This window comes from Neomonachus schauinslandi, chromosome 9 (genome assembly GCF_002201575.2).
Source record: "Neomonachus schauinslandi chromosome 9, ASM220157v2, whole genome shotgun sequence".
Lineage (NCBI taxonomy): Eukaryota > Metazoa > Chordata > Mammalia > Carnivora > Phocidae > Neomonachus > Neomonachus schauinslandi.
This window is the reverse complement of record NC_058411.1, coordinates 85244946-85317034: the sequence shown is the minus strand read 5'-3', so window position 1 is coordinate 85317034 and position 72089 is coordinate 85244946. Positions and strand designations below refer to the sequence as shown.

General features: G+C 37.7%; 3 protein-coding genes across 4 annotated transcripts; all 3 read right to left on the bottom strand.

Annotated features, from left to right (window-relative positions):
* Positions 1-15570: 15570 nt before the first annotated feature.
* LOC110585356 (coiled-coil-helix-coiled-coil-helix domain-containing protein 2) lies at positions 15571-16402 on the bottom strand. 2 transcript variants are annotated; one of them, XM_044918189.1, is made up of 2 exons: positions 16302-16402; positions 15571-16241 (listed from the first exon to the last, which is right to left on the bottom strand). In XM_044918189.1, the coding sequence occupies exons 1-2, from the start codon at positions 16383-16385 to the stop codon at positions 15861-15863; spliced, it is 465 nt and encodes a 154-aa protein (XP_044774124.1). In that variant the 5' UTR covers positions 16386-16402; the 3' UTR covers positions 15571-15860. The 2 variants fall into 2 exon arrangements, with proteins under 2 accessions (XP_044774124.1, XP_044774125.1); XM_044918190.1 differs by having other exon boundaries at positions 16314-16385.
* Positions 16403-20593: 4191 nt separating this feature from the next.
* TERB2 (telomere repeat binding bouquet formation protein 2) lies at positions 20594-39176 on the bottom strand. The gene is made up of 7 exons (XM_021695751.1): positions 39113-39176; positions 38917-38998; positions 38074-38213; positions 35843-35904; positions 32812-32897; positions 26715-26803; positions 20594-20736 (listed from the first exon to the last, which is right to left on the bottom strand). The coding sequence occupies exons 1-7, from the start codon at positions 39174-39176 to the stop codon at positions 20594-20596; spliced, it is 666 nt and encodes a 221-aa protein (XP_021551426.1).
* A 6184-nt stretch (positions 39177-45360) lies between these two features.
* TRIM69 (tripartite motif containing 69) lies at positions 45361-62062 on the bottom strand. The gene is made up of 8 exons (XM_021695750.1): positions 62024-62062; positions 60285-60371; positions 59694-60167; positions 58789-58884; positions 56934-57167; positions 56146-56168; positions 55939-56063; positions 45361-45902 (listed from the first exon to the last, which is right to left on the bottom strand). The coding sequence occupies exons 1-8, from the start codon at positions 62060-62062 to the stop codon at positions 45361-45363; spliced, it is 1620 nt and encodes a 539-aa protein (XP_021551425.1).
* Positions 62063-72089: the final 10027 nt, after the last annotated feature.

The following is a 72089-nucleotide window of genomic DNA, read 5'->3' as shown; positions in this document are numbered from 1 at the left end:
ACCAGTAGCACAATGTTCAATCCCCTTAGTGCCATATGGGTGGAAATCTAAAACCCCTTGGACTTACGGCCACCTTCATTCCCCCGGTTAGTGCGTGGGAGATGCTAGTAAGGATACTCCGTTACTTATTGTAGTTTCTGTCTTTTTCTCCCACCCTCGTCTAGTCAGGTCATGTGTCAATAGGGAAGGAAAAAGGAGGCTTTGGTGATTCAGGTTTCTGGGGAGGCTGCTACAGAATTCATCAAAGGCAATGCTGTGATGATGATTTCTCAGATATACTAAATACTGGCTAGCGCTTACCCCTTCTGAAGAAAAACAGGTCTGTTATGAGATGGCTCAATTTTTATATGGCCACTTCTGGTTCTTTCTCTCATGTTTTAGAGACAATCTTAATCAAACTGCCTCCCCTTCTCCTTGCCTAATTCTAAATCTTTCTTTTCTTCTTCTCTTTCATCATGTTTCATTATCTCTCAGAAATACATGCCTTGGGCGCCTGGGTGGCTCAGTTGGTTAAGCGACTGCCTTCGGCTCAGGTCATGATCCTGGAGTTCCTGGATCGAGTCCCGCATCGGGCTCCCTGCTCGGCAGGGAGCCTGCTTCTCCCTCTGACCCTCCCCCCTCTCATGTACTCTCTCTCTCTCATTCTCGCTCTCTCAAATAAATAAATAAATCTTTAAAAAAAAAAAAAAAGAAATACATGCCTTCATCACAAACTTTTTTTTCAAATATTTTATTTATTTATTTAAGGGGGGGAGTAGAGGGGGAGGGAGAGGGACAAGCAGACTCAGCGCTGGCCTCAGAGCCTGAAGGTGGGGGAGGGGCTCGGGCTCAGTCTCAGGACCCTGAGAGTCAGACACTTGATCCTCAATCAACTGAGCCACCCAGGTCCCTCACCTTCATCACATACTTTTATCACTTATCCTTCACTCTGCTTTTCTCCGCCATCACCCAGAATGCTTATCACTTTGACCTTGTAGATACCTCTTTCTTCATAGTTTATTTGCTGATTTGACTTTTTTCTGTTGAATGTTGTCCATCTCCTACCCATCCCATAGTATGATGAGTTTAACCACAGTCTCAAAGTGCCAGGACGACTAGAACATACTGCATTAACAAAACAGTATTTATTCTTTATGGAACAAAATGAGATGTTTTCCCAGAAAGTAGTTATAATCTCTACATGTCCCAGGTCGATAGACTGGCTGACCTTTAGAAGGTAAAACTAAAGTTCTCTATTTCAATTCACCCTTCTCACTGTGTCAGCCTCTAAGGTTTGGCAAAATAAGGATGTGGATTTTGTTCTGTTTGATCAGTATTGTTTGCACTTAATTGTCTTTATGGTCTCCAGCTTTGACAGTTAAATCAACAACATTGATTTCATTTTCAGTATGTACCGAGCACCAAGCCACAAGGGAAAGTGCACGACAGACTCCCTATCCTGAGAGAGAGTCCAGTCAGTGGGGAAGGACCTCCCCTCCCCAGGAAAACATGTATCCATTCAAATGACTGAAATAGAAAAGTAGGATGGCGCTTCACCATTACTGTAAGGGGAGAGTAATAGGTGTGCTCCCCAAAGCCAGACTGTGATCATGGCTAAGAGCATGGGCTCTGGGTTTAGTCTCTTGAGTTGGAATTCCACTTGCCATCTGATTTTAGGCAACTACTAAAGTTTTCAAACCTCTCTTCTGTAAGGTAGGGATATAATCTATATCTCATAGGGTTGTAGTGAGGATTAAATGAGGTGATACATATGAAGTACTTAGCCCAGTAATAATAATAGCTAATGTTAAGCATTTTTTTATGCCAATATGGCAGGGGCTAAATAATGGCGCCCAAAGATATCCAGGTGCTAATTCCTGGAACCTATGTATGTTACCTGATGTGGCAAGAGGGACTTTGCAGGTGTAATTAAATTAAGGATCTTGAGATGGGGAAATTATCCTAGATGAACTTGGTGGATCCTAAATGTAACCCAAAGTGTCCTTATAAGAGGGGATCAAAGGGATATGTTACTACAGAAGAAGGCAATATGATGCCAATATGATTGCCCAAAGCAAGATGCTACACTGCTGGCTTTCAAGACGGAGGAAGGTGCCACCAAAGAATGGAAAAGACAAGGAAACAGGTTTTTTACTATGCCTCGAGAAGGTGTGTGGCCTTGCAGATACCTTGATTTTGGCGCACTGAAACAGATTTCAGACTTCTGATCTCCAGAACTGTAAGATAATAAATGTGTGGAGGTGGCTTTTTTAAAAGCTTTGTGGAGATATAATTGACATCTAACATCGTGTAAGTTTAAGGTATACAATGTGATGATTTGATACACATATATATTGGGAGATGTTTACTGCAATAAGGTTAGTTACATCCTTCAGCTCACATAATTACCACTTTGTCATTGTTATGGGGAGAATATTAAAGCTCTATTCTCATAGCAACTTTCAAGTACACAAAACTGTAATTGTTAATTGTAGTCACCATGCTGTACATTAGATCCCCAGAACTTACTCATTTTATAACTGAAAGTTGTACCCTTTGACCACTATCCCCCCCATCACTCCCACCCCTCAGCCTCTGGCAACCACCATTCTACTCTGTTTCTATGAGTTCAGTTTTTTTTTAGATTCCACATATATGTGGAATTTGTCTTTCTCTGTCTGATTTATTTCACTCAGCGAAATGCCCTTAAGGTTCATTCATGTTGTCACAAATGGCAGAATTTTCTTCTTTCTCATGGCTGAATAACATATGTGCCTTCTATTTCCAATTTGTGGAGTGTTTTTATCATGAAAAGATGTTGAATTTTGCCAAATTCTTTTTCTGCATCTATCGCACAATCATATGATTATTGTCTTTCATTCTATTAATGTGGTGTGTTATAATTATTGATTTGTGTGTGTTGAACCATTCTTACATCCAGGGATAAATCTCACTTGATCATGATATATGATCCTTTTAATGTGCTCTTGAATTCAGTTTGCTAGTATTTTGTTGAGAAATTTTGTGTCTATGTATTCATTGGGGATATTGGGCTATAGTTTTCATTTCATGTAGTGTTCTTCTTTTTTTAGGATTTTTTTAAACCTTTTTTAAAAATTTTAATTCCACTGTAGTTAACATACAGTGTTCTATTAGTTTCAGGTGTACAATATAGTGATTCAGCAATTCCATATATTACTCAGTGCTCATTAAGATAAATACATTCTCGTTTTGTGTAGTGTTCTTACCTAGCTTTAGAATCAGGGTAATGCAGGCCTCATAAAATGGGTTTGGGAGTGTTTCCTCTTCAAATTTTTGGAAGAGTTTGAGAAGAATTGGCATCAATTCTTTAAATGTTTGGTAGAATTCACCAGTAAAACCATCCATTCCAAAGGGCTTTCCTTTGTTGGTAGGTTTTTGATTACTGACTCAGTCTTCTTACTTGTTATTGGTCTATTTAGATTTCCTATTTCTTCATGATTCAGACTTGGTAGGTTGTATGTTTCTAAGAATTTATCCATTTCTTCTAGGTTGTCCAGTTTGTTAGTGTGTAACTGTTCATAGAAGTCTCTTATGATCCTTTGTATTTCTGTGGTATCAGCTGTAATATCTCCATTTTCATTTATAATTTTATTTGCATCTTCTCTCTTTTTCTTGGTAAATCTAGTCAAAGATTTGCCAATTTTGTTTATCTTTTCAAGAAACCAACTCATTTTTGTTGACCTTTTCTTCTGTTTTTCCATTCTCTATTTCATTTATTTCTGCTCTGATTTTTGTTATCTCCTTCCTTCTGATAACTTTGGGCTTAGTTTTTTCTTTTTCTAGTTCCTTGACATGTGAAGTTAGGCTGTTTATTTGAGATCTTTTCTTTTTCTTAATGTAGACATTTGTGGCTATAAACCTCTCTCTTAGAATTGCTTTTGCTGCATCCTATAAGTTTTGATATGTTGTGTTTCCATTTTAATTTCCTTCAATATATTTTTTTACTTCCCTTTTGATTTCATCTTTGACCCATTGGTTCTTCAGGAGCGTGTTGCTTAATTTCCCACAGTATTAGTGAACTTTCCAGTTTTCCTCCTGTTATTAATTTCTAATTTTATACTATTGTGATCAGAAAAGATACTTGGTACAGTTTCAATATTTATCAATTTGCTGAGAGTCATCATGATCTATCCTGGAGAATGTTCTAAGGTGTGTATTCTGCTGTTATTGGATGAATTGTTCTCTATATGTCTGTTAGGTCCACTTGGTCTAAAGTATACCCAAGTCCAATGTTTCCTTATTGATTTTCCATCTGGATGATCTATCCATTGTTGAAAGTGCGATACTGAAGTCCCCTATTATTATTATATTATTGTCTATTACTCCCTTCAGATCTGAGCATTTGTTTAATATATTTAGGTGTTCCAATGTTGGGTGCATATATATTTACAATTGTTATAGACTCTTGATGACTTGACCCCTTTAGGATTATATGATGATGTTCTTATTACACTTTTTGACTTAAAGTCTCTTTTGTCTGATGTAAGTATAGCTACCTCTGCTGTCTTTTCATTTCTACTTGCATGAAATATCCTTTTTCACCCTTCACTTTAAGTCTATGTGTGTTCCTGAAGCTGAAATTAATCTCTTGTAGGCAGCATGTAGTTCCATCATGTTTTTTAATCCATGCAGCCACTCTATGCCTTTTGATTGGAACATTTAATCCATTTACATTTAAAGTAATTATTGATAAATAAGGAATTAGTATTGCCATCTTATTCATTGTTTTCTGGCTGTTTTGTAGCTCCTTTGTTCCTTCTTTTCTCTCTTGCTGTCTTCCTTTGTGAATTGATGATCTTTTTGTCTTGTATGTAACCCCCAAAGGTTTTTGTTTTACGGTTACCCTAAGGCTCACTTGAAACATCTTATAGATATTATAGTCTGTTTATTTCACACTGCTAACATCTTCAACTGTATACAAAAAAACTACCCTTTTATTCCATCTCCTATGACATTTTATGTTTCATATTTTACATCTTTTTAGATTGTGTATCCATTAATAAGTTATTGTAGTTATAGCTACTTTTAATACTTTTGTTCCTCAAGCTTTATATTAGAGTTAAGTGGTAAACACACCACTATATTACAATATTAGAGTATTCTCAATCTGATTATATACTTGTCTTTACCAGTATGTTGTTTCTTTTCTTTTTTTTTTCTTTTTAAAGATTTTATTTATTTATTTGAGAGAGAGAGAGATAGCGACAGAGATAACAAGAGAGAGCATGAGAGGGGAGAAGAGGGAGAAGCAGGCTCCCCACTCCCAATGCAGGGCTCCATTCCAGGACCCCAAGATCATGACCCAAGCTGAAGGCAGACACTTAACTGACTGAGCCACACAGGTGCCTCTATGTTGTTTATTTTCACATGCTTTTACATTACTAGTTAGCATCCTTTTGTTTCAGCTTGAAGAACTCTTTCAGCATTTCTTGTAAGGCAAGTCTAGTGATGATGAACATCCTTTGGTGGCACCAGGTCTGGGGGTTGTGGTGACTTGTTAGCTCAGGCCATTAGGGTCTACTCCATCAACTACATGATCCTTATCAAGGCCGGTTGCTCACCCTGCTCTTCCTTTCCTGGTAAGGTGAACTCTTTCTAACTTGGAAGTTCCCTCTTGGTGCTAAGTAATGCTGGCTGGGGGGATGAGTTGATGGAGCAAAACAAAGCTGTTCTTCCTTCCCTTTTTGTGTGATTGTTCTCAAATTTTTTGTTTAACTGCATTACTGAAGTTTATTAAGTGGACTCCAGAGCTCCCCAGTGCTGTTTTTATTTGTGGATGACTGTCTAATTATTGATCTTTATGGAGAGATGGAGGGGTTTCCTACTCTGCCATCTTGGTAATGTAACTCCCAAATGTGTGTTGTTTTAAGCTACTGAGTTTGTGGTAATTTATTACAGCAGTAAATGAATACAGCTAGGCATTATTCTAAAGGCTTCCTATGTATTATTTCATCCAACTCTCACCTTTTCCCCTCTCCTCATTAATCATGGAGAGGTGTGTTAGTAAGTTGGCCCCATCCTCAGTTGGCTCCACCACACCCACCTTGTACCCACATGTGCAGAATCTTCCTGACCTACCTTATTTTGGGATAAGGAGGACTCTGAAGAGCCTTCAGCCTAGTGGTTTCCCTCAAACCACTCCCACACTACTTCCATAACCTAGGGTCCAGAGTAAGATGGGAAGAAGTTGCAACAGGGAAAAAGATAATTATATTTTCATTGACTTGTTTTATAAATCTGGGTTTTTATATCAGTTTAGGATGATGCATCTGTATTTACCTTAAAGTGGATTGTGGTACAAGATGGATCCATCTTAGATTTCATCCATCAGGCTTTATTCTTTTTTTTTTTCTTTTTAAGATTTTATTTATTTGACAGAGAGAGAGGGATCACAAATAGGCAGAGTGGCAGGCAGAGGGAAAGGGAAAAGCAGGCTGCCCGCTGAGCACAGAGCCTGATATGGGGCTCAATCCCAGGACCCTGGGATCATGACCCTAGCCAAAGGCAGATGCCCAATCGACTGAGCCACTCAGGCGCCCCCATCAGGGTTTATTCTAAGTAATATCCTTGGTTTGAATACACAGGACAGTCTCTCTCACACACACAAACACACGCATAAACCATAGGTGAGTTCTCCTAGGAAAACCTGCTCTTTATGCAGTTGTGGGAGGAACAGAGAGCAGCAATGTTATCCTACTTCTGACATCTCTCTGCCTTGTAGTTTTGTTTCAAGAGAATTCACTTAACATGTTCCATTGAGGCTGCTGCATGGTGATTTCTGATGGCAGATTTAGGGTTGCATGCTGGCTTTGCCTTGAGTAAGCTCTCTGTTCCTCAGTTTCTTCATCTGTAGAAAATAGAATGATACCTATTTGCAGGATTGTTGTAAGGACTAAAATGATACAAGTGAAAGTGTCCTGGACGTGGCAATCATGATGACCAGCATGCTTACAGCCCTTGCTGAGAGAGAACTTGGGCAGCCATGTTTGTTGGTCCACAGTTGATCAAACCATGTGTGGGTACCTGATACCCCAAAATCAGCCAGATCCACAGGCTGATCAGATACTAATGATGCAGTTCAGTGGAGAAAGTTCTGTCTAAACAGTAAGATAACCGCAGGTTGCTCTCTAGAACCTGAAATGGAAAATAAAGAGGGAATCAGGCAATTAGGGACAAAAACTGAAGCTAATAAGATGTTAAGAAGGAAGAGGTGGGGCCAAAAGCAAGTTGTAATTGTGAAAGTAACAAAGGAAACCTTTGTTTAGAAAGGAGTGGAGAGGCCAGCAGAGGGAGCTCTCACACCCTACTAGTCCTTGTGAATTGCAGACCCTACAGGTAGAGACAGACCTTGCAGGTGTGTATTTCTTTACTATGCCAGCAGGAGGGAGAAAGTTTTTCCTCCTCCCCTGGCAACATCCTAGCTGGTGAGACTGTCACAACTTCAACCAATGAAAAGCCACTATACTTTGAACTCCCGGTTTACTCCAGTGGTCTTTTTGTTTATAATGGCCCTTCCAAATTCCCCCTTTCATCTATAAAAAAGGGTTCTTTGTTGTCTGGACTTGCCTATGGTTTTGCTGTAGCTTGCTTTGCGGTAGCTTGCTTCCCGGATTGCAGTTCTCTGCTATTCCCAAGTAAACCCATTTTTGCTGGTAAAATAACTGCAGTTTTATTTTTAAAGCTAATATAATTCTTGAGTAGGGCTAAGTTAATGAGGAAACAGAAACTATGAGTATGCAAAAGTAGCAAGGTCATCCTAGCCACAGCAATCAGGCAACAAAAAGAAATAAAAGGCATCCAAATCGGCGAAGAAGTCAAACTCTCACTCTTTGCAGATGATATGATACTTTATGTGGAAAACCCCAAAGACTCCACCCCAAACCTGCTAGAATGCATACAGGAATTCAGTAAAGTGGCAGGATATAAAATCAATGCACAGAAGTAAGTGGCATTCCTATACACCAACAACAAGACAGAAGAAAGAGAAATTAAGGAGTCGATCCCATTTACAATTGCACCCAAAACCATAAGATACCTAGGAATAAATCTAACCAAAGAGGCAAAGTATCTGTACTCAGAAAACTATAAAATACTCATGAAAGAAATTGAGGAAGACACAAAGAAATGGAAAAACGTTCCATGCTCATGGATTGGAAGAACAAATATTGTGAAGATGTCAATGCTACCTAGAGCAATCTACACATTCAATGCAATCCCCATCAAAATACCATCCACTTTTTTCAAAGAAATGGAACAAATAATCCTAAAATTCATATGGAACCAGAAAAGACCCCGCATAGCCAGAGGAATGTTGAAAAAGAGAAGCAAAGCTGGCGGCATCACAATTCCAGACTTCCAGCTCTATTACAAAGCTGTCATCATCAAGACAGTATGGTACTGGCACAAAAACGGGCACATAGATCAATGGAACACAATAGAGAGCCCATGGACCCTCAACTCTATGGTCAACTAATCTTTGACAAAGCAGGAAAGAATGTCCAATGGAAAAAAGACAGTCTCTTCAACAAATGGTGTGGGGAAAATTGGACAGCCACATGCAGAAGAATGAAACTGGACCATTTCCTTACACCACACACAAAAATAGACTCAAAATGCTTGAAAGACCTCAATGTGAGACAGAAGTCCATCAAAATCCTAGAGGAGAACACAGGCAGCAACCTCTTTGACCTCAGCCGAAGCAACTTCTTCCTAGAAACATCGTCAAAGGCAAGGGAAGCAAGGGCAAAAATGAACTATTGGGACTTCATCAAGATAAAAAGCTTTTGCAAAGCAAAGGAAACAGTCAACAAAACCAAAAGACAACCGACAGAATGGGAGAAGATATTTGCAAATGACATATCAGATAAAGGGCTAGTATCCAAAATCTATAAAGAACTCATCAAACTCAACACCCAAAGAACAAAGAATCCAATCAAGAAATGGGCAGAAGACATGAACAGACATTTTTCCAAAGAAGACATCCAAATGGCCAACAGACACATGAAAAAGTGCTCAATATCGCTCGGCATCAGGGAAATCCAAATCAAAACCTCAATGAGATACCACCTCACACCAGTCAGAATGGCTAAAATTAACAAGTCAGGAAATGACAGATGTTGGCGGGGATGCGGAGAAAGGGGAACCCTCCTACACTGTTGGTGGGAATGCAAGTAGGTGCAGCCACTCTGGAAAACAGTATGGAGGTTCCTCAAAAAGTTGAAAATAGAGCTACCATATGATCCAGCAATTGCACTACTGGGTATTTACCCCAAAGATACAAAAGTAGGGATCTGAAAGGGTACGTGCACCCCGATGTTTATAGCAGCAATGTCCACAATAGCCAAACTGTGGAAAGAGCCAAGATGTCCATCGACAGATGAATGGATAAAGAAGATGTGGTATATATATACAATGGAATATTATGCAGCCATCAAAAGGAATGAGATCTTGACATTTGCAACGAAGTGGATGGAACTGGAGGTATTATGTTGAGCGAAATAAGTCAAACAGAGAAAGACATGTATCATATGACCTCACTGATATGAGGAATTCTTAATCGTAGGAAACAAACTGAGGGTTGCTGGAGTGGGGGGGGGGTGGGAGGGAGGGGGGGACTGGGTAATAGACACTGGGGAGGGTATGTGCTCTGGTAAGCGCTGTGAATTGTGCAAGACTGTTGAATCTCAGATCTGTACCTCTGAAACAAATAATGCAAGATATGTTAAGAAAGAAAAAAAAAGAAGAAGGTAGCAGGAGGGGAAGAATGAAGGGGGGGAAATTGGAGGGGTAGACGAACCATGAGAGACAATGGACTCTGAAAAACAAACTGAGGGTTCTAGAGGGGAGGGGGGTGGGAGGATGGGTTAGCCTGGTGATGGGTATTGAGGAGGGCACATTCTGCATGGAGCACTGGGTGTTATGCACAAACAATGAATCATGGAACACTACATCTAAAACTAATGATGTAATGTATGGGGATTAACATAAGAATAAAAAAATTTTAAAAAAATAAAATAAATTTTAAAAAAAAGTAGCGAGGTCAAGAAAAGCTATAGAATGGATGCTGAGGAAGTCAGAAGTGGGGACCACCCCCCCCGCCCCAGTAAGCAAAGTCTTAGTAGCTGAGTCACATAAATGGCAGAACAGTAGAGTGAAGACCCATTAACTTCTGCCACTGAGATGCCTAGTGCCATCTTGGATTCAGAAGAGTTCCTAATCTTGGATTTCCACAGTTTGCTTATCTTCCTTATTGCCACATGACATCTTCAAATGAAGTCCTATTACTTGAGTTTGCCTATGGATCCTTATTTCTCGCAAGAGTTTAATGAAAACAAAAGACAGAACAAGTGTTAGTTCTGTCTCATTTTTTAAATGGATCTTGAAACAGTGGGGCATAAGGGAGGCAGAAGAATATTACTGGCAAAGGGAATATCAAGAGTCAAGGCTTGAAGCTGAGAGAACATTAAAGATATCAGTGGCTGGGCATAATCTCAGAGCAAAAATCAGAGGGTTGTGATCTCTCACAAAGGGTAAGGGCAGTAGGGTAGAGTAGGATAGTTGGGAACCTAGATGCCCAAGATGGGCAACTTAACTGTGTTATCAGTAGCTGGAGCTCCTCCACTGAGGCTTTGTTATTCTCATACCCTCAGGGCTTTATTTTAATAAAACATATCATTTTTAACATCTTAAAGATCAGCCAACAATTTGTTATAAATCCTCCCAGGCAAAAAGTATATTAACTTGATTAATGATCAAAAACCTAGTTGTTATTATGGAAGACTCTACCAGATCTGTCCCTTATCTTTGCTTTTCAAGAGCTGTTTGTGTCTTCAAGGAAGCTGCTTAAAAGAAACACAGAAAACAAACCAACTCCCTGTCACATATGTCCTGTGGCCTGAGTCAAAAGGAAATGCAGATGGGACAGAACCAGGTTTCCTATCTGTGGGCTGACTCTGCCCAGGCCAGACTGAAGTGATGATGACGGAAGTCCTTGGAGTTTGAATATAGGTCAGGGCTAGTAAATACCACTGGGCCTGGGTCCTGATTCAGTATCAGAATCCACTTCCCTCAGGTGTTTTCCAAATTTTCTAGGCTCTCCAAACCTGAGGAACGGCCTTTAGAACAGTGGTGTCCAATAGAAGTATAATGCAAGCCCTATATCCAATTGAAACTAGTGCAGTAGTCATGTGATAAAAGTAAAAAGACATGGGTGAAATTAATTTTAATAATATATTTTATCTAACCGAGTATATCCAAAATATTATTTTTAACATGCAAGCAATGTAAAAACTATTTTTTTGTCCTGTCTTCAAAATCCAGTGCATTTTTTACACATACGTACATCTTGATTCAGACTGGCCACATTTTGTTTTTTAAGATTTTATTTATTTATTTGTTTGTTTGTTTATTTATGAGAGAGAGAGCATGCGCGTGCACACGAGCAGGGGTGGGGGTGTGGGCAGAGGGAGAGGAGAGAGAGAATCCCAAGCAGACGCCACACTGAGCACAGAGTCTAATGTGGGGCTCGATCCCACGACCCTGAGATCGTGACCTGAGCTGCCTGAGAGGAAATCAAGAGTCGGATGCTTGGGCGCCTGGGTGGCTCCGTTGGTTAAGCGACTGCCTTCGGCTCAGGTCATGATCCTGGAGTCCTGGGATCGAGTCCCGCATCGGGCTACCTGCTCAGCAGGGAGTCTGCTTCTCCCTGTCCCGCTCCCCCCTCTTGTGCTCTTTCTCTCTCTCACTCTCTCTCTCAAATAAATAAAATCTTTAAAAAAACAAAACAAAACAAAACAAAACAACAACAACAAAAAAGAGTCGGATGCTTAACTGACTGAGCCACCCAGGCATGCCCAGACTAGCCACATTCTAAGTGCTCTATAGCTCCATCTGGCTGGTGGGTACATATTAGACAGCACAGGTCTAAGGAATTTGACTTGCTTCCTCCTTCCAACTCTACCTCCCACTCCGGTCAGATGCAGGAATTTGAGGGGTGGGCCAGAAGTTCAGAGGCCTTGTTGTCATGCCAATGCTGAGTCCACTAGAAAAAACAAGGTTGCTCTTCTTCTGAAACATCCTCATCTATTCCAATATGCCTCTTCTTTCCCCTTCTGAAATCAAGGGCTAGTGCTCTCAGAGAATGTGGTCCATGTTATAGCATTTTATTTCATTTTGCCTTACGCTCAGTTGTTATGTTTCAGATTCCCCAACTGGATTACAAAGGCCTCAAGGACATTTGTCCTACTCCTAGTCATCTCTTTTTGCAGCAAGTTTAAGCACCTAGTCATCAGTACATGTTTGTTGAATAAATGAATGAATCCTTACAGGACTGATAAACATGTATTATGGAAGCCTTTGTTTTATCTGACACCCCCTAGGTCCATACAGCCTGTTTCCTCATTAACAGTGAAGCCAATCAGGGCACTGTTGATCCCAGCCTGGAAACTGGGGGAAATACTTGCCTTTGTCTTCCAGGGTCTCATGCCCATGGACTCAGTTCAGCAAATAGTTCCTGAACAACTCCCATGCCCAAGGCATCGTGCTGGGTACTACTGGAGCTGCACAGATGAGTAAGAAATATCCTTGCCCTCCAGTCCCTAACTAGTACGGGGCCTTTGATAGGTATACACAAATAATTATAATTTTAGGTTGAGTAAACTCAGTGCTGTAAGTAGAATAAAGAGGCCTGGTAAGAGAGGGGCAAGAAGAGGGACTCGCAAAAGAGGCTCTGTTCAGACTCATCCTTGAGATGATGCTTGAGGTTAAGACAGGATTTGGACAAGTGGGAATGGAAGGAGGAAACAAACAGCTTTTAAAAATCTGACAAATGAGGAAGAAACACAATACAGAGGAGGTGTGGTGAAGAGACTCCTTAGGACAAGGAAATGAAACAGACTCCAAAGATGAGAGGTGGGTGGAAGAAATCCCAACAGGGTGGCGGAGGAGCAAATCCCATGGGAGGGGTGAGGATTCCAGAGCTGGTAGGCACCTTGTTGAAGAAGACAATGCCAGGAAGAAGGGCTTGCCAAGTGAAGCTGGGAATTCCAAAAGGAAGTGAGATAGGTCTGTGTGACACACTCATGGTGGCAGAGGCAGGGACTGAAGGAATGAAGAGCCCTCTGATCAAGGAAAGTAGACTCTCCTGAAGAATGTTAAACAACCAGGTTGGAGCAGAGCCCCAGAGGGACAGGGAAAGGACAAGAAGAGATCAGATAAGCTGGAAAGAACTTTATGTGACACAGGAGACGTGGGCAATATTCTGTCTAGTCAGGACTGCATGCCCTGGAGATCACAGGAGCGATCAGCACAGGAAATCAGACACCAGCCTGGGAAATCAGCCCCCAGTGCGGGGTTGGAAGGAGAGAGGAGACAGCAATTGACTAGGTTGTAGTGTAAATTACAAGTCGCCAAAACCTTTCCCAATCACGGAGGTCGGGATTCATGCCTGGAAGTGTGTAGGTAGTTCTGTACACATACAAAAGTTGCACCAACAGCAGCGGGACAAATTCCAAGACTGGCTTTGGGGCAGGTGTACAAAAGGAAAACAGAGAGAATCTGATTTAAGGAGAAGACTAATTTACTTTCCATTTTTTAAATTTCAGATGCATCTATTGCCTCTAAGCACTTTTATTTCAGAAAAAAGACAGACCAGACCATGCTCTACCTTTCAGAGCATGCATACAAGGGTGCCTGAAGAACACATGTTTTTGTACTCAGTGACACACACCCAAAGCTGTAAAGGAGACTAATAATGGCTAGTATACATTGAGCATGTGGCAACTGCTAGGCCATGTGCATTATCTCATTTAATCTCCACAACATTACCTATGACAGGGGCGCCTGGGTGGTGCAGTGAATTAGGCGTCTGACTCTTGGTTTCTGCTCATGTTGTGATCTGGGAGTGGGGGTGGGTCGTGAGATTGAGCCCTATGTCGGGCTCTGCACTTAGCAGAGTCCACTTAGGATTCTCTCTTCCTCTCCCTCTGCCCCTCCCTGCCCACCCCCTATCTCTCATATAAATAAATAAATCTTAAAAAAAAATCAATATTACCTATGACATTATGTTACTATCTTCATTTCTCAGATAGGGAAACAGTTTACATGACTTGCTAAGATCATAATGCTAGTAACTTGTGAGGCTGTAGGAAGCTTTTTATATTATAAATTCATTGTTTTCTATAGTTATAGGGCTATTCAGATTTCCTTTTTTTGTATGTTTTAGTAAGATATATTTCCTAGGAATTTAGACAGTTCATTTAAATCTTCAAACTTATTGGCATGAATCTGGTCAAAAACCTTAATTTTTTAGTAATTTAGGATCTGAGGGGTGCCTGGGCGGTTTGGTCGGTTATGCGTCTGCCTTCGGCTCAGGTCATGATCCCAGGGTATACCAACCCTCCCCCCTCTCCCCGCATTGGGCTCCCTCCTCAGCGGGGAGGCTGCTTTTCCCTCTGCCTGCCGCTCCCCCTGCTTATGCTCTCTCTCTGGCTCTCACAAGTGAATAAATAAAATCTTTTAAAAAAAAGTCTTAGAAGAAAACATAGCCTAAATTTTCATGATCTGGGGTTAGGCAAAGACTTCTTAGATACAAAACCAAAAGAAAAATATAAAAACTGGACTTCGTCAAAATTAAAAACTTTGCACTGCAAACAATGTCATCAAGGCAGTGAAAGACAACCCATAGAATGGGAGAAAATATTTATAAATCATATATATGATAAGGGACTTATATCTAGAATATATTTAAAAACTATTATAACTCAATAATAAAAAGACAACCCAAACTAAAAATGGGCAACGTACTTGCATAGATGTTGATTTGCAAATTCAGGAGCTTTGCAGGTGAAATCTGTAACTGGTCCCATACAAAGAGGGCAAGGAAATGCTGAAGAAATAGGCAGACCACTCCAGATTGGTAGGTGAGAGTTTAATTAGTAAGGGCACTTACATACAAGACTTGTCTTGGTCGGTTGCAAGATGAGTAGATATCTGCACCCACCCACCAGAATCTTAAAAATTTATATAGAGGCTTTAACTGAGTTCAGTATATATATCGACCAGGTGGTCTTAACACCATATTGCTCTCTCAAGTCTGCGTCCTTGAAAATGGCTCTCACTGTGGGAAACAGTGGGCAGAACACACATTTCAGGGACATGGGAAGGGATGAGGAGCCTCCACTTGCCCAGGTCCAGGTTGTGGGTCAATCAGTGGTCACATCCTCTCGATGACCTCCTCTGACTATTAGACATTCCTCCAAAGAAGATACAAAAATAGCCAATACGCATGTGAAAAAATGTTCAACATCATTAGCCATAAGGGAAATGCAAATCAAAACCACAATGAGATACAACTTCACACCCACTAGGATGGGTATATTAAAAAAAAAAACAAAACATAATTACAAGTGTTGGTGAGGATGTGGACAAATTGGAACCCTCATACATTGCTGGTGGATAAATGGTGCAGCCACTTTGGAAAGCAGTTTGGCAGTCTTCAAAATGTTGAACATAGTTACCATGCGATCCAGCAAGTCCATTTTTTTGGGGGGGGGGAGAAAATCACTTTATTCTAATTAATTCACAAATGAGAACATCACAAAAGGTGATATAAGGAGGCACACAAACATCTGCCCAACCCCAAATTCAAACCATCTCAATGAACTTCTATACAGTAAGAACAACATTTTTCATTCCAATTCTGAAGAAAGCTGTATTTAATGATGAAGGAGAAGCTTACTGGTGGTTTTACACCTTACATATTCACCTTCAATTATATTTTTATGCTAAATTAACTTGGTTATGAGAGATGATTTTCCATATCTTCAATTTGAACTTCTTGATTAGGCTAATCCATTTGCAAATCTGCACTGTTTCAGCACCTCGCTGAAACCTTCACAAAGCTTGAGGTCACCCTGGTTCTGGGCGCACTCCAGAAACTGTTTCATCTCATAGTGGCATGGGCCAAACTGCTGCTGCTGCTGTGCGGCCTGGGTTCCCTGAGGCTCCTGGTAAGTGATGTCAGGCCTCGAAGGCTCAGCATTGCCTCCTCCACTGAAGCCCCCGGTGATGGCATGACCTACTGTGTGCCCGACAGCAGAGCCCACAGCCACGCCAGCTGCAGTGGTCGCCATTTGGGCCATGAGACCTGGCTGCCGGGGCGCAGCAGCAGGTGAGCCGACAGCAGCTGGTGGAGCCGCTGCCGGAGGCTGAGCTGCCGGAGGCTGAGCTGCCGGAGGCTGAGCTGCCGGAGGCTGAGCTGCCGGAGGCTGAGCTGCCGGCGCTGGTCTAGGCACCGCTCTCATCTGAGGTGGCCGGCTGGCCGGAGGGGCCATGCGGGAGGTGCGGCTCCGGCTTCCACGCGGCATGGCGACTTGCAGAGCAGCTCGGCCCCAGCAAGTCCATTTTTATATACCAAAGAGAAACAGAAACAGACACTCACAGAAAAACTTGTACAGGAAATGTTCATAGCACCATTATTCACAATAGCCAAAAAGTAGAAACAACTTAAGTGTCCATCAATTGATGAATAAATAAAATGTAGTATCATCCAAACAATGGAATATTACTTGGCAATAAAAAGAAATGAAGTACTGGGTGCCTGGGTGGCTCAGTTGGTTAAGCAACTGCCTTCGGCTCAGGTCATGATCTTGGAGTCCCAGGATCGAGTCCCGCATCGGGCTCCCTGCTCAGCGGGGAGTCTGCTTCTCCCTCTGCCCTCCCCTCTCTTGTGCTCTCTCTCTCTCATTCTCTCCCTCAAATAAATAAAATCTTAAAAAAAAAAAAAACCTATAAAAAAAAAAGAAATGAAATACTGATACATGATACAACATGGATGAGCTCTGAATATGTTATGCTAAGTGAAAGAAGCCTGTCACCAAAGAGCATGTTATATGATTCCATACATATAAAATGTACAGAATGGGCAAATCTATGGAGACAGAAAGTAGATGAGTAGTTGTCTAGGGCTGGGAGTGGGGGTGAGGGGGCATGGGCAGTGACTACTAGTGGGTAAGGGGTTTCTTTTTGGGGTGGTAAAAATGTTCTAAATCAGATTGTGGTGGTAGTTACACAATTATGTTGTGGATACTAAAAACCATTGAATTATACCTATTAAATGGGTGAATTGTATGGTATGTGATTATATCTTAATAAAGCTGTTAAAAAGAAAAAAAATGGCTATTCCATTAAATTGATGCAATATGATTTAAGGTGGGCACCTGGGTGGCTCAGACAGTAATGTGTCTGCCTTCGGCTCAGGTCATGATCCCAGGGTCCTGGGATTGAGCATCTCGTTGGGCTCCCTTCTCAGCAAGGAGTCTGCTTCTTCCTCTCCGTCTGCCCCTCCCCTTGCTTGTGCTCTCTCTTGAACTCTCTCTCATGAATAAATAAAATCTTTTATAAATAAATAAACATGATTTAAGGTGCCATTCTATTCATTCATTATTAAACAGATTATTTTTAGTTTTTCACATTGCTTAGTGTAACCAAATACTCCATTTGAAAGAACAGTTTTTTACTAAAACTACTATAAATCATTATAATAGATATGTGATGTCCCTAAGGTCACCTACATATTTTCAACATCACAAATCTGTCAATACTTTACAGGTGTAAAGCATTAGTATCTTCCACACAGTTCTCTCCCATACAATAAGGTCAGTGGCCTGTCCTTAAGCCTCACTTAAGATTACTTTAGCAGTAAGAGACATGAAAATATAGTGCCTTAAACAAAACAGAAGTTTATTTCACTGTCACATAAAAGTCTAGAGGTAGGCAATCCAGGGCTGAGATGGCAGATATCTCTCCAGTGACCACAGGATCCCAGGCTCCTGCTATAGGCCCCAGGCTCAGTCTACTGCTCTGTCAACCATAGGGTCTAGTTCTTGCTATTATGGTTCAAATGATAGCTATCACATCCAAGCAACAAGATGAAAGAAACAGAAAGAATAGCAGTGGAAGGAAAGGGGACAAAGTGTATGTGCCAAAGGTCTTTAAGAAAAGTTCCCAGATGCCCTTTCTGCTCTGCAATGATTGACCAAAACTTTGGGACATAGCCATACTTAACTTCAAGTGAGACTGAGAATATGGTCTTTATCCCAGGTAGCATGTGTCCAGGTAGAAATTAGGGGTTCTATCATCATGAAAGAAAGGGAAACACACATTCAGAAAAAAACTAGCAGACTTTGCCAATAACTCATAACTTATCTAATGTCACAAAACCCTACCAAAAGCTAGAGAAAAGTAATCTGGTCACAAAGGATGAAAGAAATAAGATGAACTAAGAACTATACACTAAATTAAGCAGTATGAGGAATGACTATGCCTAATAGTGAAAAGCATCAGAGGAGATATGTTTGCAAAAGGGTAGAGAAATAACCAAAAGTTCTAAAGTGGGGAGAGCATTTTTATAAGATGGGAGCCAGAGGCAATATCCGTCAGACATACTAGGCAAATAAAAAGAAGTTGTTTAAATGAGCAATAAGTAAAATCATACTTTCTTTCACTTCCCATTAAGACCATCAATTTTTAACAGAACACTTTATCTTTGCCTATTTTATTTGTTCATATGTTTCTAATTCCTGAAAGGCTTACGTTATCAACTGATTTTTCTGCTTCTGGTAGTATTTCAAGGATATGCATTGCACCTGGCCTTTTCTATACTCCTAAAGATATAATTACCTTTGTTTGGAAATCACTGTGGTTGTAGTTTTTTATTTACTATATTAACACTATCAGAAAAATACTTGAACATTTCCAAGAGATCCCAATGTACACAACTTAATGTAAATTTACTTAATCCTTTTAATAATTAATTTAAGATCCACAGACAGACTTGGTTTCTATGTAAGAAACAATTTTCTTTTTTTTAAAGATTTTATTTATTTATTTGAGAGAGAGAGAATGAGAGACAGAGAGCACGAGAGGGAAGAGGGTCAGAGGGAGAAGCAGACCCCCTGCTGAGCAGGGAGCCCGATGCGGGACTCGATCCCGGGACTCCAGGATCATGACCTGAGCCGAAGGCAGTCGCTTAACCAACTGAGCCACCCAGGCGCCCCTATGTAAGAAACAATTTAATGTGACTGAGATAAAGTGTTCAGGAGAGATAATATTTAATATGTTTCAGGAAAAGGTCATTAACATTTAGTTGTTTTTTTTTTTTTATAGTTTACAAGTTCAGAAGAGTTTAATCACAAATACAAATATAAATAAGGGAAAGTTACCATAAGGGGAAAATAGACCTTTCAAATGATGATGCTGAGATTACTGTAATAATGTTGTATTATGAAATTTGAGTCATGGGAGAAAGGCCAGGGCCCAAATATACCCAAATGATCCAAACACTTTTATTTATTTATTTATTTATTTTTTAAAGATTTTGTTTATTTATTTGACAGAGAGAGAGATAGCGAGAGCAGGAACACAAGCAGGGGGAGTGGGAGAATGAGAAGCAGGCTTCCCGCGGAGCAGGGAGCCCGATGCGGGGCTCAATCCCAGGAGCCTGGGATCATGACCTGAGCCGAAGGCAGACGCTTAACCAACTGAGCCACCCAGGCACCCCCGATCCAAACACTTTTAAAAAGTGCATTTTCTTTAGATAATTCTACAGTTGGTATGCACTTCCTAGGAGAAAGTACAGTTTTAAAAAGATGATAGCTTCACAAAAAATATATCATGTATATAAAGTAATAAATCCACCAGATTCTATATAGCATGACCATATGAATAAAGATAAGTTGCCGTCTTGAAATCATTATTTAAAAAATAAGCCAAGCATGTTGGCTGGTTTCTGGTCTCCTTTGCAGATCTGCTGTCAATTATATCTGAAACAGGCTACAGGATATAGCATGTGAGACAGTGGGGAGAAACTGACTTGGAAAATCAAGACGGTCATGTTCTAGTCCTTATTTGGCCCCCAGTTAGTCAACCTAGGCAAAACAGCCTTTGAAGACCTTCACTTCCTCATTGTTCTCTAAGGTTCTTTCCAGCACTGTAATTCTAAGTTGACTTGAAGGCTCATTTTGGATGAAATAGCATTGTTTACATTAAATCACTTGCGGTACATGTTATCAGGAACTATCCACACATGAAGTCTGAATCATTAAAATGTTTTACTCCATATTTTTCAAGCCAGAAACAGTAATTTAGAACTCAACAATAACATTCTAATTTTTTAAAATCAAAATAAGATGACCAGAATCATTAAACTTAGTATTCACAGCATTGAACCTAGAAAAACATGTATAATTAATAGAATGTTAAAGCCAAAAGAGCATATGACAGAGAGAGAGAGCCTGAGACTTCTTATGAAGTGTGTCAATGACAATTACTCCATAACAACTGTGTACTCAGGATCTGTGGACATAACATTGCAAGCTGGGGGGAAAAATCCAGCCCAAATGTCAAATCATGGAGCCAGAATGATTCTGAATTTCCTAAAGACACACTCTGAGAAAGAAACAGAATTCTCCCCCATTTCCCCATCCCCCTGTCCCAAAGGGGAGAATGTAAAATTATGCACATCTTTGGTAATATTTTAGAAAAAATAAACACCTAGATATAAAGACAATTAAACTTAACATTTTCTCTTCAATTTGTTTTTTATAGCAGACATGTTAATTTCATTTTGAACATGGTATGCCAAATATCCTGAGCTTCCAGGAATAAAGTCATGTAGCTCCCCAAGGAATTTCTTCATGGCATCAATTGATATATAACCTACAAAATAAAAAATATATATATATTTGAAATCCTATCATACTGTTTTTCAGTATCTTTGATTTATTAGAGTTACGATTTCTTTTTTTTTAATTTAAGATTTTATTTATCTATTTGACAGAGAGAGACACAGCGAGAGAAGGAACACAAGCAGGGGGAGTGGGAGAGGGAGAAGCAGGCTTCTCGCAGAGCAGGGAGCCCAATGCGGGGCTCCATCCCAGGACTCTGGGATCATGACCTGAGCTGAAGGCAGACGCTTAATGACTGAGCCATCCAGGCACCCGTAAAGTTATGATTTCTAAAGAATGTTTTTAGAAAGAAGTAAAAAGAAGAAATAATGCCAGGGAGAAGATTCTCCATGAAACTTGATAATTACCAGGGAATACCCTCCTTCCCAACTCCCCACTCCCTGCAACCTTCTACCTCTTATTTTTTTATTTATTTATTTTTAAAGATTTTATTTATTTATTTTAGAGAGAGAGAGTGTGCAAGCAGGGGAGGAGCAGAGGGAGAGGGAGATAGTCTCCATCAGACTCCACGCTGAGCGCAGAGCCTGACTCGGGGCTCGATCCCAGGACCTGAGATCATGACCTGAGCTAAAACCAAGAATTGGACACTTAACCAACTGAACCACCCAGGAGCCCCTTCCAGCTCCTTTTAAAACACAAATATTTGATTATCCACTTTGACTACTGAGAGTGTAATGTCCAGGTTGGGGGTAAAACATACGGTACCTAGACCAAAATAACTGGGAAGTGTGTCTGGCTTAGAGTATAATCATTTAGAACTATCTATCCAAGTAGCTACTGTAACAGCACAAACAGCGCATCTTCACTAGTAGAGCAGGGAACACTTTCCTGCACTGCTAACACTGAGGTAACATTCTTTAATAAGAAATTAAGGGAAGGGGGGCCTGGGTGGCTCAGTTGGTTAAGCATCTGCCTTCGGCTCAGGTCATGATCCCAGGGTCCTGGGATCTAGTCCCATATCAGGCTCCCCGCTCACCAGGGGGGGGTGGGGGTCTGCTTCTCCCTCTCCCTCTGGCCCTCAACCCCCACCCCTCCAAGCTCTCTTTCAAATAAATAAATAAAATCTTTTAAAAAAATAAATTAAGGAAAATCAGTATTACTGCTTAGACAACAAAGGTTATGAGTGTGATTAATTTTGATATCATTAATAATCTGAAATTGATATGAGTATCAAAAAAAACCCACCTAGAACGTGGAGAGCTTAAGGACTCAATACTTTAGGGCAACCCATTCGGAGCCCCTCTCACTCTAGAGGGCTTTTGTTTCCTTTCCTTTCTGTTCTCACCTTCACTTAATAAACTTTCACTTCACTTCAAAAAAAAGAAAAAGGACTCAAGGATTTAAGCGATATTACCTTGATAGCTACTGCTTATTTGAGTGATTATATTTTATGTGTAATATGTTTGTAGTTTATATTAAAACTGACACCTAATTTAATAGTCAGTACTGTATGAGAAAAATTCTGGTAGAGCTCAAAGATGATTGATTTTAGAACACCACCACCATCAACATGTGGTACATATGCATATAGTTTGATTGCTTCTAATAATATATGATAAATTGACAGTTAATAAATTAACTATGAATTCACTAATATAAAACTGATTAGTGTCTTTAAAGATATTTTAATCATAATCATTTACTTTAGAAAATCTCTTGAAGCACTATACTCCATATGGTTCATGATCTTTGCCTAATGACTAGGTTTCTATGTAAAATAAACTAGTACAGAAAAATATTAACATTTAGTTAATTGCACATATACACTGTGTGAAGTTGCTAAAGATATGTGTGAGGATAGGAATTTTAAAAATAATTATTACTTAATAAAAATATTCCTATAAGAAGTATAGGACATTTATGCATCAGAAATGGATTATTCTAGCAGTTTTGAAGTAGTTAGGACTTTAGGCTGAAGTTGATTGACACTCAATTAAACTAGCTTATAAGATTTTATTTATTTATTTGACAGAGAGAGACACAGCAAGAGAGGGAACACAAGCAGGGAGAGTGGGAGAGGAAGAAGCAGGCTTCCCACTGAGCAGGGAGCCCAATGCCGGGCTTGATCCCAGGACCCTGGGATCATGACCTGAGCCGAAGGCAGATGCTTAACGACTGAGCCATCCAGGCACCCTCAATTTAAACTAGCTTAAACGAAAGGGGAGTCTACTAGAAAGAGTGCTATATCAACCAAACTGTGAGGAAGGCAGACATTTCTGTGTGGGCCTCAGAAGTAACCAGCGCTCATGGCTGTCTCTCACTGGTATCCAGTTTTCCCTGCATGTTAATTTCAATTTTTCTCTCTTGAGGCAAGTTGGCTTTCTTTACATGGTAGGAAACATGGAACTACATGGCTCCCAACTTTTAGATCTTAAGAGCTATGGTCACCCGAATGAGAATGATTTGACTGGCTGCGTTCCATGTATAAAAATCTAGAGAAAGAGCTGTAACTGGCTCAACTCAAATCAGGTATTCATTCCCAAGGCAACAGTTGGGGGTGAGGAGCTCATGTTTTAGAAAATGACTGTTTCTCTGTAAATCAGATGTACTGAGGGGAAGAAAGGTATTCTATATGTGTCTGTGGTAGCCAGCCTCCCAGATGGCCCTAAATGATCCCTATCTCTTGGTATTCACAAATTTGTGTAGTCTCTAGAAGGAGACTCTGTACTTGGGTTGGTCTATATGACCAACAACACATGGCACAAGTGATTGTATGCCACTTCTAAGAGTAGAATATAAAAAAAGACAGTGGCTTCTGTCTTGGGTATGCTCTTTTTCCCTCCTGCATTTCTCACTCTGAGGAAAGCAAGCTGCCATGTTGTGAAGAGCCTTATGGAGAGGCCCATTTGAGGAGGACTTTGGCCTTTGGCCAAAAATCAGCAAGGACCCAAGGCTTGCCATAACCACATGAGTGAGCTTTGAAATGGATTTTCCAATCTCATTTGTGCCTTGGAGTAACTGCAGCCTAGCTGGCAACTTGACTGCAACCTTATGAGAGACTTTGAGACAGAAGTATCTAATTAAGATGCTCCTGGATTCCTGGCCCTCAGAAATTATCAAGTAATAAATGTTGGCTTTAAGCTGCTAACTTTTAGAGCAATTTGCCAAACAGTGATAGGTAACTAATACAGTATCCATTATAGGTTCCCAAACTTTTAGTTATCAGAACTTTTTGGTTTGAAAATTTTTACCTGCAAGATATTTACAATTATTAATTTTTTAAAAGATTTTATCTATGAGAGAGAGAGAGAGAGCACGAGCATAAGCAAGGGGAGGCAGAGGGAGAAGCAGACTCCCCACCGAGCAGGGAGCCCAATGCGGGACTCGATCTCAGGACCCTGGGATCATGACCTGAACTGAAGGCAGCTGCTTAACCAACTGAGCCACCCAGGTGCCCCTATAATTATTAATTTTTAAAAATTAGTCACACATATAGCTATCAATCAGAACTTCTTATCATGGGTGATAACTAGTGATACCAGACTAAAATAATTTAATTCCAGCCAAAAGCAAAAAATAAACAAAAACAGACCCAGAAAATCCCTTGATATTTTATGGGACATTTATGGGACATTTGGCACTATCTGAAGATATTTTTGGTAGTCACAACTTGGGGCCACGGGTTCTAGGGCATAGTTCCAACTTGTATTTTCTGCAAACTAAAATCTAATTAGTTCTATTTTAAGAGACTTAACATTCATTGAACTGAACCCAACCCATTTTGAGGAAGAGACAGTCAAGTTACAGTCACAAAAATTGCTACCACTGCCTAAATTAGAACTGTCACTCACTATATTCCAACAAGAAGTTATTCTTTCCTGTACCAGCAGATGGGCATGATAAAAAAAAAAAAGGAAGTACTTGTCATTTCACAACAAAATTAAAGCCAAAGAATCATCTCTAAAGATTGAAACTTTCTTCCAAGAAAGTGCCATTTAAAATTTTAAAAAATTTTAATATAGGGGCAGCACCTAGCTGGCTCAGTCAGAAGAGCATATGACTCTTGATCTCAGGGTCGTGAGTTGGAGCCCAATGTTGGGTGTGGAGGTTACTTAAAATAAACAAACAAACTTAAAAAAATAAAATAAAATTTTAGTGTAGAAATATAAGGAAAGAAAATAATCAAATAAAAAGATCAGAAAATTTTACTATGGTTCTATCAATAAAATTAACAAAAGATGATCACAGGTTGAAATCTTTAAAAATTCTGACTAATGATTATTTTTGTAGTTCTTTTTCAGTTTGCTTTTAATACAACACTGTCATGTCTTTTGAATAGTCAGGCAGCAATGAAACAGCGGCATTGTTACATGTCCAAATGTAAGCATTTGTCTTTATTGTATGGCTGATTTTAATATTTATCATTGATTTTTTAAATATGTTATCAAACACTTGGTAAGTCCAAATGAACATGAGACATTTAGAATCTGGTGATAGAGTTGCCTGAAACAAAATCAATACCAGTAATATGCCACAACCATGGTTTAAGGGGTACTACATTTTATCTGAATGTTTAGGCCTAAGGATAAATCAGGGTAGCAGTTGCTGCTCCCGATATTAGAACAAGTACTTCTACTTAGTTCATTGTCCTTTGCAGCCCACAACTGCTCCTAAGAACCCCAGAACTGACTTCTCTGTCAAAGCTGGGTAACAGTTTTCTTTGATGTCTCCAAGTCTCAGCCTCAAACGACACATTAAAAGTTCTTTTTTTTTTAAGATTTTATTTATTTGTCAGAGAGAGAGAGAGCACAAGCAGGGGGAGCAGCAGGCAGAGGGAGAAGCAGGCTCCCCGCTGAGCAAGGAGACTGATGCTGGACTCCATCCCAAGACCCTGGGATCATGACCTGAGTCGAAGGCAGACGCTTAACAACTGAGCCACCCAGGTGTCCCTAAAAGTTCTTTTAAAGTGCTTTTCTAAAGGCTATTAACAGAAGAAAAAAAATAATGAAACAAATGGCTAGACCAAAAGGTAAGAAGGAATAGTACTATGAGAGAAGACATCTAGGAATTTGTGGACTAGTTCCAAGAGTCTGATAAAGAGAATGTGATAAATATACAAATGATTTTTAAAACGGAATTTCAAAAACCTATACTTTTTAAGTTGCTGTGTTTTAAACACAATTTTTTAAAAAACCTCTATTTTTAAAATGATCCATGACCCGGGTGCCTGGGTGGCTCAGTCGTTAAGCGTCTGCCTTTGGCTCAGTTCATGATCCCAGGCTCCTGGGATCGAGCCCCGTGTCGGGTTCCCTGCTCAGCAGGAAGCCTGCTTCTCCCTCTCCCACACCCCCTGCTTGTGTTCCTTCTCTCGCTTTGTCTCTCTCTGTCAAATAAATAAATAAAATCTTTAAAAAAGAAATGATCAATGACCCTAACTAAATACTACTCAGATCAAAGTATCTAAACATCGACCTCACTCACCACTATCCCAATCCCAATGGCCACTTCCACCTGATTCCCTTGGTTCCACCCTCTCATGTCAGCCTTAGAAAGCTGTCTTTCTTTATGTCAGGCACTAGAAAACACAAACACGGAGTCCGTGGACACTGTGAACCTCTTTAAATTATATGTAAAGTTGGTGTGTGTTTGTATGCTAGGGGAAAGGGTCTATGTTTCATCAGATTCTCAAAGGAAACTATGATTAGAGTTGTCCATATAATTTATCTTCCAAACTGGGACACCTGAGAGTAAAAAACTGATGCCAGGACAACAGACATAAACTGGGACTGTTTTGTGTAAACAGGGATGTGTATTCACGCTACCAATAGACGAGCGTTTTAACAAAATATGGGACCTATCTCTGGGTCAATTCTGCAGATTTATTTAGTGCATTGTTGTACATTTGTTGTAATGCATGTTGTACATGTATTTAATGCTTTATTGTACAAAATATTTTTTTGTTTCTTTCCTACTTGGGTTTTCTCTAAATTTTATTTTATTTTAAATTACCTGTTACCATGTTGTTCACTGGATAATTCTGAAGAGGGAAGTACATCTGCTTTTCTGTAACTGGAGTCGTTATAAAATGCTTTTCTGTGCTATAAAATGAAACATACAGAAAGTCACATTTATATTTGTGTTTTCCTGAGAAATTATTCCAGGCAATATATATAGTAATCTATTTGCTCTACAGCAGACTTCAATCTTTTCAATCTTATTGGGTGAAAATGTTATGTGTGGACTTCTTTTGTGCTTCTAAGTAATACAAGTTCCCATACAGATATTTTCGGTTTTCTTGGCCACTTCAAAAAACATATTTTTTGTGTATGTAGGGGCATAAGTCTTTTTCTCAATATTATTAAAAGCAAAATAATTCAGTAATACTTTACAATTAGATAAAATATATATACATATGTAATCTTATGCCAAGGAAAGTATAGTGGGCTCTATTTTAAATAATCACAGCATTTTTTGTTATTCAGTGCTTAAATAATTGGAACTCTGTTAACTAGTACTTCAATGCCTTAAATAAAAAATGAAATCTGGGAAAATCATGAGGTACACTAAGATTCTGAGGTGACTTCTGAGTTAAAAAGAGAAAACATTAAAGTATTCTGAGTGTGGTTGTGTAGTATAATTAATTATATTCTAACTTTTAAGAGCTTAGTAGTTTTCAACTAAAATATTCTGTTTTCCAACTGTGCCAAGTAACAATGTTTACTGTATTTAGACTACATATAACCAATAGATAATACAATTATATGAAAATAAAAACCTCAATAATTAAAAGTAGGGGTCATCCTTAATTTATTTTCCTTAAAAAATCTAAAATTACACTTAGTGATAGAAAAGCTTTATTTTCTTTTTTATTTTTTTAAAGATTTTATTTATTTATTTGACAGACACAGCGAGAGAGGGAACACAAGCAGGGGGAGTGGGAGAGGGAGAAGCAAGCTTCCCACGGAGCAGGGACCCCGATGTGGGGCTCGATCCCAGGACACTGGGATCATGACCTGAGCCGAAGGCAGACGCTCAATGACTGAGCCACCCAGGCGCCACCTAGAAAAGCTTTATTTTCAATTTGTTTAAAAATTAGATTTCATCTGAACTCTTCTAAAAGAAACTATAGCTCAGTTAGGATAAGATCCTTTAAATAAAGTAAAATAGTGTTCCCAGAAGAGTTAGGGACTCTAAAAGGATAAACATTGTTATTATTTACTATGGCTTTAAGATTTCTGGCTAAGCAATGAGGTGGGGGAGGGTAGAGAAAGAAATGGAAGAGATATTTAGTCTTTTTACTAGAAGCAATCTTTCATATGAACAAATGATATGATTATGCATCCTGAAAAGCATAAGATTTATATGAAGAAAATGTGAGAATGTTCCTTAAAGGGCCACAAAAGAAAATTTGAACAAGTGGGAAAAAATACCATTTTCTCAGATAGAAAGATTCAATATCAGAGGTAGTCTCCCTAAGTTAATCTATACATTTTTTGTAATGTCACCAGAAATAACAACAGTAATTTTGAAACATATATGAACAAGGTGTATCTAAAATTCAGATAGAAAAATAAACCAGAAAGAATAGCAAGAGTAAAGAGGAAAAACTAGCACTAGATATCAAATCGTATTATAAATAACTAAAACAGAGTGGTGCTGTTGCATGACAAATGAATGGAATATAAAAATATAAAATGCAGAAATAGACCCAAATACTTACAGGGATCTAACCTCTGATAAAGGTGGCATTTTAAGACAGGGTGTGTGGGGGGAGATAAATTATTTAATCAATAGCCACAGATAGTTAGCTATCTGGCAGAAAAAAAAAGAAAGTGGATCCCCACCTCACATCTTACACCAAGATATATTCCAAATGTGTCACAGATTTAAACTGAAAAATAAAGAAATCATTAAGAAGAAACCATAGCAAAAAATAATAATGATAATAATCTTAAGAGTAGGAAGACTTCCCTAAGTACAACACAAAACCTGAAAGCCATTAAAGAAAATGTTAATAAGCACAAATGTATACAGTAAAACATATTTGCATGACAAAACCCAACATTTTTTAAAGTCAAAAGACAGTAGGCTAAGAATTAATTGTAACTTATTTCATAATGAAGTAATTCTCCTAAAACGTAAAGGGTTCTTATCAAAAAATAAAAGCAATACTCAATCAATAGAAAAATGTGTAAAGGATATGAACAAACAGTTCACAGAAAAGGAGATATAAGTGGTTCTCAAATATCTGAAGACACTCAACCTCATTCATCATAATAGCAATTCAAACAAAACTAGACTGAGATACCACCTTATACCTATCAAATTAGCAAAGACCAAAATACATGATAGTACTCTGTGTTGGAGAAGGTATAGGGTTAATAAGATGACTAATTATCCCAGTTTACCCTAGATTGAGGGATTTCTCAGGACACAGGGCTTTTCAGTGTTAAAATCAGGACAGTTCTAAGCAAACCTGGATGTTTGGTTACCCTAGCTGGAAAAGGCACTTTTGTAACAGTTTTTTTGTTTTTTTTTTTAATTGGAAAAGGCACTTTTATACACAACCAGTAGGAGCATAAATTGGTTTAACCTGGATGGAGGGCAATTTTAAGACCTATCAAGGAGACAAATCTACATGCCTTTTGACCTCGTAAGAATTACCCTACAGATATTCACACACACAAAATGACATTACATAATCATTCACTGAAGCACTGTTTTTAATAGCAAATTAGAAATTACCTAAAAATCCATTAAAATAAGCAACTAGTTAAATAAATTATGATAAATCCACATAGTAGAACACTATACAAAGCAAAAATGAAAAAGCTCTTTATGTAATAACATGAAATGATCTCCAAGGTAAATTACTGAGTGAAAAAAGGCAAGGGACTGAACAGGGCTTACAGTCTATCACTATTTGTAAGAAAAAAGAGAAATGAAAATACTTACATGCATTTGTTAGTATATGCACATATAAGAAATTATAATATTGGTTACTTCTGGGAGGGAAACTGGCTCACTAGGGACCAGTATTTTCATAGTATCCCCTTTTGTATAAGTTGGATTTTGATAATTAAAATTTGAAAATGGAAAAATAATATGTAGGCATGAAGAACTAAGGAAAAGATTTTTTTTTTAAAGATTTATTTATTTATTTGAGAGAGCGAGAATGAGAGAGAGAGAGAGAGTGTACATGAGTGGGGGAGGGTCAGAGGGAGAAGCAGGCTCCTCGCTGAGCAGGGAGCCTGATGCGGGACTCGATCCCAGGACCCTGGGATCATGACCTGAGCCGAAGGCAGTCGCTTAACCAACTGAGCCACCCAGGCGCCCAGAACTAAGGAAAAAATTTTTAAAAGGAGAGTAATGAGTTTGGGACTTGCCTTGTCAGGTATTAAAATACATAAATGAAGTTATATAACTTAAAAGAATATTGTATTGATATAGAAATAGATCCACAGATTAATGGAATAAAACAAATAGTTTAAAAATAGATCTCTATATACTAAAAAAAATATGACAAAGGGAAATTACACATCAGTTGGAAATAGATTTATTATTAAAAAAAAGTGGAAACTTCTTACGTGCAAAACAAAATCAATTTAGATCTTTATCTATTACCGTACACCAAAATAAATATCTGCCGAATTTAAAATTGATTTGATCTCTGAATGGGAAAGAACTTTTCTGATCATGAAAGTAACTAAAGAAATTATAAAGGAAAAATGATCAATTTAATGATGCAGAAATTTAAAATTTGTATCTTTAAAAAAGTATAAACCAGACAACAAACTGAGGATATAATGTGACAAACTGGCAAAAGGATAATAAAGCTACTACATAAAGATGCCAGACAAGTTGGTAAGAAAAACAATAAGGCCCCCAATAAAAAAGGGAGAAAGGATAAAAACAAACCACAGAGAAGAAATATAAAATGCTAATAAATTCAAAAAGGTTCAAAGCCATTAGTAATCAAGAAAAATGCACATGAAAACAAGATGTATTTGTATAAAACTAGAAAGAGATGGTAGTTATCTCTAAACGGTGGGGTTGCTTATAATTTAAATTTTCTTTATTTTCTATTTTGACAAACTACATGCATTATGTTCATAATAGAATAATTAAATTCATGCAATTTTCAGAAGATTTGGGGAACATATTGAGAAGTGGAAACAGCATAGTGATTAAGAGTTTGGATTCTGGATCAGCTAGACTTAGCTTCAAATTCAGCTTCACTATATGAGTAATGTTGGGTGACATTTAGCTCTCTAACCTGTTTCCTCAACTGTGAGATGGGGCTAATATTTATCTATCTTACAAGGTTATGAGAATCAAATTAACTGATAAGCTCACAAGTGTCTTATATTTAGCAAGTGTTTTTAATAACTGGTTCATCACTTACTATTCAGTATCACTAGTAGAATGCCAAAGAAACAAATGCTTTCTGAGTAAGGGCAAAGTATATTTTATCTATGTTCACACTGCACCCTCTGGTGGTTCCATAAAGAAAAGGCTCTAGGTTAGATACCTATCTAAGGTATCTATTCATATCCTTTGTCCATTGTTATTGTTATTGGATTGGACATATTTTCCCCAAATTTGGAAGCCCCCTTTGTATCTTAAACTAGTTTTTGTCAGATGTTTTTTCACGTGTATATTTTTCTTTTGACTTAGTTTATGGTGTTTTTATTGCCAGGTACAAATTTAAAATATTTTTGGTAGTCACACTTATCAATCTTTTCCTTGATGGCCTCCATGTTTTGCAGGGCAACAATTTCTTAAAGAACTTATGTATCTGATATCTTTACTAGTCAAGTTAATCACTGGGAGTTACTTCTTATTTTCTATTTCCCAGCCTTCTCTTATAAGGTCATTAGGATAATTATTCTTTCCTCTATTAATCCCTTAAGAATATCTTCATGGTCTTACCTCTTCTTATTTTTCTTCCTTTTTTTTTAACCAGTTTTTTATCTCAAAAAACCATAACAAGTAAGTTCAAAGGAGTGCTATACATAGAGATCCCAAGACTTAAAATATGGATTCTCAAACTTAAGTGGTAGAATGTCTAGAAGTCACAGGACCATGAAACAATAGTTTACTAAACTTAATTAAATGCACAACTTTGTGTAAATTAGATAACAACTAACTTCAAATTATAACAAACCAAATAGTAGGTACAAAAGATATAAGAAAAAAAACTATAGAAGAAAAACTTAAAATTGAAAAAACTATAAAGTAAACCCATTAACTTTTATATTGAAGAGAAACAGCTACTATTTGGTCATTTTTATTTCAGCAGACCTTTGAATAGCCAGTACTCCTTATGAGTATTTGAAAACCATGGAACTGGAAAACATGGAATTAGGACTAGATAATAAGCCTGAAACAAAAGGGGTCTCTCTTAGATTGGCTCTAACACAATGGTAAGTCCATGATTGTCTGTCTTTTTAAATTTAATTTCTTAAAGTAACCACATTACAAACAATTTGGAAAGGAGAGGGGGAAATCACTCAGAACTTCCAATCCTAATAAAATTACTGCTAATATTTCATATATCTTATTTAAAAATTAATGTAACAGTAATCACAATATACATAAATTCTTGTTTCTTTTTTTTTTTTTTTTTAAGATTTTATTTATTTCTTTGACAGAGAGAGACACAGCGAGAGAGGGAACACAAGCAGGGGGAGCAGGAGAGGGAGAAGCAGGCTTCCTGCGAAGCAGGGAGCCCAACACAGGGCTCGATCCCAGGACCCTGGGATCATGACCTGAGCCGAAGGCAGGCGCCTAACGACTAAGCCACCCAGGTGCCCCTAAATTCTTGTTTCTTTTGTGCAAGGAAAGTCTAGTATAGTCATTGGCTCTGGAATTAGACTGACCCAGTTCAAATCCAACTTCCCCCCACTTAATAATAAAAGTTTGTATGACTTCGGGCAAATTAATCTATCTAATCCTAGATCTCTTTTGCTGTAAAATGGCAATGGTGATAATGATAATATCAATGGTGTAAGAAGACCGTGAAAATTAAGTGAGATAAACACAGTAAGTGCTCAAAGATGCCTACATTGAATTGAATTATCAATGCAGTGTATGAATTCAGTACCTTTTGGATAATTCTTTTTCCTGATCTGTTGCTGGTTCATTGCTTTCCCTAAGGGCCTTTATTTCATTTGGTGTTACTTCATCATGCTGTGGATAGCAAAAGAAATCACATTTTTGAAAATCAGCACATAAATGATCCAATCAAAAGTTTTTTTAAAAAGTAAAAAAGTAAATTGGCAATATATATCAAGAGTCATAAAAATATTTATACACTTAGATCCATTCAATCTAGTTCAGTGTCAAAAACAAAATTTTGCACACACACACAATTATACTATTTGTTTTTGGGGCTATGTAATGAAAACAATGTATTTTTAAAATATCAGCTGTGGTTGTATTAGATTGTAAAATTTTGACTAATTTTATTCTTTTCAATTTTTGAAATTTTCCCTGGCCATATTAATATTTAGTTTTTAAAAGATAAGGAAACAAAAAATTTAAATTTAACTAAACTTTCTTAAAATCCTTGACTTGAAAATTCCTAGGCTTCCTGTGAGTTACAAATCAAAAACATGAAGTAAGTTGAACAAATTACATTTCCCCTTCAAAATGAAAATGAAGTATTTAGCTATGGAGTTATGAAAGAACTAAATATATATTAAGCTTTTCAAAAAGATTATTTGACAGTGACTCAGATACTGATACCTGTCACATAATATAATTACTTAATATGCCATTAGGAAATTTCTATGTTTAGATCACAAATCCACTCCAAACAATACTAATGTTCCCCAAATTACTTACCAGATTTACCCTTGTTGTTGCCATTCAATGAAGTACTTTCTACTTATATATTCTATGGTTACATCATTATAATTGGCTAATATCAATCAATATTTTGAAAGAACTAACAAAATCATTTATCATAAAAACATAATTTCTAGAATCAATCATCACTACAGGCATATTCTACTAATTTTCCTATAGAAAAATTCTACTATTTTTCTATGAAAAAATATTGGATTGGGTAGGAGCTGAAAAAATTTGGTTCCATTTTGCTATTGTCTAGCATGTGAACTAAAACGGGTTTTTACCTTCTCTTTACCTCGGTTCTCTCATTTCTAAATCTGAATGATTAAATTAATGGGCTTTAGGAGATTTTTAGCTCTAAAGTTCTGCATACTCAGTAATTATTGTCAAATAACAACCATTTGATCACCACTCACATCCCTGAAAACACTATGACTGCCAAGGATTAGATATTTTGGTCCTTAGAACCAACATAGCCAAAGATACTAAAATAACTATGATTTTCAGATGATCACAACTTGGGAAGAAAAAACAAATTAATGAAAGAATACAAAATGCTTAAGCTAATTGTTTGGCTTCAGACATACAAAGATTTTTCTACCTAAGTGTTTATTTTGGAAATTTTCAAACTCTGAAATGTTAGCGAATAATACAGTAAGTACTATATACCTTTCACCTAGATTCATAACATGTTAACATTTTTATCACTCTGCATGCCTTCTCTCATTTTTTATTTTTTGCTGGACCATTTGAAAAGGTTTGCAGATATTATGACATTTTACTCCTTAATCTTTAGCTTGCATTTTCTTTCAAAAGCATTCTTTTGTCTTTATAATACCACCATCACAATTAAGAAATTTAACATTAATTCAATATCACCTAATAGTCCATATTTAAATTTTCCCAATTGTTCTCAAAATGTCTTTTTAACTTTTTATTTAAAAAATATCCAGGGGGCGCCTGGGTGGCTCAGTCGTTAAGCGTCTGCCTTCGGCTCAGGTCGTGATCCCAGGGTCCTGGGATCGAGCCCCGCATCGGGCTCCCTGCTTGGCGGGAAGCCTGCTTCTCCCTCTCCTGCTCCCCCTGCTTGTGTTCCCTCTCTCGCTGTGTCTCTCTCTGTCAAATAAATAAATAAAATCTTTAAAAAAAAAAAAAAAAATATCCAGAATCCAATCAAGGTTTATACATCACATTTGGTTGTTACATCTTCTGATCTAGAACAGTATTCCTGTTTTTGTTTTGTTTTGTTTTTTTATGACATTGTTTTAAAGAGTCTAAGCCAGATAGTTGTTTTGTGATGTCTCACATTCTGAAATTGTCTGAGTGTTAATTAGGTTAAGCATTTTGAACAAGAACACTCACTGTATAGATTGTATGCTTTTTATTATATCACATCAAGCTGAACATAAGGAGAGGTTATTCCAATTTTGGTGATGCTAAATTCGACCAGTTGGTTAAGGTGGTGTCTACCAGATCTCTCTACTGTGAAGGCACATCACTTACCTTTGTAACCACTAAGTAATCTGTGGGGTGATAATTTGAGAACATGGTTTTAACATTCATTAATGACCCTGCCTAAATCAATTATTTTATTGGGGGTGGTAGTTACTATTTTATAAGGGAAATTTTCCTTATCCCACCTTTCCTTTCCTTCCTTCCAATCCTCCTTCTTGCCTTCCTTTCTTTCCTCTTCTCACCTCCTTTCCTTCCTTCCGTTCTTTTTGTCTTTCTTTATGCTTTTGGAGTATCACTATTGAATCTCCAATTTAATGTAAATTTAATGTACTATAATTCATTACTGCCATTCTTCTTGATGCTCACATTATCCTAAATTTGGCTACTGCATGAAGATTTTGAAGTAAGTCAAAAGCACTGACAAATGTGAAGCAGAATAGCAAAAGCTATAAAACAGTCAATTTTCAGTATTGTACACATTTATTGAGGCGTATTATTCAAAACATTTAACAAATGACACAACATGGGAATTAGTAAATCAGAATCTATGCTGGCAGTAAAAAACTGGTAAATACTGTATCTAATTAATGATAGAAGCAAATTTTCAAGCTTTTTACATGAATAATTTTATTCATATGAAAATATCTCAGTGTACTAGTGTGAAAACAATATCAGACAAGATAATGTTCAATAAAAGCATGCTCTTTAAATTCCATAACCTGGATCACTGGTGTTAACATGTCATAAGTAAACATTTTTCAGATTACATTGCTTTCAAAATTTTTTGAAACTGTAGATTTTAACCAAGTACTTTAATTTACTCTTACCTTCTCTATCAGAAAATGTTGGTCTTGTTCCCAAATAAAACTACCAAGTTTTCTTCTTATTTCTGTGGTAAGAAAAGCAAATTCAATACTATTTTTTAAGTAATTTTGTAGAATTTTCTGAAGTTTACTTGAAGTCTGAATTTTCCAGGCCAGCATTATTCCACTTACATCAAACTCACCTAAGATACTTGTTTAAAATGCAGATTCTTATTGAATCAGAAGATTGAGGAGGAGCTCAGGAATTTGCATTTCTAACAACCTCCCCAGATGATTCCAAAGCATTATGAGAATCATTGTTGTAAATTTTTTCTGCTGGAATTTATGACTTCATTAGATATCTTTGTCTTTAGGCCAACCATTAATAAAGAAGACAATTGTCCAGTTAAAATAAAAGGTATAAAAGTCCTTAATTTGTAGAGTAGAGGTCCTCAAGTATTCAATAATTTGGTAAAAGAAGAGTGAAAGAGAAACAGGTCTAGTGGGCATAGTAGAATAGGAGTTCTAACAATGCTCAGCATGTCAAAGGACTATGTCATCATCCTTAATGATCTCAAAAGCTTCCACAGTAGCCCACTTGAGGACAAAAAGGTAACATTCCTCTAGGCCTATGTTGTCCAATATAGTAGCCACTGGACTAGCTATATATGGGCACCATATTGAAATGTGGTTGGTCCAAAGTGAGATGTGCTGTGAGTGTAAAATAAACACTGGATTTCAAAGATTTAGCATCAAAAAAAGAATGTAAATATCTCAATAATTTTTATAAGATATATTCTTAAAATTAATTTCACCTAGGGGCACCTGAGTGGCCCAGTTGGTTAAGCGTTTGACTCTTGATTTTGGCTCAGGTCATGATATCAGGGTCATGAGATCAAGTGGGGAGTCTACTTGAGATTCTTTCCCTTTCCCTCTGTCCCTCCCCTTGCTTGGGCTCTCTCTCTCTCAAAATAAATAAATCTTTAAAAAATTAATTTTACCTATTTTTATACATCAATTTCTTATTTATACTAGAAAATTTAAAATTAGTATGTGGTTCACATTTGCATCTCACACTTCTAGACAATACTGGTCTAGGTGGATAATAATGTATGCTTTTTATTCTTAAAAAATAGCATGTTTTCATTTAAAACAGATCTTTTTAAATTTTACTTACTACTATTATTTTTTTAAAGATTTATTTATTTATTTTAGAGAGAGGGAGAGCATGTATGTGGTGTGTGGGGGCGGGGGGTGTGGAGCAGAGGGAGAGTCTTAAACATACTCTGCACTGAATGTGGAGCCCCCAACGCAGGGCTTGATCTCACAACCCTGAGATCATGACCTGAGCTGAAACCAAGAGTCTGACACTTAACTGAATCACTCAGGCGCCCCATCATTTATTTTAGAGAGAGAGCACACGCGCACATGTGCGCAAGAGAGATGGGGGGGTCTTTAAGCAGGCTCCAGGCCCAGCACAGAGGCTGACGTGGGTCTTGATCTCACAACCCTGAGATCATGACCTGAGCCAAAATCAAAAGAGTAGGATGCTTAACCAACTGAGCCACCCAGGCACCCCAGTGTATAAAGAATAATACAAGGGGCACCTGGGTGGCTCAGTTGGTTAAGCATCTGCCTTCAGCTCAGGTCATGATCCTGGAGTTCTGGGATCAAGCCCCGAGTTGGGCTCACTGCTCACTGGGGAGCCTGCTTCTCCCTCTCCCTCTGCTGCTTCCCCTGTCTGTGCTCGCTCTCTCTCTGTCAAATAAATAAAATCTTTAAAAAAAAAATAATAATACAAACATACGGGTTCATTATTATAACGAATCTTAAAATTTCATTATAATGAAGAGATTCAAAACTAGCATTTATTAAATGTTCACATGTCAGACTACTTAATATATTATCTCATTTTATCCTCAAAACAACTTGTTAAAGTTCACAAAACTAGTAAATGTTGGATCCTAGCCAGTGAGCACTGTGAGGGCAAGATCTGCTTTTTGTCTTATTCACCACTGAATCCTCAGCACCTGGGTTGAAACCTGACACATAGGAGTTTAGTGAATGTGTGAATGAGCAATAAACAAACAAAGCTAGAATATACACCCAAGCCAATCTGATCCCAAGTCCATGATTTTCCACTTATATTAAATGATACAAAACACAAAAATCTCTTATTGAGAACAAAGATCAGTCAAGTTGGGAGACCTAGCTGGATTGGGCTAACAGAGATTGGATAAATTATCTTTACCAACCTTTTTGCAAGCACGCAGGAGGAAGAATGAAATGACCTAAAGCCACCGAGTTTTTTATTTCAGCATTAGCTACTGCAGAGAGATAGTAGGCGTGAAAAACTGTAGCATTATCTTCTATGTAATCAAGGCTCTGATATATTCTAGAAGAAAGGAAATATTTTAGGTTATAAAATAAACAAGAATGTATTCAACCTTTCAAAAGAAAGAACAGATGAGCGGAAGTAGGGATAATTATCTACAGGCAATCAAGATACTGGGGAATAAGGGAGTGGGGAGGGGCAGCCAGGGTGGTGATTAGACCTCTGCTTTGTAATCATAATGTGAAGGGGGATCGCAGGTGGGTGGGTTGGAGGCAGAGTAACCTCTCTGAAAGCTACTGTAGTCCCACCAAGAACATTTACAGGGGTACACGGTACATGTACAGTGGTGTTTGGCCACCGACTGATTAATGGGGATGGGGTTGTTATTCACAAGAAACTACTAGGGTTTTAAGTTTGAGACCACAGGACCTGGTGCAGGTGTGAAGGGGCAATCAGGAGATTTGGTAGGAACATACTGAATGTGATAGGCCTTCAAGGCACCACGTAGAGTTGTGGAAGAGACAGCTAGAAACAGAAGACTGGAACTCAGGGAAGACTCGTGGACCAAGTAGGAGGCCAAGTCATTGTGGCAGAAAGGAATAGAGAAAGTGGTTTTTATCCCTCCCCGCTTCCCATCTAGGACTGAAAACTTGCTCCTTTCCAGTCTGTTCCTATCGTCAATATTTCTTAGTGACTGTGACTTCCATCTTCAGCTCCTGGCTCATTATGACCCAGGAGGCACTGCCAGGTGGCCTTCAGGTACCTCAGCGTGTCTGGATGGGAGGCATCACAGCTGAACAAGAAATCGGCGGCCCTTAGGTCACTGATCGAGCCCCCTTCGGCCACTGCGGAGGCAAGAGCACAAGGTGAGCCTATCACGTACCCCGGTGCCAAAGCACCACAGAGAAGAGAGATGCTCTGCCCACCACCTCACCCGCGCCTTCCACCCAGCTGCCTACCCCAGAACTGCCTCAGTTCTCGGCCGACGCTGCCGCAGAACCAACCCCGCTGTCCTTGAAACATGGCGATCGGCCTGCGTGCAAGGGTGTCGGGGAGAGGAGGGCCTAACGGGGATCGCTGATTGGGCTGAGGTGCGAAGCCAAGCTCGATGATTGGTTCTCAGAGTAATGGGCGGGAAAAGCCTGAGGCTAAAGGAAGCGGAGTCTGGTCACTCACTACCAGAGAGCGGACCGACGCGTGGGATTGTGGAGAAGCGTCTCATGTTTCCCCTGATATGGCGGAGAAGGGTCAGTCATGCTTGTGAGTTTTAAACCCTCAGTGTTAAAGTTGTTGTGCTGTTGTTACAGGCATGGTCACACGTTCTGTAGCATCAGGTGTTATTTTGAAGCCAAACTCATTTTATCATTTCATTTATAAATGTTTCAATTAGAATCTCTAAAAGAGGGGCGCCTGGGTGGCTCAGTCGGTTAAGCGGCCGCCTTCAGCTCAGGTCATGATCCAGGGGTCTTGGGATTGAGTCCTGAGTCGGACTCCTTGCTCACCAGGGAGCCTGCTTCTGCCTCTCCCTCAGCATGCTGCTTCCCCTGCATGCTTCTCTCTCTCTGTCAAATAAATAAAATCTTAAAAAAAAAAAAAAAAAAAAGAATCCCTAAAAGATGAGGACTTTTAGAAAGACAAAACCACAATACAATCACACTTAAAAATAATGATTCTTTGATATAGTCAAATTTCACCAGTGTTGAAATTTCTGTTCTGTTTTGTTTCAAAATTATGCTTTTCTTTTGCAGTTTCCACAATCCACCACCTACCCCCTTACATCAGTTTTGATAAGCTATATTTTTCTGGTTTGGGGTCCATTTAATCTAAAATTTCAAAAATATTGATATAAAGGTCATAAAACATTTTATTATCTTTTTTAATGTCTGCAGGTTCTGTAACAATAGTTCCTTTTTCATTTCTGTTATTAGTTATTTGTGCCGTTTTATTTCTTAGTCTCACCAGAGGTTTGTCAATTTTATTAGTCTTTCAAAGAACAAACTTCTGAATTTGTTGATACTTTTTAATGTATTTTCTATATTATTAATTTCTGTTGTTGTCATTTCCTTGGTCTTAAATTGCTCTTCTATTAATTTCTTGAAAGAGATGAGTGCCTTTGATTCTGTTTTCTAATATGTGCATGTAAGGCTATAAATTTTCTTAAAACTGTGTTTACTTTAAAATTTCCAAACACGTGACTACGCAGTTATCTTATTGTTAATGATTGCTGGTTTAAATGCATTAAGGTCAAAGAATATGACTTTTAAAATGTATTGAATGTATTGAAATTTCCCTTAGGATTGAAGTATATGGTCAGTGTTATGTGTGTGTTTACAAATATTATTCACACCTGTTGGATATTCTGAGTGTTGGGTGCAGCATTCTGCATGTTTATTGGGTCAAGTTTGTTAATCATATTGTCAGATTTTTCTATCAGTTATTGAAAGAAGCATATTAAAATCTCCTTTGTGGGTTTATTGATTTCTTGTTAATTTTTGCTTTATATATATTGAAATTATGTTGTTAGGCTCATGCTAATGTATACTTGTTACTTTCTACTTGACTGAACTATTAAGCACTTAAATATGAAAGGCAAAAGTTTAAAACATATGAATAAAGCAGGGGAGAATACCTCTCAGGCCCCTGAGTAGAGAATAACTTTTTAACAGACACAAGGATTAACCACTAGGAGAAGATATTTGCAGTATGAATAACCAACAAAGGATTGGTATCTAGAGCACATAAATAACCCTATGAATCAATAAGAGACAAACAACACAATAGACATTTCATAGAAGAAGAAATTTAAATGGCCAATAAACTTATAAAAAGATGCTCAGCCATAGAGAGCTGGAAATGCATACTAAAACTATGAGATACCATTATGTATCCACTTTACTGGTACATAATTGAATTGCTAAAAACATAGATTAATGGGAACTGTAGGAATGTAAATTGGCATAGTCACTGTGACCAACAATTCAGCATTACTTACTTGGAGATGTGCATAACTTATCTGCCAGCATTTATTACATATATACCTAGAGAAATTCTTGCTCCCCTTTACCAGTACACCTTGGACAATAATGTTTATGGCAATATTTTTGCTAAAGCAACAGCAACAACCAAAACCAAACTAGAAACAACCACTTATTTATCAACAGTAGTTTGGGTATTTAAACTGTTGTATTTTCATAGAATGGAATACAACATAATTTTGAATTTCAAAAAAGCTAAGGAAGACAGAACATGATTCCATTCATTTAAACTTCAAAAAACAGGCATAAGGGGGTTCCCTGGCTGGCTCAGTTGGAAGAGTTTGTGACTCGAACTCAGGGTGGTGAGTTTGAGCCCCACATTGGGTGTAGAGATTACTTAAATTTTTTTTTTTTAATTAAAAAAAAGGCATAATGAATCTTTCTTTTTAGGGATACATATATATGTAGTAAAGAAAAAACTAAACAGTATGGTTGTTGGAAAAATATACCTATGAATTATTTTCAGAAAGGAAAAAACAGATACAAAATGTAGAATAATGATTACCTCAGGGCCTAGAGAGGGACACATGGGGCCTTAAAAGGTTTTGATACTATTTGCAAAACTAGATGGTCAATTAATGAGTGTTTTGTGTATCATTCTCTAAATTGCATAAAAATATTACATACACTCTTTTGTGTGTATTTTACAGATTAATTCTTAAAAATAATCAAGTAGGTCAACTTAGGATTTTATCTAAAGTAGTTAAACAAATATTTGGCTTTGAATAAATCACCTTTACTCATCTGAAAAATTAATTTGTCCAGAGCATCTCTTTTCTTGGAAGTACTTGGTAATCCAGTATTACTTTTTTTCTCCTATATCTCAACTATGTTATACAACTGTGCGATATTGCCGCTGCTATTCTAAAAGTCAGTTTAATCCCAGAAAAGTGCAAGGCATTCTCCTTTTAAGGTTCTCACCTAAGTGAATCCTAACCCACTGACTTTTCCTTCTACTTCGTATTTTTGTTACTAGCAGCCTCATCTCCTGTAGCCTGCGATAAAACAATATATAAGATAGCCCTAATCATAATTCTTAGTGAATACAGAGTCTATTTCTAGCAGGAAAGTCTCGTATTGGTGTTTTATGATTCATACTCATTCGAAGGATTCCTGCCTTTAATTGTAATCTGAGTTCTACATAGAAGGATTGTTCAAATTATTCAGTATAGAATAACCAATTATCTGGGAAAACTGCGAAAATAAATTTGTGTCATCTATGTTAAGACAAATGCTGGAAAGTTAAGGTAGTATGTTAGAGAAAGTATTAAGGTGGATACCTACAAATAGTGGAAAATATGTATACATATTTTCTGTGGTCTGTCCTTGTTCCCCTGGTGATTTGAAAAAAAAAATTCATTTTTTTCCCTTTTTAAAAAAAAAATTTATTGTGGTATAGTTTATATCCCATAAAATCTGCCCATTATAAGTACACGGTTCACTACTTTCTAGTATATTTATATAACTATGCAACCGTCACCACAAAAAAACCCATTCATTTTTAGGAGTATATTTACCAAATTCAGATTAGAATTTTTATTCATTCCTATTCATCTTTCACTATCTCCAACTTAACCACCACTTTTCTTTAGAATTTTCTCTTCCTATTCTGGTGAATATTAACCTCCCCTTTCTCTGAACTCTGTAGTTCTTGTCTATCCCCAAGGACAGACTTTAGATATCTATTATCTAGAACTTTGTATATACTTAACAGGTAGGAGCTAGGCCCTATTCTGGCCCCCAAACTCTGTCATACTACTTGAAACTCTCTACCACAGTGTCTAAAACCCTATAATTAGAAATATTACTTATTGAATATGGACTATTTGTTAGCTAGTAAGTAGTACCAGGTTGATGCTAAATTTTCTGAATTTGATAATTTAGTCCTGTGATTATGTAAGAGAGTATCTTGGGGGTGCCTGGCTTGCTCAGTCAGTAGAGCATGTGACTGTTGATCTGGGGGTGGTGAGTTCAACCCCTACTTTGGGTATAAAGCTTACTTTAAAGAAAAAAGAGTATCTTGGTTCTTAGGAGATACTCACTGATGTATTTAGGAATAAGAATCATAATGCCTGTAACTTAATCTGAAGTGGTTCAGCAAAAATAACATTAGCCATACACTACACACACAAAATCATATGGGGGAGAGAGAATAAGAAAATGTGGCAAAATGTTAATAACTGGTGAATCTGAGTGGGGAGTACAGAAGCGTTTATCATACCAAATGCGATTTTTCTGTTTGAATTTTTCTTAGAAAAGATTAAAAAAAATTCCTTTAGTTCAGTAATTCTCTGCCCTACCTGCACATTAATATCACCTGAGAGCTCTTAGAATTACAAATGCCCAGGCTCCACCTGCTAGAGATTTTGATTTAATTACTCTCGAGTGGGGTCCAAGCATCTTAATTTAAGTCTCTCCAAATGAACCTTTTTTTTCTTCTTATGCTTCTTTTATGTCTTTCGAAACATCTAGCAAGGTTTCAGGCACAAAATAAGCCATTACATTCTGATTGAAGTGAATTTATTTATTTATTTATTTATTTATTTGAAGATACAAAATTTGGGGCTCCTGGGTGGCTCAGTCGGTTAAGCGTCTGCCTTCAGCTCAGGTCATAATCCTGGGGTCCTGGGATCAAGCCCTGCATCGGGCTCCCTGCTCAGTGCGGAGCCTGCTTCTCCCTCTCCCATTGCCCCTCCCCCTGCTTGTGTGTGTGCTCTCTCTCTCAAATAAATAAAATCTTTTGAAAAAAAGATACACTATTTATTTAGTAGGCTCCATGCCCAATGTGGGGCTTAAACTCACAGCGATCAGGAGTCGCATGCTCTACTGACTGAGCCAGCCAGGTGCCACAGATTTTTTTTTTTTTTTAAGTAATTTCTTAAAAGTAGCCATAGTCATGTCATGGCTGTTTACCCAACTCAGCAGCTATGAATATGTGTATACTGTAAATGCCAACAGTACAGGAATATTACCTGTGGTATGTGTGTATCCTTCCCTTTATGATAAATAAGCTAGGGGGCTTTTACCCTGCCAAAGAGCTGTGCTAATTGTAATTTTAAAGGTCCAGTGCTGCAGGTCCTGGATAACACCCCCACAAAAAAAAAAAAAAACCCTATCAGATATAGAGAATGAAGCCCAGTTAGATGGGACTTCGAAGGAAAAGAAGGGATAGTTCATCAAGGGTACTGCTGAGATAAATGATGCTAAGAACTTTAGACTTAGAAGGAACATGCTGGAGAATGAGTATAGAGGACAAGATGAAAAATACTGATATTTAAATTATAGGTAGTAATGATGAAAAGGACATAGTCAAAAGCAGACTGAAATACTTAAATATATTTGAGTACAGAAAAACAAGTACCTCCGTAGACAAATAAAGCAAGAAAAAGAGAGTGAGAGAGTCAGATTTGCTGGACTAAAAAGTATCTTGAGAGAATTCAAGACAAAATTATAAACTAGCCCAGACGATTTCCTATTTTTTTTTCTATAAATCTCTGGGGCAGTTTTTTTTTTTTTTTAAATTACAGTAACAAGTTCTAGAAAAGAAATGTGTTGCAAAGTTTATATTAAAAGATAAATAGGGGGGTGCCTGGGTGGCTCAGTTGATTAAGCGTCTGTCTGCCTTTGGCTCAGGTCATGATCCTAGAGTCCTGGGATTGAGCCCCTCTTTGGGCTTCATGCACAGCGGGGAGTCTGCTCTTCCATCTCCCTCTGCTCCTCCCCCCGCTTGTGCTCTCTCTTTCTCTCAAAATGAATAAATAAAATCTTTTAAAAATAAAAGATAAATAGGAAGAAGAGTACACATCTGAAAATTTATCTATTAAGAGTCTTGTGCTGAGAATAATGACAGCATAATAGAATTTCGGGACACGTTTGGAAAGGGTTTCTAAGCATCACAAACTGAAGTTGCAGTTTGCTCCAGTAACAATAGCATGATGATCATTCTCATGAAGAGTGGCTCCTTTGTCATAGAAGACCCCAGAGAAGTGGAAGGATATCTTGAAAAGCTCCAGTGAAATCCACTTAAGAAACTGAGAATGGAATTTAGTTTGCGAATCCTTTCTTCATTATTCCAGAGTTCCCCATAAACTGGGAAGAGAAACCAGTGAGACTGGTAAACTATTTTAATACCTCTTTAATAACACTCTGAATTTACACAATAGCATGACTAACTACTGTGGATGTAAGATATGCAAGGGTTCTTTATTCTCTCCACCATCATTAAGGCAAGGGCAGAAGTAGGGATAAAGTTTCTCCATGAAAGTGCTAGTGAAGGTGTAAATGTGGGTCATGGTTTTAGCATTGTAGAAGGACACCTGCCCTCCTTCATAATCAAGGTATACGCCCACCTTGTTGAGGTTGTTAGTCAGTTTCAGACTGCAAGATGGCAAATCCAGAGCCTTTAGGTCAGTTTGGTTCCTTAGTCTTAAAAGCCAGAATCCTTGCTCAGGAGTTAGAGGACAGCTGCCCTTCCGAATGATGGATTCTCTGACGACTCCAACTGTCCATTTTGTCTTCTTTGCTACTTCTACTTCCCAGTACCACTTTCCAGATGTGAAGCCTTTTGAGCCCAGCACAGCCACACTTGAGTCAAACCTCTCTGGATCATCAGGCATTACCTGCTTAATGTCACCATGCCACACACTGGTTCGATTTTTGGAGAGCATCAGATTTGGGTGAGCTGTTTTAGGGTCCAGAGTTAATGAAGATAGGCCTAGTAAGAAAAGACAGCAGGGCATGGAAGAAAAGGGATGAATGCAAATTCCCATAATAAAAGACAGTATTTACACAGACATCAGTACTTTATCTTCCCATGCATATATACTCTTAGACAAGTAATTACTTATATACTTTTTATTGTTTTATACCCATGTGGCTATATTCTAGACATTTTTTAATTTGTGGTACAAATCTGACTTTACTCTGAAGCAATTTATGCTCCAACAAAGAAAACAATACAAATAATATCAATCTGTACTAATAAATTTAAGAAAATGCAAATGCCGAAGGCATAAAGATTAGGTAAGTTTGTCCTTGGAAAACCTTTTAAAGACAATAAGTATTTCAGTTATGAAATGTATTCAGGATGCATTGGGTAAACAGAGGCAAAAAGGAATGGGTTAAAAATAGTGAGAGGGAAGGTAAAGCCTTGCCTATTAGAGGCAGGTAAGTCTGAGCTAACTGAGAAGGTTTAGAAGACAATGGTGAGAAATTTATATTTGGTTTAATAGATAATGGGACTTTTGAGATGTGGTGTGGTTTATGCCACTGCTAATCAGAATGTGTGGTTACCAATCTGGGACAAAATAGTACAGAAATTAAGAGGAAGCTCTTAGAATCTTTTCTTTCTTTCTTTCCTTCCTTCCTTCCTTCCTTCAGATTTATTTACTTATTTTAGAGAGACAGTGAGTGAGGAGGGGCAGAAGGAGAGAATCTCCATCAGACTCCCCGCTGAGTGAGGAGCCCAACCTGGGGCTGGATCCCATGACCCTGAGATCATGACCTGATCCGAAATCAAGAATCAAACACTTAATCTACTGAGAGCCACCCAGGTGCCCTGCTCTTAGAAAGTTTCATAGCAATCTGATAGAGTAATTTTATTCTTTTTTTTTTTTTTTTTTTTTTTTTTTTTTTTAAAGATTTTATTTATTTATTTGAGAGAGAGAATGAGATAGAGAGCATGAGACGGGGGAGGGTCAGAGGGAGAAGCAGACTCCCTGCCGAGCAGGGAGCCCGATGCGGGACTCGATCCCGGGACTCCAGGATCATGACCTGAGCCGAAGGCAGTCGCTCAACCAACTGAGCCACCCAGGCGCCCTGATAGAGTAATTTTATGTCAGTTGATCTAATAATTAAACAACTGGGCTTGCACTTTGTAATATTTTTTAATTCTACTTTTTCGGGTAATTAGTTTATATTGTCTTCCACAAATATATCAGTCCATGACAGGTTGAGATTTTAAAAACTGGTTCTTCATCACTGATTATTTGTCTAGCACTGGTTTAGACAAGTAAGTGGGCAGCAGTGTAAAAAATTTCTAAATGAAGAGATGTTGGAAGCATATCAGCAAGGAGATAACACAAATTTTAGATGTAAGGTAAGCAAACCTTGGCACAAAATTTGATAAAGGAAGCAAAAAAACTATGTGTTCACGTAAGGGACACAGATACATATATGTATATATTTGTTGTTAATGAATTTATTTATCCTTGGAAGTGAGATCAGTCCAGTCCAACTTTCTCTTCCCAGAGAATCCAGAGTCTTTTTTATCATCCCAAGGAATTCTCTTCTAATAAGAGACTTTGTAGAAACCTGACTTTTTTCATACAGGCTGAATCTTCCCTCCCTCACATATCCCCATTTGCCTTGGGTTGTTGCTCTTTCCAAGGTGAGGACTGGGATTTCTTTGGATATGTCCGACTCCTCACCAACATTTTTAGAACCCCAGTCTGCTGTTGTCACCAAGCCTCTCATACCTCCAGCTAATTCAGCCTGCCCTGGCTCCAAAGATTCCTAGAAGTCCGCTTTGCCTCCCCTCTTTTCTTTTCATACCATATTCGGTCCAACAGTAAATTCTGTCAACTCCACCTTTAAAATATATTCTGAGCCTACTCAGAATATAGATAGATAACTTTCACAAATGCTGCTGGCCTGGAACTATTGCAATAGCTTTTAACTGTTCTGTTTCTACTCTTGCCCATCTGCATCCTATTCTGCCATATGAATGAGATCATCCAGTTCTACTCAACACACTCTTATGCTTTCCATCACACCCAAGATAAAATCTGGAGTCCTTACAGAGCAAACAGGACCTACATGATTTACCTACCTCTGTGACCTTATCTCCTAACACATACCTCCCTTACTTACTTTGATCCAATCACTTTTACCTTTTGGCTGTTTCTTGAATGTACCAAATTCATTCAGAATTTAGGGCCTTTACAGTTTCTTTCCTTGTCCTCAAACACTCTTTCCCCATATGGTTCCCTCCTTTATATTATTCCAGCCTTTCTTCATGCAAGTTCAGTGAGAGGTTAGTGATAGAATCTGCGTAGGTATAGCAGTGTTCACTATAAAATTCCTTAAACTTTTCTGTATGTTTGGCAATGTCCATAGTAAAACATAGGGAGGGGGGAGTTAACTCCTCAAAGACTTTTTTCTGGCTAATATCAAAAATAGCATGTTCATCTATCCATCACTATTTGTACCCTTTTCCTACTTTATTTTTTCTCATGAATACTTACTTACTGAATGTACCTTGCTTGATTTGCTTGACAGTGGTTATCACTATGTGAAATTATTTACTGTTTCATTATCCATTTCCTCCACTAGAATGTAATCTCTGGGAGGGTGGGGACTTTATCTGTTTTGTTTCCTCACATACCTTCAAAATTTGGAATTGTTCATAGGCATTCAAGTAACTATTTATTAAATAAATAAATGAACTTTAGAGTTCCATCTGAATCCTTGACACCCAACTAATTCCACCATGCCTCATATTCCTGTTCTCCTTGGCCAAAACCCATAATGTAGACCCTTCCAATGATTTATCTTCTTATGTACTCTTATCCCCATTATTCTGTTCTTTGCTTCCTCTACCTTCACCCATCCTCCCACTGCTCCCACCCATCCCTTTCCACTCTGCCCTTTAGAACTCCCTCCCTAAATAACTCTCCTGCACCCTCGCTTTACAGAATTCTCTCATCACCATCTTACTGTAACAGAAGTCTGACTGGTTGTTCTCCAAAAAATACAACTTGAAAAGTTCATGAGACCATTTTCTAAATTCAGAGCCAGAGATCCAGGAGCCACCACTGCCATTTCTAGACCCCTACTCAAATCCTTATCCTCATGTAAAAATCACTCTTCTTTTGAGGCTCTTGTCATTCCGTCTCATATTATCCTCTTTCTCTATTTGATGTTACTATGTACAGACTTCCTCATTATACTCTCTGTACTTTGCGTTAACTTTACTCCACTACCCCAACTCCAGCCCATCATCCCAAGTGATTTCACTGTCTTTTGGATATAGCCATTTTTCCATTCTTGCTTTCTTGATTTTACTGCTAGTGACTTTTGACTCCATTACATTTCAGCTGTCCATATTAATGACCACATTCTGGACCTAGTAGTCATTGGGAACTATTCATTTTCTAAAATCTTAAACTCAGATATCCCATTCTCTTACATTTTATTTTCTCACTCTCATCTCCCCTACAACCATTACTTGACTTCATTAACAACTCTGGTCCCTTATTTCTCCTTATTATCCTAATCTGGCTGCTTCCTGGCTTAAAATTCTTCCCTAAACCACTTAGCATTGGCAGTTTTATTGCCAATAACCTTATCACTTTTATCCTTGTATCTGCAGCATCTGCCATGCAACTCTCCAACCCTGGATCTATCTAGCTATCAAAATTCACATGCAAATTCCTGACCATTGCAGGAGGAAAATCACAAAATTATACATGTAGATATTACTGCAGATTCATTATTTCCACTCTGTGCTTGACCATCAGCACTGCCTAGAACTCCTGCATTTCCCAATCAGACTCTCTCCAGTTCCTCACAACAGCAATTTCAGACCTGCAGTTCCCTCCTCAAACTTCTGTTCCATCACTTCCTTCCCTATTGCCAGGCAGATGACTTCACCTCCTGCTTCACAAAGAGACTATAGTACATCTTATAGGAATCCCTCATTTCTTCCCACTCATTCTGCAAGTTCCATCTGATAAAATTGTTTGCCTCTGGGCGCCTGGGTGGCTCAGTCGTTAAGCGTCTGCCTTCGGCTCAGGTCATGATCCCAGGGTCCTGGGATCGAGTCCCACATCGGGCTCCCTGCTCGGCGGAAGCCTGCTCTCCCTCTCCCTCTCCCACTCCCGCTGCTTGTGTTCCTGCTCTCGCTATCTCTGTCTCTGTCAAATAAATAAATAAAATCTTTAAAAAAAAAAATTGTTTGCCTCTACCATTTTATCTCCTCTACATTTTCAGAGGAAACCGAGGAAAGTCAATACTTACTTCTCTCTGCTAGATCTCACTCGCTCTTCCCTACTTCCATCAGTTATCCCCTGTCTTATACCATTGGTTTCTGCCTTTCTATAGGCTGTTTTCCTTCACTGTGTTTTAAAAAGTTCTCTTTTGGAGTGCCTGGCTGGCTCAGTTGGAAGAGCATGTGATTCTTGATGTGGAGGTCATGGGTTTGAGCCCCACGTTGGGTGTAGAGATTACTTAAAATAAATAAAATGTTTTTAAAAGTCTTCTTTTGACTCTGTTGCCACATTCACATCTTCCCTTTTAGTGAAGCTTCTCTAGTGAGTGATCTATTCACTTCACTACTGCTTCATTCCAAATCACTCCTGAACCCTTCATAATATAACTTCTACACATTCCACTCTTTTAAAATTGCCCCACTGAAAGATAACCACACATACCAGTACACTCACAATCCTAGCAGCCAAAGTATATTAAGAATTTATACAACTTATACAACTGAATAGGAAAAGATATTTGCAAATGATATATCCTCTAAGGGGTTAATTTCCAAAATATATAAAGAACTTAGACAACAACAAAAAAACAAATAATCCAATTTAAAAAATGGGCAGAGGACCTGAATAGACATTTTTCCAAAGAAGACATACAGATGGCCAACAGACACATGAAAAGATGCTCAACATCATTAAGCCTCAGAGAAATGCAAATTAAGACCACCTTACACCTGTCAGAATGGCTAGAATCAATAACCTGAGAAATAACAAGTGTTGGAAGATGTGGAGAAAATGGAACTCTCGTGTACTGTTGGTGGGAATGCAAACTGGTGCAGCCACTATAGAAAACAGTATGTTGTCTCCTCAAAAAATTAAAAATAGAATTACCATATGATCCAGTAATTCCACTACTGGGTATTTACCCAAAGAATATGAAAACACTAATTTGAAAAGATACATACACCCCTGTTTATTGCAGCATTATTTACAATAGCCAAGATATGGAACCAACCTAAGTGTCCATTGGTTGATGAATGGATAAAAAAAGAGGTGGTATATATACAGTGGGATATTACTCAGCCATAAAGAACGAAATCTTGCCATTTGCAATAACGTGGATGGATCTAGAGGATGTAATGCCAAATGAAATAAGTCAGAGAAAAACATACCATATGATTTCACCCATACGTGGAATTTAAGAAACAAAACAAATGAACAAAGAAAAAAGAGACCAGAAAACCTTTTTTTTAAAAAAAAGATTTTATTTTTAAGTAATCTCTACACCCAACATGGGGGGCTTGAACTCACAACCCTGAGATCAAGAGTTGCACGCTCCACTGACTGAGCCAACCAGGTATCCCAAGAAAACAGACTCTTAAATACAGAGAACAAACTGGTTGTTGCCAGAGGGGTGATGGGTGGGAGAATGAGTGAAATAGATAAAGGGGATTAAGAGTACACTTATCTTAATTAGCACTGAGAAATATATGAATCATTGAATCATTTTATTGTATACCTGAAACTAATACAACACACGATACGTTAATTATCTTGAATAAAAAAATAAAATTGCCCTTACCAAAGTCCCAATTCCTGTTAAAAATATCTCTTTCCAATCATTTTCTTTTTTTTTCTTTTTTCTTTTTTCTTAGAGTGGGAGAGAGATGGTGGGGGGTCGGAGGGTAAAATGGGAGAGGGAGAGAGAGAATCTTAAGCAGGCTCCACGCCCAGCATGGAACCCAAATGCAGAGCTTGATCTTACAACCCTGAGATCATGACCTGAACTAAAATCAAGAGTTGGATGCTTAACCAACTGAGCCACCCAGGTACCCCTCCAATCATTTTCTAAATTGGTCTTCCCGTTTGGCATGAGTGACTGCTCCCTTCTTTTTGACATTGTCTCTCCTTAGATTCTGTGTCAACTTTGTTTCCTGGTCTTCCTCTTACCTCTTTTGCCAAAATTCCTCAATCTTTTTGGGAGGCTTCATTGCCCTTTTTTTATTTTTCTATAAGATGCTCCCTCCTTAACTGTATGTTCTCACTTTTCTTGGGAAATCTCATTTACAACAATAGCTTCAGCCACCCCATCATTCTGATTATTCCAGCCCTGGCCTCTCTTCTGAGCTCGTTAGAATAGTTACCCATTTGAATATATTCACTTAGTTTTCCTATAGGTCCTTCAACACAACATGGTCAAAATTGAACTCCTCAACCCCCTCCAAAATCTGTATCTCCTATAGCTCTATCCTTGACATTACCTTTCTCTATCCCCTACTACCAATTCCTGTCCAGTATATTTCAGCTTCTGAAATTCTGTCTCTAGAATCTTTTCTTTATTTTCCATTCGTGTTCCTATGCCTTTGGCTTAGCTCTTAATAACTTTTCACCTAGGTAGCTGGTATAGACTCTACTTTGGTCTTTTAGCCTCTTCGTCCTGAGAACAGAAACTGTGTCTTTTATTTCTATATCCATTGAATCCAACTTAGTGCTTAGCACATAGTAGGCTCTTATAAGAGTGTGTTGAATGAATGAATGAACTTCGGTAATACTTTAATATATTTCTTTTAGTCGTGTATCAGTAAAGAGTTTTAAATTGAATTATTTCTGGGGCGCCTGGGTGGCTCAGTCATTAAGCCTCTGCCTTCGGCTCAGGTCATGATCCCAGGGTCCTGGGATCGAGCCCAGCGTCGGGCTCCCTGCTCAGCGGGAGACCTGCTTCTCCGTCTCCCCCTGCTTGTGTTCCCTCTCTCGCTGTGTCTGTCAAATAAATAAATAAAAATCTTAACCAAAAAAATTGAATTATTTCCTACACTGGAATTGATAAAACTACAACCAGCAGGCCAAATGTGGCCTGATGCCTGTTTTGTAAATAAATTTGTATTGAAAACGTTAATTGAAAATTGAACACATTAACAGCCATTCATTTACACATTGTATATGGTTGCCATTTCACTGCAATGACAGTTAAGTAGTTAAGTTTTGTGGAAACATACAACCCACAAAACCTAAAATATTCACTATCAGGCCATTTATTAAAAAAGAACCAGCCTCTACCCTGAATCAATAACTTCTATTATAAGGCAGGAATGGAGAAAATATGAGCCTAAAGAATAAACAAAGATCTAGAAATAAAAGTATGAAGTATAATTTACCAAGGTTTGACCAAAGTTACATTATTAGTAAAATAGCCATAGATTAAATGAATCTCACTTGATTTTCTTAGATGTAGACTTATACCAAAAATAAAGAAAAATCAGTTTGTGCTTTAAATGATTGCTAGAAGTGAACTTTGATTTTACAGGGTGAAGAATACAAGAAGAAAAACTTAATGTGATCTGAACACTGCTAGAATTTGCAGAGTAGAGTAACACAGAAGAGGGAGCTATACAAAGATTTTCAAATATCTACAAAGGGATTCCCTTAAGGCTGTACTGATGTGCAGTGAAACTAATTAGGGCCAGTGAAAGAATCTCTAGAAAGCAGTCGGCTGAACAATTTCTAGAGCTCACACAAGTCTGGCAATAGTTTTCAATCCTGCCAGCCATAATGGGAAAATGTTGTAATATGTGGAACATCAGGCAGAGTACTCAGAAAGGTATTACATTAGGAAGTGGGCTAAGTTAGCCCTAGATTAAAGACTGCTCTTGAACCACTCTAGCAAAGCTTAAACACCTCAACAAAGCTTAAAGGAAGTGTCAAAAGGAAAAGGGTTATTTAACTACATGCCAGAGTTAAATCCAGTAGAACTTAAAGGATTACAACAAGATCCAGTGAACAGCAATGTAAAATTGATCATCTATGGCATTCAATAAAAAATTACCAGCCAGAAGAAACAAATCTCCCATGCCGAAGAATTCCAAATAATTTATGTAGATACTCCACACTCCTTAAGTGTGGGCTGTGCATAGTGACTTCCTTCCAAAGTGTAAAGGGGTGAGGGAGTAACTTTATAGTGGGAAACCTGACAAACACTACCTCAGCTAGGACAGATGGTATGAGTAAAAACAAATACCAGGGTGCTAGATTTAAACCCAATCATATTGATAATAACATTAAATGTCAGTGGTCAAAACGAATCATATTGATAATAACATTAAATGTCAGTGGTCAAAACACCTCAATTAATTAAGGGATTGTCGGATTGGATAAAAAAAAAAAACCAGGCTTTACATGCTAGCTACATAAAGTGCACTTAAAATATAAAAACACTGGGCGCCTGGGTGGCTCAGTTGTTTAAGCGACTGCCTTCGGCTCGGGTCATGATCCTGGAGTCCCGGGATCGAGTCCCGTGTCGGGCTCCCTGCTCAGCGGGGAGTCTGCTTCTCCCTCTGACCCGCCCCCCTCTCGTGTGCTCTCTCATTCTCTCTCTCAAATAAATAAAATCTTTAAAAAAAAAATATATATATATATATATAAAAACACTAATAAGTTAAAAATAAGATGATGGAAAAAGATTCACTGTGCTGTGATGTATCCATAAAACATGATGATTGATATATGCAACAACATAAGTAGATCTCAAAAAGCATTATGCTAAGTGAAAAAAGCTGGACACAAAAGATTACATGATGTATGATTCCATTTATTTGAGAGTTTAGAAAACTAAAGTGAAATAAAGCAGATCTGTGAGTGTTAGGGGCTAGGGAGAGAGTGAAGGGACTGACTACAAAGGATATGCAGGAGTTCTGGGGGTGATAGAAACGTTTAGAGATGTTTACAGAAGTTGATACATTTGTCAAAACTCATCAAATTGTACACTTAAAATTGGCATATTTTATTCTATGTTAATTAAACCTCAACAAAACTGTTTTCAATGTCAATTACTTGGAATATTTGTTAACAGGAACAAATTTGATTTTCATTAAATCAGTAACTACAAACAATAGTAATAATGATTCTATGTGAATTAAAAAATATATTTAAAAACTTTATTTAAAAGTTTATTTTATAAATATTATTTAGATGGGGCGCCTGGGTGGCTCAGTCGTTAAGCATCTGCTTTCGGCTCAGGTCATGATCCCAGGGTTCTTGGGATCGAGCCCCGCTGCATCGGGCTCTCTGCTCAGCGGGAAGCCTGCTTCTCCCTCTCCCGCTCCCCCTGCTTGTGTTCCCTCTCTCGCTGTCTCTCTCTCTGTCAAATAAATAAATAAAATCTTTAAAAAAATAAATAAATATTATTTAGAACTTTATGTTCTTAAATTGTCATTTGTGTTCTTTTCTCCTGCTCAGTCCCTTGGTATCTGCAGGATAAACAGAAACTTGTGTCCTTATTCGGCACATCTATTGAAATTATTGGTTTTCTTTTGAAGCACTGAAGATCTCTAAACAGTCTCCTAAAAAGTTATACTCTACATTATGAACACCAAACACAAGAGGATCTATAAAGACTCTATTATATACAAGAGTATGTACAGTAACCTCCTCGTTCAGGATAGAGAAGCCCAGGGATTTATATAACTGATTTATAAAAACAGGATAAAATAACTGGTTGTCACATTTGATAGAACAATGAAACAAAGGCTGAGCAGTAATTCTCACATCAGACTCTAGTTACCAGTGAAAAGTCATAAATTCTTAGGTCATGGTACCAGAAGAAATTCAGTCATACTGACTGAAGTCATACCATAGTCTTCTTTTGGCTAAACTCCACCCTCCCCCCCATCCCAAACTCTATAGTACTAATTAGGGCCACAGAAGAAGTCCCACAGAAGGAACATAGATTCCTGGGAGACCCAGGAACCAATAACCACTACCCATTGATACCTGGAGAGAGAGAAAACTGCATTTCCCTCCACATCATGTATTGGATGGGACCTTTGTATAGGCCTGGGTTCAGCTTTCTGGAGATAAGCTCTCTGGGCATCAGCACCTTCATTCCTTGTTCCAAGCTGAAGGGGACATAAATCATTTATTCTTAGACATCCTCCAGGGACTGAAGGAAAGATATTAATACCATACAGAAACACTTACCTATCCAAGAGAGATGAGATATCCTAGAAGAGGAAAGGAGTAATAAAGAAGTTAGATGCCTGCTTATCAACACCAGAAATTTATTTGGTGATACTGGCCACCACCAGAATTTGACCATAAATACTGGGATCCTGTGCAGATGTCCCCATTCCATCACCACCAACTCTTCCCATCCTCCATATGCCTTTTCTGATCAGGTATCCTTCATCTAACCCAGGACAAACTGGCTTTATCTTATTCTGATTTTCTAGAGTTCCCTTTTACATGGAAAAAGAGAAATTAATAGTTACGCCATTTCTGCCTATACTGCTACATGGTTTCAATAGAAAACCACTATAGGTCTTCCAGTCCCAAAGCCACTTTTCCTTACTCTGGCTCAGTAAACTTCTGATTGTTGAGGTGATAATCAATGACACTTTAGAGGTCAAGCTTCAGGTAGTAAAGACTGGCAAACACCTTTCAAATAGGTCAATTGAAAGCCAGCCTAAGATACAAATCAGGTTGCAACATTCTTATTTTTGAGAAATAAACCTTCAAAGTTCTTCATGAATAAATATAAAAATATTAATAGATACCATTATTAATGGCATTATCTTTTTTAGGAGGGTGAAAATAAAACTTCCTATTGGGTATAAGGCAAAAGTAGCCTTCTGCTTTTCTCCCAGAGAATCTAAAGAGCACTACAGTGGGTTTTTTTCCCCCTCCTGGTGGGGAAAACTTCTTCTACATCTTTCTAACCCTCTTCCCCCAACTAGTATACCCATAATTATGTTGATAGGGAGTCTCACTTTGAGAAAGTCGAAGGGATTCTGCTGTTCCATCCGTGCCTGGATGCTCACCAACATCTCCTTGGCTAGGAGACACTGTTCCTGAAGCTGGTTCAGATTCAGCTCCATCTCCTCATTCAAGGCTTTCCCCTCTTCTCGGAGCTCATTTAAAATGTTCTTTTCTTTGCCATGCAGGAACTGATGTAGCTTTAGAAACTCCAAGGAGATGTGTTGCTGCAGATGTAGCTTGTTTTCCTGGAAACCTCCATGATCATCACCATGGTAATTACTGAGACTAGCACTTGGGGATGGGGGTCCACACCATCAGTACTCATACAATTTGGGAAATACCATAACAGGAAGATGCATTAAAATGACTCTTGAGTATTATCACTCAACTATATTAAATAGTAGGAGTCCTTTGGGAGACTTACTTTGTTTTTCTCAGTTTAATAATAGTTCAGGAATGAAATAGTCAAAAGTGGTCTCTAGGTACCTATTGCAGTACTGGGGGTGGTAACCAATGCCATATTAAAAAAGGCTGTGGGGTTAATTAAACATTCTAGAATGAATGATAGTACCCTCCTACCCAGAAGTGATGTCTACCAAGTGATGCTGTTAAACTGGGGCCATAAGGAGACTGAAAGAACTATTGTTATCTAGAAATCAGAGCTGGGGGGATGCCACTTCCACTGCCAGGACAATATAGAAGAAACAGGAGATGGACAATGTCTGAAGCACTGAAATTGATAACTGCTATACCCCTTTCTTAAGGTACTGCAACATCCTTCTGACATCCAGGCTTCTCAGATCCTTATCCTCCTCATTTCTAGTGATCTCCACCTTTATCTGCTCATTCTCTTAATCACCCAGGACTTTATCATCCCCAGCAATTTCACCAAAACTAACTTCTTATGCTCATTTACTCAGGTACTTCTATTGCAACAATTCCTGGGTCTCAGCCTAGATTAGTTCTTCATGTATATGTTCTCATGGTACCCTTTATTTTCATTTATACTAATTATCACAGTTGTCATTTTATTGCTATTAATGGGATTACTTAGTCCCATTAATCCATCTCCCACCCTAGTGTAATATGGTATCTAGTGTAATACCTTACCACTCAATAAATAATTTTTGAGTGAATGAATGTTGACTGTAATAGCTGAACTGGAAACTCTTACAACAGAAACAACATTCTCTGGAGACATCATTATTTCCATCTATCCTTCTTTCCCTCATTGTACATATTTCTTCTTCCAGATGCCAAAAGCCAGAGAAGATTCTCCTCCATAGAATAATTAGTGAAGAAATAGAACCCCCAATTTAGCCCCATAACCTAGGGACTGCTTTGCCAAGTTTCTGACTATTAATGTTCTCCTAGAGCTCCTGTGAAGCTCTAGGCAATAGTTTATTTGGTTTGGGGGAAGCTAGGAAAGATCAAATTGGATGGTAAAAAACCAGCAATCCAAGAGACCTTCAATCAGAGGTAGCCTGGTTATAAACCCAAAGAAATGTATTTCTTTGGACATAACAATCTTTAGTGGATTTTTCTGATAAATCCCTTATTTTGCCATATATAAAGGGAAAGATCAGACAGATCTCAACCTCAGATCAATCACCTAGTGACTGAGCCATCAGAAGCATCAGCCTGTAACAGGAAAGGTCAGTCTGCTCTCTCTGTTGATCAACCATTGAGAACTTATTTCCCTGCTATATTTCTTTCCACCCTTCAGTGTCTATTTTCTAATTCTGTAGCCCAGGTGCCATTTAGTGTATTCATAATACATGTACAGGCACCTTTCTACTCATATAGCTGAAGTTACAAGGAAGGTGTTTCAGTTCTATCTCATAACCCCTCTACCCTGCTTCTCACCTTGTAAGCAGCTATAGCATCTTTCTGCATATTCTTCAGGGACTGAAGTTCCTTCAGGGTTGTCTCCAGTTGACCTTGATGGATGGTGAGCTCCTTCTGGGGATACCACACAGAATTAACCCACACTAACTTGGGAGATGAAGGACCATAGGGCTATCTCTCCTAAAGCCCCAGGGTGTGAGGAAAAAAAAGTGAGCTATTGCTGCAAGTCTTTCATTTCCCCTAAGTCATAATTCCTGTCTCTTCTAAGAATTGTAAAGAAAATAAAAAGCAACAGAAAAACTTAGTTTTATGCTCTTATTGGCTTACTACAGGGGTTTGGAGAAGATTACATTTTTTACTCTAGTTATACTGTTCTCACTAACTATACTTTTACTTACATTGTTATCATTTAGGATACTCATTTCTTTCTTCTGCCCATTCAAATGCAAATGATTTCCCAATTCAAGCTTTCATTCACCATACATCCCCATTTCAGTTTTCTCTAATATTCTTTGAAATTCTAAATATTTATGAATTACAAATATTACAAAATCTAGCTCTCAATAGTAGACTATCTTGCTTCTGTTGTTTTATTCATTTTAAACTTGACTAAATTTCAAGACTTTTATAACAAGAGCAATATCTTGTACGTCCATATTCTACACAGCATCTAGCAGAGTGCTGTCATGGCAGGGTATAGGTAAATAAATATTTGATTGATTGAGGGAGTAGGCCAGAGCTATTCCACTGCTCCTTTCCTATAATCAGCAACTCTAGAAAAGAACTTTGCAAGATATGTTATATTTTCTGAGCTTACTAATAATCATCTGAATAAAGGGGTGGGGTTGAAAGAAAGAAGAAACCCTACAAAAGATTTTTCCCAGCTTTCCTAAGGCATTATTCAAGACCTAGGGCTCACCCACCATGAAGAAACGGACAGCATCAGAGATCTGCAGGAAATCTTTAGACTGCCCCACAGATAACCGAGCATCTTTGCATTGAAAGCAGATCAGTTTCCCATCTGGCTTACTGAATAGTTTTAGGTTTTCTCCATGCTCTGGGCACTGTGGATGGCCCTTGAGTAAGGGTAGCTTCTTAATCTTCTCTACCAGCTTCTCGAGTACAAGGTTGAACGTACAGTTGCTATATTGACATAGCATCTTACACTCAGGACAGAATGTTTCTGCTTGCTGCTTCCAAAAGTTTTGGATACAGGCCTGGCAGAAGTTGTGGCCACAGCTTAGCATCAATGGATCACGGAACCAATCATTACACAGTGGGCAGTGTAGCTCCTTAGTAATATCTTGTATCTGCACTTTAGAGGGTATCTGGGTGATCAGATCATGCACTTCCCCATAGTTGCCTGGGTCGATGTTGGAGGAGGGTCTGGAAGATACCTTTGGGAAAGAACAACTAAAATAAGTTTCTCTTTCTTGCTACCCATTTCAGCACTCCAGGAGAGTGGGCTCCATTCTTAAAGGAGCTGAGAATAGGTGCAGCCAGAGTAAAAGCACCAGTCTCCTCTTTGAAAGTGATCTGATAAATTCATCATTTTCAAACGTTATTTCTACTCCCAACACTATTTCAACTTCAGTGGAGAGCTAAGGCAGAAGAAAGAGTACACAAACTAAGAGTGCTTTTTGTTGTACATTCTTCTTTCCACCCACTTTCCCCATGTATTACTTAAAAGTTTTACTTTCAACTTCTGTTCTACTAGTTATTACTTTTTTGTTTTGTTTTCTAGAAGTCATATACAAAGAATTGGAAGATCAGTCAGATTCCTCAGTGATATAATATCACCAACCATAATATAATCCAGACTTTTCCTCCTCCTTTTTTAAGAACACATTACAGAAATAGCATGCATATAGAAAAATGCAGAATCATGCATACAACTCAATGACTTTTCACAAAATGAACACATCTGTGTAATCATCACCCTGAACAGGAAATGGAAAACTACCAGCATTCCAGAAGTCCCCCGTATGCCTGCTTCAAGTCACTATCCCTCATCAAGGTTGACCCCTATCTTGACTTCCAACACTATACACTAGTTTTGCCTGTTTTTGAATTTTATATAAATGCAACCATGCACTATTTATTCTTTTGTTGCTGACTTCTTTTATCAAGAAATTTGTGAGATTTTTACATATTATTCTATGTAATTGTAGTCCATTCATCCTCATTGCTGTATAGTATTACATTGTGAAAATATACCATAATTTATTTCTCCATTCTACTGTTGGAAGACTTTTGGGTAGTTATCAGTTTCAGGCTATTATAAATAGTGTTGCTGAGAACATTCCAGCTCATATATATATATACATATATATATAAATACAAGTGTGTGTGTGTGTGTATATATATATATGGATTTGTTTTGCTTTCAACATAACTTTTGAGATTCATCTGTGTTGATACACATAACTGAAAGTCATTCATTTTCACTTCCATATAATATTCTATTGATGAAAATTTATTTACTCGTTTTACTGTTGATAGCCAATTGGACTGTTTTGGTGTTTTGCCATATAACCAATGCTACTATGAACATTCTTTCACATGTTTCCTGGTGTGTATACACATATATGCAAGGGTTTTTCTAGGTTATTTAATGTTAAACCAACTTTTCTTTCCTGGAGCTAACCTATCTTGATCATGATATATGTTTTATGTATTACTAATGTATTACTAGATTTAGTTTGGTAATATTTTATTTAGGATTCAACCTCTATGTTCATGACTCAGATTGCTTTTAATTTTATTTTCTTAAACCATCCTTGTCTGGTTTTCTTATCTAAGTTATACTAACTGCATAAAAGTAATTGGGGAGTGTGCCTTCTTTTTCTCTTCTCTGAGTTTGTGTAAAAATAATAGAATTATCTGTTCCTTGAGTATTTGGCCAAATTCACCAGCATAACTTCTGGGATTGATGCTTTGTTTTTTTATTTTGCATTAGCTGGAAGTACTGATTTACTTCTTGAATAGTTATGGGATCATTTAGATTTTCTATATTTTTCTGACACAGTTATGGTAATTTGTATTTTTCTGGGAGTTTACTTTGCCTAAGTTTATAAATGTATTGGTATAAAACTATATTCTCTTATTATCTTTTTATTGTGAGATATAGATACATAAGAGTATATAAAGCATTGATATATATTTTAAATAATAATAACAAAGCAACACTTTGTAATTACTACCCAGGTTAAAAAGTAAAACACTAATTGCCAATACCTTTGATGACCCCTACGTGTTCTTTTCCAATTGCGTATGTCTCCTTTTTTCTCATAGCCAATATTCTGCCTTTTGACTTGAACATTACTATACTTTTCTCTATTATTTCATCATCTATGATTGCATCCCTAGCTAATACAGTGTTTAGTTTTTTCTTCTGTTTTGAACTTTATGTAAATGGAATTATACTGTATGTATCTTTCTGTAACTTGTTTTCCTTTTTTTTTTTAACATTATGTTCGTAAGATTAATCCATGGAGAAGCCATGCAACTGTTCCTTTTCAATTATATATAGTATTTCATTATGTGCATATACCACAATGTATGCATCCAGTCTACCGTTAGTAGACATTCATTTCAATTTTTCTGACTACTACACACAATGCTTTTAATAATATTCTTGTATGTGTCCCTTTGTGAACATGTATAAGAGTTTCTCTAGAACCTATACCTAGAAATAGAATTGCTAGATCATGAGATACGCATCTCTTCACCTTTACTAGATAATACCAAACTGTTTGCCAAAATAAATGTAGCAATTTACACTCCAGTAGCAGAGAAGGAGAATTTTGGTTATCCCACAGCCTCATCAACACTTACTGTTGTCAGATTTTCTAATTTTTGCCACACCAGCAGATGTGTAATTGTATCTCAGTAGAGCTTTAATTCGCATTTCTTAGATTACTAATGCAGTTTAACATTTTTTCACATGTTAGTGGATCCTCTTTTGTTAAGAGAAGAAATGTCTAAGTCTTGCTCATTTTTCTAATGAGTTGTCTTTTCCTTACTGACTCAGAGTAGTTCTCTATATATTCCAGATAGTAGTCCTATTTTTTAAATATTTATTTATTTATTTATTTATTTATTTATTTATTTGAGAGAGAGAGAGAGAGTGCGGTGGGGACAGAGGGAGAGAGTCAAGCAGACTCCTGGCTGAGTGCGGAGCTGGCTGCAGGGCTCAATCCCATGACCCATGAGATCATGACCTGAGCAAAAACCAAGAGTTCAACACTTAACCGACTGAGCCACCAAGCACACTGATACTAGTCCTATTTTGGTTACTTGGGTTATAAATATCTCCTTCCATCTCTCAGTACATGGCTTATATTTTCACTCCCATTATAGTGTCTTCCCATGAATAGAAGTTCTTAATTTTAGTGTAATTCAATATTTATCTATTTTGTATTTTGCCTAGATTAAAGATGAGTCCCTCCAGGGAATATTTATGTTTACTTCTTGAAGATGTAAGTTACTACCAACCATCCACCATTTTATGTTAATTTTATTGGTTTCAAGTCTCTAGATCATAGGGAGATTGTAAATTTTACACCTACTCCTATATGAGGGCAAGCTGTGGTTAAAAATTCTCAAGGGAGACTCTTATTTTTCACTCAGACCCCAAATCAAGATAGTTAGGATTCTATATTATCTCTCATTTCCACTCCTTCACCAAGGCTGTAGCTCTTCAGATGTCCCAGCTTTATTCAAAAGTCTCAGGTCCAACTCCTTACTTCGTGCAGGTCTAAGGATTGTTAAATCTGAGTTTTCCTGAGTCTCAGTACTCTAACCTACCTTGATGCTTTTCAGTTCTATATTCTTTTTTTTATTTTGGAATTTCTCTTTACTTTCTTGTACATTCCAGTATGCATGTCAAAGGATGTTTGTTACATCTTAACTGACATTTCTGGGTGTTTTATAGTGGTAGGTTTTCCAGGAAAAATGGTTAACAGCAGGGTTGCCTGGCTGGCTCAGTTGGTAGTATGGGACTCTTGATCTCAGGGTTGGGAGTTTGAGTCCCATGTTGGGTATGGAGATTATTTCAAAATAAAATCTTAAAAAAAAAATCATTCACAGTATTGCCTGAAATGGAACTTGAAGAGTATATCTTCAAGCATTTCTTTTTTTTTTTTTTTTTAAGATTTTATTTTTATTTGAGAGAGAGAGACACAGCAAGAGAGGGAACACAAGCAGGGGGAGTGGGAGAGGGAGAAGTAGGCCTCCCACGGAGCAGGGAGCCCAATGCAGGGCTCGATCCCAGACCCTGGGATCATGACCCAAGCCAAAGGCAGACTCTAAACGATTGAGCCACTCAGGTGCCTCTCTTCAAGCATTTCTTAAAGAAAGGATGAATGGGGAGTATATTCCATTGGAATAATTTCACTTCCAGTAATAATAGCCTGATTTTGTCCTATCATTTGAATGATAGTTTGTATAGATTTCAAATTTTAGGTTCCAAATGTTTTCCTCTCAGTACTTTATGGACATTTTCCATTATTTGCATTTAATGTTGCAAATGAGAAATTCAGTGCCAGTTTAATTCTAATTTATTTTAGGAATGAGTTTCTTTCCCTCTAGAAATGTGTAGGATTCTCTTTTCATTTTTACATTCAAAATTTTTAGCAGGATGACTCTAAGTTTATTTCTCTTTTCAGTATTTCTCAGTATTAAGTGATCTTTTCAGCCCTAATCAGTTAAAACATTATTTAGCTAAAAAAAAATTATCAGATAATTTTTATTTAACTTTATTGGTTATTTCTTCCTGTTTATCTTCTGTTTTCTTCCTTTAGAGTTTATACTAGATGGACATTAGATTTACTACATCTAACTTCTGTGTTTCTTAATTTTTCTCTAAAGCTTCTTTTTCGCTTTATTTACGTCCCAGGAGAATTTTTAAATTTGATATTTTAACTCACTAATTTGCTTTTGCCTGCATTAGTTCTGATATTCAACCCTTCCAAAGAGCTGTTTTTGGCTAGACGGCAATAATGTTTTTAATTTCAAGGCTGCTTTCTTGTTCTCTAGATACTCTCCTCTCAAAGACAGGATGAACTTGTTCTCTTTAATTTCTATTAAGATGTAAATAAGATTTTTAAAATTCTCTTTTATTTCCTGCACTAACTTTGTTTCTTTGGTGGTTATTTGTTCTGCTTATGTAACTTGAGACTTTTCTTTCATGTTCCTAGGATTTCTCAAATTTCTGATGATTCATGGGTATCCATCTTTATAAATGAGAGCCTAGATCTATTAATATTGAAGTTCTGTGGCCTTTTTGGCATACTCGAGGAAGTTAATGCAGTGGCAGACTTAAATGAATCAGATGGGATGTGACTAGAGATAAACATCCCTACAGGGTGTGAAGGTTCCACTTGTGTTGTGGAATTTCAAGTTCTCTGGAGCACTGTCCTGTTTTATTTCCAGCTTTCACTCCCATAATGATAGCATACTCATGCTTTATTTAGTGAGAGGGTCTTGGCCAGCTATACCTGGAGCTGACCCAAAGCCTGAATTGGTCCATCTTTGCTATTCTCTCAATTAATACTTAGCTGACTTCTCCTTGGCCTCATTCTGCTGTGAGCATAAGTGATTGAATTTAGAGTTTTTACAGAATTTTGTCAAGATTGAACACTTCAGCATCTTCTCTTTTTCTAGTGTTGTACTACAGATTTTTCAACTGTTTGGTTTCTATACCACTAAATCCCATTTTCTTTATATTATGCAAAAATTCCATTTTTGGTCCGCTGCTAGGCTATTCCCTGTGTTCTAGCACCATTATATTCTTTGGTATATATGCTTTATGAATTTTTTATGGGATTTTGACAAGGTGGACAAATATGTGGAGCCTGTCATTTTGAACTGGTAGTCCAAAGTAACACACTGAAATTTTTAAATTGGAATATAGCTGACATACAGTATTATATAGGTTCATGTGTACAACATAGTGATTCAACATTTATATACATTATTAAGTGATCACAGTAAACCTAGGTACCATCTGTCACCATACAAGTTTGTTACCCATTATTAACTATATTCCCTATTCAGTACATTGCATCCCCAGATCTTATTTATTTTGTAACTGGAAGTTTGTACCTTTTATTTTATTTTATTTTTTTAAGATTTTATTTATTTATTTGACACAGAGAGAGAGAGAGATCACAAGCAGGCAGACAGGCAGGCAGAGGGAGAAGGAGAAGCAGATTCCCCGCTGAGCAGGGAGCCCAATACGGGGCTCGATCCCAGGACCCTGGGATCATGACCTGAGCCAAAGGCAGACTCCTAACCAACTGAGCCACCCAGGCACCCCAAGTTTGTACCTTTTAATCACCTTCTCCTATTTTGCCCATCCCTTCATCTCTCTCCCCTCTGGTAACCACCAGATTGTTTGCTGTATCTCTAAGTCTGTTTCTATTTTGTTTTGCTTGTTCATTTGTTTTAATTTTTAGATTCCACATGTAAGTGAAGTCATACAGTATTTGCCTTTTTCTGCCTGATTTATTTCATTTCATTTAGCATAATATCTCCAAGTTCATTCATGTCCCAAATGGCAAGATTTCAGTCATTTTTATGGCTGAGTAACATTCCATTGTGTATGTATGTAGGATATATATATATATATATATGATATGAGATATATATATATATCTCATATCTTTATCCATTCATCTGTTGATAGACCCTTAGGTTTTTTCCATATCTTGGCTATTGTAAATAATGCTTCAATGCACATAAGGATGTACATATCTTTTTAAATTAATGTTTTTGTTTTGTTTGGCTAAATACCCAGAAGTGGAATTGCTGGATCATGTGGTGTTTCTATTCTAAATTTTTTGAAGAAACTCCATACTGTTTTCCATAGTGGCTCTACCAATTCACATTATCACCAATAGCGCATGAGGGTTTTCTTTTATCCACATCTTCACTAACACTTGTTATTTCTTGTCTTTTTCATGCTAGCCATTCTGACCAGTATGAAGTGATATCTCATTGTGGTTTTGATTTGCATTCCCCTGATGATTAATGATAATGAGCATCTTCTCAGATAATGAGAGCCCATCTGTATGTCTTCTTTGGAAGAATGTCTATTCAGGTTCTATTTTTTAATTGTATTGCTTGTTTTTTCTTTTTTCTTTTTGGTGTTGAGTTGTTTGAGTTCTTTATGTATTTTAGATAGTAACCTCTTATCAGATATATCAGTTGCAAATATCTTCTCCCATTCAGTAGGTTTTCTTTTCATTTTGTTGATGGTTTCCTTTACTGTGAAAAGGCTTTTTAGTTGGATATAGGCCAAATTGTTTGTTTTTGCTTTTGTTGCCCTTGCCTGAGGAGACAGATCCAAAACAATATTGCTAAGATTGATGTCCAAGAGTTTACTGACTATGTTTTATTTGAGGAGTTGTATGGTTTCAGGTATTACATTTAGGTTTTAATCCATTATGGGTTTATTTGTGTATGGTATAAGAAAGTAGTCCATTTCCATTCTTTTGCACATTAGCTGTCTAGTTTTCCCAACACCATTTAATGAAGAAACTGTCTTTTCTCCATTGTATATGCTTGACTTCAGTTAATCATCATAGATTAATTGACCATGTAAGCATGGGTTTATTTCTAGACTCTATTCTGTTCCATTGATATATATGTCTATTTTTTGGTGCCAGTACCATACTGTTTTGATTAATGTAGCTTTGTAGTATAAGTTGAAATCTGGAACTGTGTTATCTCCAGCTTTGTTCTTTCTAAGACTGCTTTGGCTATTAGGGGTCTTTTTGGTTCCATACAAATTTTAGGATTATTTGTTCTAGTTCTATAAAAAATGCTATTGGTATTTTGATAGGGTTTTTTTTTTAAGATTTTAGTTATTTTTTTGACAGAGAGAGAGACAGCAAGAGAGGGAACACAAGCATGGGGAGTGGGAGAGGGAGAAGCAGGCTTCCCACTGAGCAGGGAGCCCAATGCAGGGCTTGATCCCAGGACCCTGGGATCATGACCTGAGCCGAAGGCAGACGCTTAATGACTGAGCCACCCAGGCACCCCAGTATTTTGATAGGTATTACATTGAATCTGTAGATTGCTTTGGGTAGTATGGATATTTTAACAATATTAATTCTTTAAATTTCATGAGCACAATATAGCTTTCTATTTGTATTGTCTTCAGTTTCTTTCATCAGTGTCTTACAGTTTTCAGAGGATAGGTCTTTAACCTCTTTTGTTAAATTTATTCCTAGGTATTTTGTATTTTATTCTTTTTGGTGCAATTGTAAATGGGATTGTTTTCTAAATTTCTCTTTCTGCCACCTCATTATTAGTGTATAGAAACACAATAGATTTCTGTATATAATTTTTATAATTATATATGTATATATATGTATGTATATATAATTATATAATATATGTATTCCTACAACTTTACTGAATTCATTTATTATTCTAATAGCTTTTGGAGGGGTCTTTAGGGTTTTCTATGTATAGTATTATGTCATCTGCAAATAGACAGTTTTACTTCTTCCCTACCAATTTGGATGCTTTTTCTTTTTCTTGTCTGATTGCTGTGGCTAGGACTTCCAGTACTATGTTGAATAAAAGTAGAAAGAGTAGACATCCTTGTATTTTTCCTGATCTTAGAGGAAAGCTTTCAGCTTTTCACCATCAAGTATGATGTTAGCTGTGGGTTCGTCATATGGCTTTTATTATGTTGCGTCATGTTCCCTTTATACTGGTTTTGTTGAGAGTTGTTATTGGGAATGATGCTGAATTTTATCAAATGCTTTTTCTGCACCTGTTGAGATGATCATATGATTTTTAATCCCTCACTTCGTTAATGTGGACTATCACATTGATTGATTGGTGGTTATTGAACCATTCTTGCATTCCTGGAATAAATCCCACTTGATCATGGTGAATGTTCCTTTTATTTTTTATTTTATTTTATTTTTTTCAAGATTTTATTTATTTATTTGACAGAGAGAGCGAGAGAGCACAAGCAGGGGGAACAGTAGAGGTAGAGGGAGAAGCAGGCTCCCCGCCAAGCAGGGAGCCTGATGCGGGGCTCGATCCCAGGACCCTGTGATCATGACCTGAGCCGAAGGCAGAAGCTTAACCATCTGAGCCACCCAGGCGCCCCTGAATGTTCCTTTTAATGTATTGTTGAATTTGGTTTCCTACCATTTTGTTGAGTATTTTTGCAGCTATGTTCATCAGGGATATTGATCTGTAATTTTCTTTTTATAGCATCTTTATCTGATTTTGGTATGAAAGTTCACATAATGAATCTAGAAGCATTTCTTACTCTTCAGTTTTTTGGAATAGTTTGAAGATAGGTATTAACTCTTTTTAAATGTCTGGTAGCATTTATCTATGAAGCTATCTGGTCCTGGAGTTTTGTTTGTTGGGAGTTTTTTGTTTTGCTTTGTTTTGTTCATTCAATTTCAATACCAGTAAACAGCCTGGACAGATTTTCTGTTTCTTCCTGATTTAGTCTTGGAAGATTGTATGTTTCTAGGAATTTTTAAAAATTTTTATTTCAATTCAATTAATTAACCTATAATGTGTTATTGGTTTCAGAGACACAGTCCTGTGATTCATCAGTCTTATATAATACCCAGTGCTCATTACATCACATGCCCTCCTACTGGGAATTTACCCCAAAGATACAAAGGTAGTGATCTGAAGGGGCACCTCACCCCAGTGTTTATAGCAGCAATGTTCACAATAGTCAAACTATGGAAAGAACAGAGATGTCCATCGACAGATGAATAGATAAAGAAGATATGAGATATATATATATATCTATATCTAATGGAATATTACTCAGCCATCAGAAAGGATACTTACCATTTACATTGATTTGTGTAGAATCAACCTTGTACTCCAGGAATAAATCCCACTTGGTCCTAGTGAATAATCCTTTTAATGTACTTTTGGATCCTACTGCCTAGTATTTTGATGAGAATTTTTGCATCCATGTTCATCGGGGATATTGGTCTGTAATTCCCCTTTTTGGTGGGGTCTTTGTCTGGTTTGGGGATCCAGGTAATGCTGGCCTCATAAAATGAATTTGAAAGTTTTCCTTCCATTTCTATTTTTTGGAACAGTTTCAGAAGAATAGGTATTAATTCTTCTTTAAATGTTTGTTGGAGTTCCCCTGGGAAGCCATCTGGCCCTGGGCTCTTGTTTGTTGGGAGATTTTTGATTACTGCTTCAGTTTCCTTGCTGGTTATGGGTCTGTTCAGGTTTTATATTTCTTCCTGTTTCAGTTTTGGTAGTTTATACGTTGCTAAGAATGCATCCATGTCTTCTAGATTGCCTAATTTGTTGGCATATAGTTGCTCATAATATGTTCTTATAAGTGTTTGTATTTCTTTGGTGTTGGTTGTGATCTCTCCTCTTTCATTCATGATTTTATTTATTTGGGTCATTTCTCTTTTCTTTTTGATAAGTCTGGCCAGGGGTTTATCAATCTTATTAATTCTTTCAAAGAACCAGCTCCTAGTTTCGTTGATCTGTTCTACTATTCTTTTGGTTTCTATTTCATTGATTTCTGCTCTGATCTTTATTATTTCTCTTCTCCTACTGGGTTTAGGCTGTTGTTTCTCCTGCTCTTTTTTTTTTTTTTTAAACTTTTTTTTTTTTTAAAGATTTTATTTATTTATTTGAGAGAGAGAGAATGAGAGACAGAGAGCATGAGAGGGAGGAGGGTCAGAGGGAGAAGCAGACCCCCTGCCGAGCAGGGAGCCCGATGCGGGACTCGATCCCGGGACTCCAGGATCATGACCTGAGCCAAAGGCAGTCGCTTAACCAACTGAGCCACCCAGGCGCCCTCTCCTGCTCTTTTAAGTGTAGGATTAGGTTGTGTATTTGAGCCCTTTCTTGTTTCTTGAGAAAGGCTTGTATTGCTATATACTTTCCCCTTAGGACTGCCTTTGCTGCATCCCAAAGATTTTGAACAGTTGTGTTTTCATTTTCATTTGTTTCTGTGAGTTTTTTAAATTCTTCTTTAATTTCCTGGTTGACCCATTCATTCTTTAGTAGGATGCTCTTTAGCCTCCATGTATTTGAGTTCTTTCTGACTTTCCTCTTGTGATTGAGTTTGAGTTTCAAAGCATTGTGGTCTGAAAATATGCAAGGAATGATCCCAATCTTTTGGTACTGGTGGAGACCTTATTTGAGACCTAGAATGTGATCTGTTCTGGAGAATGTTCCATGTGCACTTGAGAAGAATGTGTATTCTGTTGCTTTGGGATGGAATGTTCTGAATATATCTGTGAAGTCCATCTGGTCCAATGTGTCATTCAAAGTCCTTATTTCCTTGTTGATCTTCTGCTTGGATTATCTGTCCATTGCAGTGAGGGGGTTGTTAAAGTCCCCTACTATGATTGTATTATTATCAATGTGTTTCTTTGATTTTGTTATTAATTGGTTTATATAATTGGCTGCTCCCATGTTAGGGGCATAAATATTTACAATTGTTAGATCTTCTTGTTGGATAGACCCTTTAATTATGATATAGTGTCCTTCCTCATCTCTTATTACAGTCTTTGGTTGAAAATCTACTTTGTCTGATATAAGGATTGCCACCCCAGCTTTCTTTTGGTGTCCATTAGCATGGTAAATGATTTTCCACCCCCTCACTTTCAATCTGGAGGTGTCTTTGGGTCTAAAATGAGTCTCTTGAAGATAGCATATCGATGGGTCTTGCTTTTTTATCCAGTCTGATACCCTGTGTCTTTTGATTGGGACATTTAGCCCATTTACATTCAGAGTAACTATTGAAAGATATGAATTTAGTACCATTGTATTACCTGTAAGGTGATTGGTACTGTATATTGTCTGTTCCTTTCTGGTCTATGTTACTTTTGGGCTCTCTCTTTGCTTAGAGGATCCCTTTTAATATTTCTTGTAGGGCTGGTTTGGTGATCACAAATTCTTTTAGTTTCTGTTTGTCCTGAAAGCCTTTTAATACTCCTTCTATTTTGAATGACATCCTAGCTGAATAAAGTATTCCTGGCTGCATATTTTTCTCATTAACACCCTGAATATATCCTGCCAGTCCTTTCTGGACTGCCAGGTCTTTGTGGATAGGTCTGCTGCCATTCTAATGTTTCTACCCTTGTAGGTTACAGACCTCTTGTCCTTGGCTGCTTTCAGGATTTTCTCTTTGTATCTGAGATTTGTAAGTTTCACTGTTATATGTTGGGATGATGACCTATTTTTATTGATTTTGAGGGGGGTTCTCTGTGCCTCCTGGATTTTGATGCCCATTTCCTTCCCCATATTAGGGAAGTTCTCTGCTATAATTTGCTCCAATA

Coding starts and splice junctions, on each gene's coding strand:
- LOC110585356 (XM_044918189.1), bottom strand. CDS start 16,385: ATGCCGCGTGGAAGCCGGAGCCGCACCTCCCGCATGGCCCCTCCGGCC. Junction 16,242..16,301: donor TGAGAGCGGTGCCTAGACCA/GCGCCGGCAGCT, acceptor CCGGCAGCTCAG/CCTCCGGCAGCTCAGCCTCC.
- TERB2 (XM_021695751.1), bottom strand. CDS start 39,176: ATGTTTCAAGGACAGCGGGGTTGGTTCTGCGGCAGCGTCGGCCGAGAA. Junction 38,999..39,112: donor AGAACTGAGGCAGTTCTGGG/GTAGGCAGCTGG, acceptor TTGCCTCCGCAG/TGGCCGAAGGGGGCTCGATC. Junction 20,737..26,714: donor AGTGAACAACATGGTAACAG/GTAATTTAAAAT, acceptor TTTATTTTGTAG/GTTATATATCAATTGATGCC.
- TRIM69 (XM_021695750.1), bottom strand. CDS start 62,062: ATGAGAAAAAAGGAGACATACGCAATTGGAAAAGAACAC. Junction 60,168..60,284: donor CACTTTCAAAGAGGAGACTG/GTGCTTTTACTC, acceptor TCTTTCCCAAAG/GTATCTTCCAGACCCTCCTC. Junction 56,169..56,933: donor ATCCCTTCGACTTTCTCAAA/GTGAGACTCCCT, acceptor TTCCTCTTCTAG/GATATCTCATCTCTCTTGGA.